Source organism: Mytilus trossulus, chromosome 2 (genome assembly GCF_036588685.1).
Source record: "Mytilus trossulus isolate FHL-02 chromosome 2, PNRI_Mtr1.1.1.hap1, whole genome shotgun sequence".
Classification (NCBI taxonomy): domain Eukaryota; kingdom Metazoa; phylum Mollusca; class Bivalvia; order Mytilida; family Mytilidae; genus Mytilus; species Mytilus trossulus.
In genome coordinates this window covers 68,976,978-69,049,066 of record NC_086374.1, presented here as the reverse complement: position 1 = coordinate 69,049,066, position 72,089 = coordinate 68,976,978, and the positions used below count along the sequence as shown (strand labels likewise).

Here is a 72,089-nt window from a genome sequence, read left to right as displayed (position 1 = left end):
GTTAAAACTTTTTTGGATTCGAGCGTCACTGATGAGTCTTTTGTATCTACGAAAGGCGCGTCTGGCGTAGATATAAAATTTAGTCCTGGTATCTATGATGAGTTTATTTATAGTTATATCAATTATAGAATCCTTGAAATGACAGGAAGATTTTGAGATACGGGCATGCTTAAGAAAAGAAGTTAGTCTACACATAAGTTAAAACTGTTGTATGAATGCATCATGAAACAGAAAGAAAGGGAAACTGTGGCGTTAGCGTTGTCTTCCTGTTATCAAAGTTTGGCGGTAGAAAATGTCTCTTGACGTAGACTCTGACTAAATTTTCAACTTGACTGTTTTCAAGATAAGTAAATTCAACTCGGGGAAAATAATTGTAATATTATTGTAAATTACGCGCACATGCATTAAGTCTCTTATTACTGCTTAAAATTGAAATGGCTACAGGTTATCGCATGACGTTTTTACGTTTCTTATGATACATGTAATAGATGAAATTTGATAAAAAAAAAAAAAAAAATCTCCTTAATAATAATTATTGAATAAATTTGAAAAACTTGGGATGAATGCAAACTATCGAACAGTTACGCCTTACATAAATTCAACCTAGTATATTTTTTATAGACATTAGTGTATTTTCGTACACTGACATTATACCTGCAAAGAAAATGTATATGTCTTTCTCTCAGCGACATAAGGTTTGTACTTAAACTCTTATTGTATATGCAATATACACCTTTCAAGTACGACTGTAACATTTAAATATCCAGATTAGGCGTAATAAAAACCATGATGAATTTGTTTGGACGAACTTTAACTTAAATGTTTATATGTGTTCGAGTGCCTATTATGTATGAAGATACAGGAATTAAACTTTCAAATGATCACTTCTTTTGTTAAGTAAGACTTAAAGATCAAAAGTGATTCAGATTTTCAAATGATTGATACATGTAATTAGCATATTAGTTATTAACGTTTAAGATACGCCATAGGTGTGAACCGGGCTTTGTGTGCTTTATCTTCCATTTGAGATAAAAACTGGATAAAAACAAAGACAATTGAAAAACAACATAAATGCTGCGCATTTTGGAAAATACAATACACTGGATATGAAATGTTTATACTATATGGGAATTATTTTATTCAGTTGCAAGTTCTTGTAACTGCGAATGTAAATACGTAATAAGTAAAGGCATTTCTTTATTTTGTCTGTATTCAAATGAAAAAAGAATACAGACAATTTTTATGAGATATGGAACAAAATGTACTGCTGGATAACGCTTCCACAGAATTGCATAGTATAAAAGGAATGGCACAGAAGAATGTTGCAGAAAAAGTTTTGCATCAAAAACTTCAAAACCAGATTGATAAACAAAAGAAAGCATTCGTAAAGCAGCACTCAAAGGATGAAAACGAACTTAAATTAATTCTACAGAGATTACAACTTGAGCAACAACTAATTGATACTGATGTCAATGATTTATCAGGTATGGACAAACTATAATTTCTGTTCAAGGATTTATCAGGTATGGACAAACTATAAATTCTGTTCAAGGATTTATCAGGTATGGACAAACCCTTTCAGTTCATAAAATGTATTAGGTATGAACACCCTTTCAGTTGAGGTAACTGTTTAATTAGTTTGATGTTCTTAAACGTTTTATAGTTATTGGAAGAATGAACACACGGGTAAACTTTCTTTAGTATTGCCAAATACTTAATTTGGCTGTGTCTGCCCAGTCAAGAGCTTATAAAAATACTTGGCGTCTACATTGTGAAATCGAAGATGTGTTTATAATCCTGTTTAGATTTTCTACTGTTGGCTGGCCTGCATGTTTTTTTAAAACAACATACTTGACCTTTCATTATTACTACATTACTTGGAATACTTGAATACAAAAATGTCGCATGGTCGCATGTGACACGGGAGTCCGAATGAGTGAGATGTAAACTATAATAATAATGAGAAAAACCATACTGTATACTAGAATCGACTATAAAAGACACCGGTATGAAAAATATGAAACATGCAAATTCACACAAAAAAAATACGAAGGACAGTGGTGTATTCTAATATGACGAGCTTCTTTCGCTATGTGAATAATTATGAGTATTGAATGGTTCTTTTTGTAAATTCATAGGCTTCCGCGCTTCATACAAAATGTACTTCGGTCAACGCTTTTACACCCCAATGAAGTTACGAAAATAAGCATTCAATTCTTAAATAAACCCATGCTCTGAATCCAATAAAACTTGTTTGCACATGCGTATATTGACTACTGCAGAATAATGAATTTTACTAAATTGTCATGCATTTAAATAGATTTCTTTTATTAAAAACACTTCCAAAACTCTAAATGATGCACATGTTGTTACTTATTCATTTATTATGGCTGTAATGTGTTGCATTTGGAAATTGACATATTTGACCTAGATACGACGACCGTTCATGCTGGCTGTGCAAAACTGCTTCCTTCTGAAAAATTACATTATCAGTCGTTTGCTTGTTTACGAAGAAAAAGAGAGGTTTATGGAAGAGCCTACAGAAACACTCTACACTTATACACATCGGACATAGAAATTACCTTAATTGTCCTAATCAGAATCGAAATAATTGATGCAAACTATACTTTATTGTAGTTTTTAACATTTAACAAGGGTATTTTTACTTGGCAGAGTATTCATATTCTTCAAGACGTGAATATCAATCAGTACACATCCAACGCATTCAGTGTAAAGGTGTCATGAACGGTCTTAAATACAAGACCTTATACAATGCTTTGATATAATTATGTATATAGTATCGACAGAATGTTGGACTATAAGCTTTAACAACTGGATAACAATACTTAGATGAAGCCTTTTACAGCTAATATTAAGGGTCAGTGTTAAATTTGGTTTACCGGAAGCTTTATACAGCTTATACATTATTGTGTATGGGTCTGCTTGCATTGTTACTACATTTTGTTAACCTGAAGCCTTATATATATCTTACATTGAGGGTCTTTGTGTATTGCTACGACATTTGGTTTACAGTAAGACTTATAAAGCTTCTGAATCTGTACTCTCTATAATTACAAATGGTTTACCAGAAGCCAAAGGATACGCGATGTCCACCCATGACACACAATAAGTATGTGTACAGCAAAAACACAAACAAAAATCAAAGAAACAGCGCATTTATTGTTGTTTTTCACCCAAATCATCACAGTGAGGCCTTTAGCGTGGAGCAAAATAACTCTCACTTAACTGCAAGTGTACTAACATGGTACGTCATTATTGGTCTGTTTTCATTGTATAATGCATATTTTCCACTTGTAAATGTATAGGCATTTTAATGTCTTTGTAATATATTGTTTGACCTTTTAATTAGCATTTATACCATAATCTTTATTTTATGTCATATATACTCAAATGATATTTAAGATTTGAATATTTCTTTTAAAATTATATTGGGATGTGTCGCGCTTTAAAATAAAACTGCGCGCCCTATCAACATTTTTACAAACCTCATAATTCCATTTAATGCCACAAGTTAAAAGACATGTCATGTTCTGATTTCCTATGCATTGTTGTATTGTTAACACGGGAAGCACTAAAACTCTCAGGAATGTTAAATTTTATTAGGAAATAAAATCCAATTTTGGAATGTCCATCGATTGTTGGCAGCCAATCAAAAGTACGAATATTTAAGAAACATATAAGATGAAATGTAATAATTGTAATATAATGTGCAAATATGTCACTTTGAATGTATTCTCGTTGCACAACTACTCTTAACCAAACAAGACATCCTACATTTTGTAGACGTTATAATTTCTTAAATATCATATAAACAAATATTGCTGTGATGATAATCCGACTTTAATGGCTCCCATGTTAATTCATCAATCCTCAAACACAGACGTCAATAAAGCGGGAGATCTCATTTAATCTAAATATTCTTTTATTTCTTATAATCGGTAATGATTGATGAAATTGATTGTGTTGAAACAAACACCATTGTTTTTGTATTATAATAGATGAGTATGTGTTATAACTCCCTAAAATACGTATTAGCTACATGTAGAAATACAAGATACATCTTATGGGCGTTAGCCCGAATAGGTGTGTCTAATTTACACTTTGCAGAATGATAGTTTTTTTTATAATTAATCATATGTAAATGAAAAGCATGATAAATGGTATCCAATATCGTTTGGCCACTTGCCATTAGTTTGTTTGCCATTATAGCTTTGTGTTCTTTGTGTCCAAAAAATATTGTGTATATAAACTAGCCCTTACAGAATGATTTTATTTTCACAATTTCGTGAAATGCAATGCATGAATAATTATGATAATGGATGGATGTGTTAAATGTCCAGTGGCAAACGTATAAATGTATATTCAGGAAGAGAACTTGATAATTATCATAATGTAATACATGTAAAAAAACAACTATGTAAATCTGGAGGACTCGCATTGCTTCGTATGTTAGGTGGGAGTTGCTAATTGTTGAATGCCGTACGTTGACCTTAAAAATAGTTGCTACATGTACGTCATTTTGTCTCTTGTGGAGGGTTGTCTCATTGGAAATCACACTTCATCTTCTATATTTTAGTTTAAACATATTTTATTTGCTGAATTAAAGCAAAATGGATTAGACACAAGTAAATCATACTTATGAAGTCTTCTCCATAATACATTATAAAGTTACAATAACAGTATAATATAATGGACATGCATATAAAACAAACAGTTTATACAATCTTCAATATATATATGAGTACGAGTTAAAACTCTCAAAGGAAGTTTGATTAAAAGCTGCTAATGTAAGATAATAATAGGAATAAGCCGTACGGTGACATATAGTTGTTAATTTCTGTGTTAATTTGGTCGCTTGTGGAGAGTTGTCTCATTGACAATCATACCACATCCTCTTTTTTTTTATTCCTTTGACATATTATATTCATCAGTACGACAAATGATTTCGTGACCTTTTACTTAGATAAATAAATTAAAAACATGCATTTTGGAAATCGAAATCCTCTTCTTAATATGCCTGTTTTGAAGAGAGAAGAACAGTTTCTAGATTGAAAAATTGATATTCACACTACTTGTACCTTTAAAATACTAAAAAGACATTTCTGCACTTAAAAGTCATCATTACCTAAAACTTAATTAATGTACTATACATACAATGTTACATCGATATACTATTTGAATAGAACAAATAAGCAAATAATCTATTAACACCAACTAGGGTCTCGAAAGGGTAAAGATTATAGAGAAAAATAGACCAAATTGAATGCTGCAGAATTCGAAAAATGGACCTAAAAAAATATTAGAGAAATTGGCCCGAAAAAAAAGAAAGAATAATTGGGTGATAAAATATAAACAATAGAGAATAATAAACAAAAAGTATAATTTAAGAATAGAGAATAATGACATATTTTTTCTTAACAAAATTGAGAATGGAAATGGGGAATATGTCAAAGAGACAGCAACCCGACCAAAGAACAGAAAACAGCCGATGGCCACCAATGTGTCTTCAACTCAACGAGAAAATCCCACACGGGACACGTGCTTCAGCTGGAAAAATGAAGGCCTCTCAACTAGATCCCACTAGAACTTCATTAACTGGATAACATAAATGTGTTTAATATCTAATTTCGTTTATAAGGTTATTAATAACATGATAATAGGGTCCACCTAAAAGTTCAATAAAAAGGATATCGATTATATTGTTCCCACATTATTAGCTTGTATTGTGTTCCTAAACTAACAATGTGACCTTGAAAAGCACTTTTCGTCGCTTTATATCAGATAAGATGAAAATGTGTATTTCACACCTGATTGACAAGAAATTACAACGGTAATTTAAAAGTGATAAAATGAATTATAACTTAAAGAAACCGATAGTGTTGTGATATATTTCGTACCTGATCATACCTAGTAAATTTTGATAAAATGTTACATAAACACCTACAAGTTCCGTGGTGTACAATATCATGTATAGTTCATTTCAGTTGTGCGCATTTATCGAACTTGAAGTTTTCTGCTTTTACCCAGTCATCTTCTATTGATTGAACTTTGAATATTATTTTCAACCTTTCTGATCTATAGCTATTAACATCTTTAGGAAATAACTCATTTTATAATATTAAATTAGTAACTATTAACCATATTTTTTTATTTTTTGATATTAGTTGCTTTTCTCAAATGTCACTTTCGGTTAGGTACACGTTATTGGTTGAAATATTACCTTGACGTTGAGTGTTTTGAATTTCAAAATGATTTTAAGTTTAGAAAAATTTCTTCAACCTCGACATTCCCCGGCGTATTAGGTATATATGGTACACTTATACTTTCATCAAAGGGATATTACAGAAAAAAACAGGATAATCTAGACTGACTAAATTATTAAGTACTCGAACAAAAAGAGGGCGGAATATACCATTGGGAAATTCAAAATACATAGGTCAGAGAGGAATTTACAACACAATGGAAAAAAACACACACACGTAACACACTCACTCAGAAAGTCCACTACACATCACAACAAAAACTAAGGCCTGAGCAACACGTACCTCACAAATAACCATACACGATACACTTTTATTATTTATAAAAAAAATATTAGTTTGATAAAAATTTTAGTATTTATACAACTAAGATATAAAAAAAAACATTGGCCATTAGACAAGCTTTTTTTTTAATTTATTAGACGTCGCAGTATCCAATCGTACAACTGTATCTGAAATTGATTTTTTTAAAACATGCTCTCGGTATATGCGAGAATTCTGTGAGAAGCTGTGGTACGATCATACGACTGTTTTAAATTCAGCTAGAACCTCATTAGTTGTTCCCTCTTTTCATTACTGGTATAAGATTGCGATGCCATATACATTTCCAGCTTACCTAGCCTAGGGTGCGACTAGAGGTCGAAGAACATATGAAAAAATACTGCTTCTGAAGCGCTTTTCTTGAATTTCACCAGAGACGCTCAAAGTCAACTATTAAGAATCATATTCAAAACAGTGTGGTCCTGGCCATTGATTGACGACCTAAATTATCCCATTGACTGGGACAGATTAGGTGAACGTTTGTCGGTACCAATCACTGCTCACTATGTACTTGTTAAAGACACTGAATCAGTGGGGTCACCAAAGGTTTTCAACACCTAAAAAAAGCAATTCGAAAAACGAATCCGGAATAATACGATGTGTTGATTTATATCAATAATATAAATCAAAACATAAAGGTTATTCCTGAATAATTTTTCGAATAATTTTATTATTAAAGGCGTTAAGAACCTTTGGTGACCCCACAGTTTAAATTCTATAATAAGTAAGAAGTGAGCAATGGTCGTTACAGACAAACGTTCACCTAATCTGTCCCAGTCAATGGGATAATTTAGGTCGTCAATCAATAGCCAGGACCACACTGTTTTGAATATGAGTCTATTAACCAAAGGCATGATATCTTATTATGCTTAGTTATATATTAGATCTTTTATGGTTTCGACTTATGCACCATTGGCTTTCATATTATTTTCACTAAACTTTTCTGATGAACATAAATTCCGAAGCTCTTCGAACGCATTAAATTAATGATATTTTGTTTCAATTTGTTTACAGACACTTGCTTATTGTTGAAGAGTGTATGACGTGTTGATTGTCTTATTGATTTTTTTCTCGTTTAAACATTCCTTTCTTTTCCTTTAAAAAAATAATATTAACAAAGATACATCAAATTGTAAACGTTTTGAAACTTTATTATTATTAACATGTTAAAAAAATGCCTTAAGTCTAAGGTATTTTTTGTATCTTGTAGATGGAGATGAAAAAGATGAAAAATCGTCAGAGTCGAGCAATGAAGACGACTTCATATCCAACCCTTACCCTGTCATGATAATGCCAAAGTTCAGCCAGCTACCGGCCAAACAAGATAAACACAAAATAACAGGTATATTATCTATTTTAGGACTCAGCTGTCATAATGTATTTTTCTTTGTTAAAATCAATTATTGACACAATCGTCTTTTCTTATTCGAATTTGAATTATCATTTATAGTTACAAAGATTTTACATGTTACAGTGAATGTATTAAGCTGTTCTAAATTTTCGGAAAATAATTCTTTGAAATGTACCATGTACTTTTGGGTTTGGTTTAAATATTAGGTCTTTGAAAGTCTTATGTCAAAAGATTGTTGTTACATTTTAGTTTTTCTTCTTGGTAAGTGGTGCCTTCTTGCTTAAACGAAAAAGCGAACAGTCAAAAGTTGATATAAATTGACTAATGAACTTTAAATAGAATCATATTCAAAACAGTGTGGTCCTGGCCATTGATTGACGACCTAAATTATCCCATTGACTGTGACAGATTAGGTGAACGTTTGCCGGTTACAATCACTGCTCACTATGTACTTGTTAAATACACTGAATCTGTGGGGTTACCAAAGGTTCTCAACACCTAAATAAAGCAATTCGAAAAACGAATCCGGCATAACACGATGTATTGGTTTTTATTGTATAGCAATATAATATTTCCCACAGAAAGTAACAAAAAGTTAGCGTGCAATAAATTCTAATATTGCACTAGTGCAATAAATCTTCAAAATTTATGACGTCATCAACGAAAAATTCTTAGTTTAAACCAATTTTCACTTTCAAATATTATATTGCTATACAATAAAAGGGTTATTGCATGAATATTGGGAAATATTGTCCCTCGTAGAACATATATTGCACTCACAAGCTCGTGCAATATAAAATTCTACTCGGGACAATATTCCCCAATATTCATGCAATAACCATATAATATCAATAATATAAATCAAAACATAAAGGTTATTCCTGAATAGTTTTTCGAATTATTTTATTATTAAAGGCGTTAAGAACCTTTGGTGACCCCACAGTTTAAATTCTATAATAAGTAAGAAGTGAGCAATGGTCGCTACAGACAAACGTTCATCTAGTCTGTCCCAGTCAATGGGATAATTTAGGTCGTCAATCAATGGCCAGGACCACACTGTTTTGAATATGATTCTATATACAGACCAGAACTTCATCGATAGAAAAATACATGTAATTTTGGTTAAACATATTCTAATTAAAAGTAAAGAGACCTTTATCAGTTTCAAATTTAAATGAACCAAATACAACATGACATTTAAAGAAATTACTGCTGTCTACCAATAATCTTATCAAAGTGAAACAAATCTGATTTAATAACGTTAATATGTCCGCGCTTTGTTTAAAAGGAATCTAACAACACTCCGCCTTTAAGTTATAGTTTTTGTTCTGATTAATTTTTATATCAACCCATACTATTTCTGCATCCAAAGTTTGAAGGTTTGTAACATGGTGACAAAACCTAAGGCAAAACAAAAAAGTATGCGTGTTTACTGTACCCCTACCACCCTTATTTTCATCTCTTACCTCAAAGTTTGTTTGACTATTTTTAGCTCACCTGGCCCGAAGGGCCAAGTGAGCTTTTCTCATCACTTGGCGTCCGGCGTCCGGCGTCGTCCGTCGTCGTCCGTCGGCGTCCGTCGGCGTCCGTCGTCGTCCGTCGTCGTCGTCGTCCGTCGTCGTTAACTTTTACAAAAATCTTCTCCTCTGAAACTACTGGGCCAAATCAAACCAAACTTGGCCACAATCATCATTGGGGTATCTAGTTTAAAAAATGTGTGGCGTGACCCGGTCAACCAACCAAGATGGCCGCCACGGCTAAAAATAGAACATAGGGGTAAAATGCAGTTTTTGGCTTATAACTCAAAAACCAAAGCATTTAGAGCAAATCTGACATGGGGTAAAAATGTTTATCAGGTCAAGATCTATCTGCCCTGAAATTTTCAGATGAATCGGTCAATCGGTTGTTGGGTTGCTGCCCCTGAATTGGTAATTTTGAAGAAATTTTGCTGTTTTTGGTTATTATCTTGAATATTATTATAGTTAGAGATAAACTGTAAACAGCAATAATGTTCAGCAAAGTAAGATCTACAAATAAGTCAACATGACCAAAATGGTCAGTTGACCCGTTTAGGAGTTATTGCCCTTTATAGTCAATTTTTAACCATTTTTCGTTAATTAAAGTAATCTTTTACAAAAATCTTCTCCTCTGAAACTACTTGGCCAAATTAATCCAAACTTGGCCACAATCATCTTTGGGGTATCTAGTTTAAAAAATGTGTGGCGTGACCTGGTCAACCAACCAAGATGGCCACCACCGCTAAAAATAGAACAAAGGGGTAAAATGCAGTTTTTGGCTTATAACTCAAAAACCAAAGCATTTTGAGGAATCTGACATGGGATAAAAATGTTTATCAGGTCAAGATCTATCTGCCCTAAAATTTTCAGATGAATCGGTCAATCAGTTGTTGGGTTGCTGCCCCTGAATTGGTAATTTTGAGGAAATTTTGCTGTTTTTGGTTATTATCTTGAATATTATTATAGATAGAGATAAACTGTAAACAGCAATAATGTTCAGCAAAGTAAGATCTACAAATAAGTCAACATAACCAAAATGGTCAGTTGACCTGTTTAGGAGTTATTGCCCTTTATAGTCAATTTTTAACCATTTTTCGTAAATTAAAGTAATCTTTTACAAAAATCTTCTCCTCTGAAACTACTTGGCCAAATTAATCCAAACTTGGCCACAATCATCTTTGGGGTATCTAGTTTAAAAAATGTGTGGCGTGACCTGGTCAACCAACCAAGATGGCCGCCATCGCTAAAAATAGAACATAGGGGTAAAATGCAGTTTTTGGCTTATAACTCAAAAACCAAAGCATTTTGAGGAAATCTGACATGGGATAAAAATGTTTATCAGGTCAAGAACTATCTGCCCTGAAATTTTCAGATGAATCAGTCAATCGGTTGTTGGGTTGCTGCCTCTGAATTGGTAATTTTGAGGAAATTTTGCTGTTTTTGGTTATTATCTTGAATATTATTATAGATAGAGATAAATTGTAAACAGCAATAATGTTCAGCAAAGTAAGATCTACAAATAAGTCAACATGACCAAAATGGTCAGTTGACCCCTTTAGGAGTTATTGCCCTTTATAGTCAATCTTTAACCATTTTTCATAAATCTAAGTAATCTTTTACAAAATCTCCACTGAAACTACTAGGCCACAATCATCTTTGGGGTATCTAGTTTGAAAAATGTGTCAGATGACCTGGCCATTCAACCAAGATGGCCGCCACGGCTAAAAATAGAACATAGGGGTAAAATGCAGTTTTTTGCTTATAACTATGAAACCAAAGCATCTAGAGCAAATCTGACAAAAAAGTTAAATTGTTAATCAAGTCAATATCTATCTGCCCTGAATTTTTCAGATGAATTGGACAACTGGTTGTTGGGTTGCTACCCTCCAATTGGTAATTTTTAAAGAAATTTTGCCGTTTTTGGTTATCTTGAATACTATTATAGATAGCGATAAACTGTAAACAGCAATAATGTTCAGCAAAGTAAGATCTACAAATAAGTCAACATGACCTAAATGGTCAATTGACCCCTTAAGGAGTTATTGCCCTTTATAGTAAATTTTTAACAATTTTCATTAATTTGGTAAATTTATGTAAATTTTTACCAAATATAGTTCTCTGTTACTAATGGGCAAAGTTCATGATAGATGTAATTGTAAGAAGCAAAATCGTTCAGTAAAGTAAGAACTTCAAACACATCACCATCACCAAAATACAATTTTGTCATGAATCCATTTGTGTCCTTTGTTTAATATGCACATAGACCAAGGTGAGCGACACAGGCTCTTTAGAGCCTCTAGTTTTATTAAGCACTGTTAAAGTCACAATGTTGCTCCCATAGACTCAATGTTTTTTTTAAATCCCTACTGACCTGCCTACCCCTTTTATTTTTTATCAGCCGGACAGTAAACACACATGATTGGCCTTAGGATCACGAAATGCCATCAAAATAGAAACTAGAATGAAATCTTTTCGGATTTTTTTCATGCGAAGCGTTGACATAGGATCAGTTTTTTTTTTTTAAATCATATTGGAAATACTATTACTAAGCAGTAAAAGTACCTGTTAATAGGTATCAAATTTTCACCTCCTCTTCTCTAAAATATCATGTTATTGTTTATCACAAGCTTATCATTTATATAAACCCGAGAACACGATTTCAATTATTATAGTATCTCTTTTATAAACACATATTTCCAGATATTTTTTTCTCAACAAATTTATGATTAATTTTATTCCACAAATGCATACATGTTTTATTTAACAATATCATATACAATGTTTGTAGACATTTATTTATCAATTTTACATATAATATTGTTATATGAGTTTTAATACATGTATGCAGTTTTGGAATACAATCATTAGAAAGTACAAACGCAATGGTAAGATCTAACGAGCTCCCAATCAAAGATCTTTCTCAATTACGTTTTGTATAAAGGACATTTATAATTAAAAAAGTAAAATCACAAAAATACTGAACTGCAAGGAAGATTCAATTGGAAACGCTTATCACATGGCAAAATCAAATGACATAACACATCAAACGAATGGACAACTGTCATATTCCTGACTAGGTGCAGGCATTAATGACGCGCTTTAACCAGAACTATTCAGAATAAGTACTAAGCTCAGACGCCAAATTTCACCTTAAACCGAATTTATAAACGTGTAATCTTTGTTTTCATAAATGTTTTGAAATTAATGAAATAATCCTTTTGATTTTATTAGGTTCAAAACAGTGCTTCAAAATGCCGAGGAGGAAATCTTTAGAATACGAAGATGTTGATAAAATCAAGTCATCTACATCCGGCATACGTACAACACTGCTTGCGGCATCATTCATATCTAAACTGCGTTCTTCTCAGCACAAGAGACAAAATGATGTCGGAGACGATAACTATTGTGACCAATGGGAATCAACTTCATCGATCCGTCGACCCCGAAAAACAATCGCAGAACAAAATCAGCATAAGCTATTGCAAAGAGCGAAAAGTGAAATTCTCTGCCGACCTAGTTCTGGTCTTTCTTTATCTGTATCTTCAATGCAGTCACCCAGACGAATCGATTCATCAAGACATGGTCCGATATCGTGTAAAAAGGACGTAACCAATTTCGGCAATCTGCAGTACGAAGGTACAGTTGAAGATGACAACATATCACCGTGTGCTATTGGACAACATAAACATAGAAGAGGTGGGTCATTAAAAGAAAGAAAAATAGTTAAGACGGATCTGGATTCTTTCAAAATGAGACGGAGTAATTCGTCCAAAGAAAAGAGGAAAACTGTTCGTCCAGAGAAAAGTGACGAAAAATGCAACGAAAAGACTAAAGTACATCCAGAGAAACACATATCATCGAGTCCACCGAAGGTTAAAGAACCTCTATCAGAAAAAATACTTTTAGAAGATGAAAGAAAAACAATATTGAAAAATAAACATAACAGACATGGATCTTTGAAAGAAAGGGGAGAACTAAAAGCGTCAAAGTGTGGAGGAACAAGGAACATTTCTAATGTCCGAGTAGTATCCGAAACCTTTCATAGCACGAAGAAGAAATTTAGAAAGCAGAAATCTCTTTCTACAGATTCTTCACCAATACACTCTACAGAGACTAGTCCAACATCAAAAGAAAACGAAAAACAGTTCAGGTTCTGACTATTTGTGTATGATTCTTATAATGGTCTCATATCTTATAATGTCTTTATGTCTTAAAAATATAAGCATGTGCCTTTTGTAAATCATGAATAGTTGACATTTGTAAAACACTTAGCCTGATAACGATGTCATATTTTATGATCGCGGCTGTAAACCATATTGTATTATAATTTAATCAGTCCAAGGTTAATGCAACCTAAGCAACTTATGAGACCTTTATTGCATTCAATTTATGAAGTCACTGTAAGTCCAATAAATATATTATATGTGATAATTGATTTATCTCACTTGTATGAAACACACCTTGCTGTGTTTACCATAGTCCTAAATGTTGATTTCGTTGAAACGGATGAAGAGTGAATTTCAACGATTTTTTTATTTACCCGAGAAAGTGCATCTTAACATATATTTATAATTCTTTTGTAACGAAATATGAAATGAAAAAAATCGTCTCGTGGTAGGGTGCTCGCCACGTGAAACAGCTAGATCAAAGCACGTATTTGAAAAAAAATATATGCTTCTGAACTCGGCATTAATGTTTAGGAATAAGAGTATCGTTGACTCGGAGTCAAAGATTTGCGTCAGGGTATGTTGTCATGTCCTCTTGTCGACTGAATATATTATAATATATAACGTTTTATTCTGAAAATGCATAAAATATTTGCCACTGGGCGTTTAACATCAATACAAAATAAATCGACTTCTCATTCAAGGAGAGTAAAGAAATACACCGTAGAGGACATATTGATGTTCTGTTGAAAATCTGTAGCCGATTTGTTATTTTCTAGCTTGAAAATGGATGGTTTATCTTGAACAAATAGTATATTGTTTTTGCAATTGTAATGTGTATATCGTCTTTCTCTATATATTATGCTAGTATGTTAACTTATAAAGCTATCCTTCAAAAGCATAGGTTTGATTGGATTGGTAATTAAGATCATTGTTGTGTTTCATTGGCATGCTTTATCACAGTGTATATTTATATCTCTATTTTTTGGCTGGTGAGAACTTAACCTATGGAATGTGCGTTTGGTGTTTTAAACATATTGTAGTGCCAGTTAATTGTTTAGTTTTGCCCTTGATTGTCAATGTCATTCGTGAAACACTTACCTGATTTATATCCAAATAAGAGACATTTAAATTTAAGTTAAGGAGAACGAGTATTTAAACTCAATTAATCACATTTGGCAGGTCATCAACATGTATTTTACTGATACAACCGTTGCTATTGGATATATGTTACAAACTTTTAAATTGCTCTGTGCTGTTGTTTGTCTGTTTTTGCATTTGTCTTTTTTTTTATTCGACTAATAGTAGATAATTGGCTAGTTTGTATCCTTTGCCCTTAACAAACTTCCAGTTTATTTGGTAGTTTGGTTAATTGCTGTGAAATTAAAGGACTAAAATTAAAAGGTAAAACAAATTGAATTAACCTCAGATAGTCATCTTTAATTATTTTAATAACTTTTTCAATCAACTTTTATCTTTAAACTCTACAGCGATTGAATCAATCTAGGTAAAACAATATGCTAGAAATTGCAGTTCGGACTTAATTGACTAAACTGACTAAATACTATCTGACTAAATTCAGATAGTACACTTTAATGGTTTTATAACTTTTTCATAGAACTTGGATTTTCATTAAACTATACAGCTATCTTAGTTATATATTGATCTTACTGAATTCCAGGCTGCTATGTTGTTTGGCATATAGCTGTCAAATTTCATGTTTTAATTCATCAAGGTAAAAAACCTAGAAATTTAAGTTCGGACTGCAAATTCTAGCTTTTGGGGCCAAGATTAGTTTAATCCTGAAATTTGACAGCAATACACCAAACTGCATAACGACCTGGGATTCAGTAAGATCAAAGTATTATTGAAATAGCTGTACTGTTTTAAGAAAATCCAAGTTGAATTGAAGTTTACTATCTGAATATGATAAAAATAAAATTTACCTATTACTTAAGTCCTTTAATTTCAAAGCAATGAACCAACCTACCAAATGAACTGGAATCTTGTTACATCCATATTAAATTTAGTAAGTTGGGCTGATTTACGCCAGTGAAGACTAAATTTGAAGGGCCAGACTAGTCGAGCCTTGGTCGAGCTTTGGTCGAGACCATTTCAGACTACAATAAGATCATCAAGTATTGAATCGATACCTAGCTATATAGTCGAGTACAGTTAAGTAATGTCGAGACAATGTCGAGACTAGTCGAGTAAAATGTGTGCTCGGCTTTACTGGTCGAGCATAAAATTTTGTCTTTTCAGACTCTGAGCAGTTTGTAGTGCAATCATTCTTACGTATTATAATGAAACATACATGTAAAGTCATTATTCCGTAATAAATCGTTATAATTCTCTGTTGTGTTTTGCTGAAAATTGTTTTTCAACCAATAATGTATTTAGCTTGATAATACAATGAGACAACGTAGTCTGTTTTATGATTTTTGAAAGCTTTGCATTACACGTTAATGCATTATACATGCTCATTTTTAGGCCATGGTACCATATTTCAAAAGAGTATAATCATGTTTTCCAGATAATTATCTATAAATTTCTTTAAGTTGTCGATTTGGAAATATAAAAGTCGTTGGTAATGGTAATCTATTCCGCTATGAATTGTCAGATTTCCATATTATCACTGTATTGGGATACCCTTAAAAGAGGCTTATATAAAATGAAAATATTTGCATCTATTTATATCTTTGATTTTGAGTTGATTCAATCGAATTAAAATATAGATCTCTGATTTTGTTATTCTATGTACCATTGAGTTGATTTGGTTGTCTTTTAAATTTTTATTTCTAAAAAAGGAACGCAGGGAGTGTATCAATTTGTTAGACTTGCCAAGAATAATTGAATTGTAAAATCATAATTGTGCATTTTATTGTATCAGTTTAATTCACCATACGTTACTGTACTGGTATACATTGTGTAGAAAATGGTTGGTTAAACTAGATTTTATAGCTAGCTATACCTATCATATGTATGAACTATACATATAATGTCAATACAATGATATTTTATTGTGTAAACAAAACGAACCGTCAAACTTCTTATCTTATCTTAATCATATTTGTGCGTATTTGCACATGAGGCCACTACCTACGCCCTTCATCATAGTAGTAATAGATAAAAATGTCAAACATAGAGATTCAGCAGTCCACATAGTGTTCAAATCTTAATCACTATAAAACAATAGACAAAGCACATAAGCAAATTAATAAAACAAATTATTCTAATTATCTCTTTTATTACAATCGTTGTCGTTGATGTTTATAGGTTATTTCAGGCTTTTCTGTGAATCTTCTAACTTTCCGCTTTGGGTTTTAATGTTTTGATAGCATTTTTATTTTTTTTCATTTAATTTTTGAAATTGTTTATGTATTTTTCTAGCTTCACATATCTCTAATTTGCTTTTATGTCCTTTTTATGATTAGTTCTACTCATTTTTTTTTTTTTTTTAAAGTTTTATTACTCTTTGTCAAAGCTCATTTGTTATATGATTAAGTTCATAGTTGAATTTTGTAAAGACATTTATGTTAAACTTTTGTGAGATGCCATTTTCATTGGATATTTGCTTTTCGCTACAAGTAGGTATTCTACAGAAATAAAAATATAAGGTATGAGTATCATAGAGACAACACTACATCCAAGTCACAATGTGTCAAAGTAAACCATTAAAGATCAAAGTATGGCATTCAACACGAAGCCTTAGCTCACACCAAGCAGTAAGCTATAAAGGGCCCTGAAATTACTATTGTTAAACCATCCAAACAGATTATTAGACTTGATTTTTGTTAATGTCCCTACTGTTGTCTTTGGCTTCTTTGTAACTGGTCTTGTCCTGCTGAAAGGAGCCCAACATCACCATTGCATTATTATACTTTTCTCTTGTACTAACTAAGTATAAACTTTCCAGATAACTTCACCATTAATATAATGAAAATAACTCTAATAAAATACCGTTTTGGTACTAGTTATATTGTTCAATCCTTCATACGAAATAAACTTATACTTCATTGATCCAAGGAAAGGAGTAAATAACTAGAGTACACTTATGTCCAGCTTCGTATTCCATGACGTTATTTCTTTTAAACATATTTGTTGTATAATACTGAAATATAAGCCAACGATACTAATGTAATCACTGATGGATTTTATTGTAACAATACACTTTGTCTTCTTCTCTCAAAATAAGCACAGTAATTTGTATATATTGTTATTAATTTCAACAGGCTAATTGAATGATGCTATAAAACCAGAAAACAATTCTATTAGTGTGTATGTTATTATTTTGCTACAATGTAAAATGATTTTCAGTACAGCAACCAATTTTCGCAACGCAATTTAAGGCACTCTTTACATTTTATTATGTCCATAATTATGTATATTTATAAATAAGAAGATGTGGTACGATTGAAAATGAGACACCTCTCCACCAAAGACCAAATGGCACAGAAGTTAACAAAAATAGGTCACCGTACGGTCTTCAACAATGAGCAAAACCCATACTGCATAGTTGCATGCATGTAGCAATAAAATGCTCCGAAATGACAAATGTTAAACAAACGGCCGGATGATGTAAAAACTTGTTATAAAAAGATTTTCGTTGTAGATATATTTTCAATAAATTATAATAAAAACTTATTTTCATTCTGGTATTTATCTCAGGCAAATGAAATTCGTCATGTTTTACGAATTGAAAAAATATTTGTTTGCATGAATAAAAAAATTAGGAAAACAAATTCTGTAACATTCTTTCTGAAGTAGAAAATTGTGTTCAATAGTTTTTAAAATGATTTCACCTATGTGTTATTGAAGACTGTTTATTGACATGTAGGTGTCTTTCTGATATTTGTGTCGTTCAGGTTGCTGTATTATTGAAGGTTATCTATTATCTCTTTATATCAGCCATGGTTTTTTTCCTTTTCAGAACGTTCATATTTGTCAGGTGTGCTTGAGAATAAGAAAGTGATAAGATTTTCTATATTTTGAGATCTATTCAGTTTGATTATGTTTTTTTTTGTCTACAAGCGGTTTTTATCTGATACAGTTCTGAAACTAAGCATCTTGGCCTAGATGATAATGTTTTTTGACAAACACTTGACACTAAGGGTCGTACAAAAATAACATGACATATGGCCAGATCAGTTAGATTGAAAACAACACAGATATTTTAAATTATCTATAAATTGTATTTTCTAAAGGAATATGATCAGTGTAAGCAGTAGAAAAAGAACCTCTGGTGTAATTTAAGATTGTCAAACTTAAAACAATAAAATATGCTAATCTATTCAGGATTTACGGAAGTAAGAATCTTTTTACATGCTTATATCAGTAATATTAGTAACCTCCCATTAGTATCCACCCCGCAGTGAAATCACTAACCCCTCAGTGACACCACTAACCCCTTAGTAATATCACTAACCAACCCTTATTAAGATCATTAACTGCCCCTATTTATTAAAAAGCAAGTGTTAAATATATCCAATCCCCATGTATGAACAAAAAAGGCACATTGTTCAAACTAATGATCCCAGTTCATTTCTCTTTGCATCAAGTAACTTAATCCAGTTGATATTCTTCTTGAAAATTCACCTGCAGATATAAATCCATCTTCTGAAAGAAAAGAAAAACATCTCATTACATATCTTTTTTAAAACAAAAACATCAGCTATTTTGAATATTGTTTTGAATGTGTTCGTTTTTCATTTCCACATATTTGTAAAACAATTTAATGAATTAAGTAAAATAGCAAAAATACCGAAGCCAATAAAATATTAAAAACGATAAGACACTTATGAAATAGCAAAATTCACTCTCAAACAAATCAATCGAATGGAAAACAACTGTTATAGTCCTGATTTGGTTAAGGTATCTCATTTTGTAGAAAATGGGGGAATAAACCAATAATACTTTGAAAATATGATTAAGTTAATGTTTAATTCGATAAATCGGTAGTCCCACTTTCCCTTATTTGCTTCACTCGCTATGTAAATCTGAATAGTGTTAAAACTCAACATCACTCCAAAATTGAATAGTCGATACAATTGTCTAGAACAAGACATTCTATTGTGATTTGTGCTTTCAAGTATCTGTTTATTGTTGAAGTTTATCTATGTAAGATGTCTATTTTCTGATTATAATTAAGTCGTATGTTTGCTGTCTAATTGAGTGTTGCCGTAAATTACCCTTTGTATATGATTTATAAAGAAAAAATAAATATATAAGTATGATAATTCAATGGATTCAAGTCGGAGGTTTTAAATAAGTAGCAACAATGACTTAATTAACAAAATAAATTGTAACAATTATATATTTTTATATCTTTATGACTGGATCCACTTACAACTGTAACATTTCTTTTTTAAATTTGTGCCAAAAACTGAAGTATGTAATTTCACATGTTTTTTCGTCATAAACAAGTAACAATGATTAATTTATGTTAAAAATTGGTAAATCAATTTGGAAATTAAAAAATAAGAAAAAAAATATACATTTTTGCTATATAAGTTCAATAATGTGCCAGTTATCACTATCCATGCATGTTTTACGCGCCTGTGAAACTAGACGAAATAATCGACACTGTGTAGATAAAAGTCTATATTGATGAATTTTGATTTATGGCTATACATGGGATCGTTAAAACCTCACGCAAGCCATTTTATTTTCTTGTAATGTGCTTATAACTTGTATTGTATACTTTAGTTACTTAATTAATTATTTATAAATATTTTCAAGGCTGTCTTTAGAATTTTTACTTCAATTTTGTTAAATTTACTTACTATCCAAGTCAAAATATTGAAACAATAACACAGATGGTATAACAGCTTCACTTAATGTTAAAGGGTCCATTGTCTTTTTGGGTTCTCTGTATTTTTGCTGGTAATTGTTATTGTATACAAGTTCATCAAAATGTCGTCTCTTTCCAATTCGTGGGTAATCGTTTTCTTTGCTGTCTGTGTAGAAAAGGCACATCCCAAAATCCAATATGCATATGATGGTTAATAGACAAACAGCTGTTATCTTGACCATTCTGTAATAAAAAGCACTTATATTTTCAATATAATGGAATTTGATGCGACTGTCAAACAAGTGTGAGGTTAAGCTAACCCACGTTCAATCCACCATTTTTTACATAAGAAAACGCCTGTACCAAGTCAGGAATATGACAGTGATTCATTCGTTTGATGTGTTTGAGCTTTTGATTTTGATATGTGATTAGGAACTTTCCGTTTTGAATTTTCCTTGGAGTTCAGTATTTTTGTGATTTTACTTTTTCATGTTTATATTCCTCCCCCCTTAAATTTGAAATTGGAAGAAATTGACATGAAAATGTCAGTCATAAGAAAGAAATATCACATGACGTCCGGTTTAGTGTCTTGTTGAAATTAACAATTATTTATATGCCATATAAAAAGTTTGGATACACATTGAATGGGACACATCAACCAAAATGATATCTAATGATAAAGGGTTGTATGGAACGGTATGTTAATGGGGACATATATGGTTTCACTTTTCCTTATTTAGTTTGATTTGCAGTTTTTTTGTGGCGTTAGTGTCTTATGGTAATGGTGTTAGTTAGATAATTTATAAGCTAATTTAAGAATCATCTGGAACATGCTAATAACACGGAAGTACAATTAAGAAACTGGTAAGCTTTATAAACAAACTTACCGAACATGGATGTGAAAAGCCACATTTCATTTAATTGTTTGGAATACAAATAAAATTGAGAAAAAATAGTATGATGTAGGAGTATCTCTGTGGGTATGGTTTTTAATTTTGAAAATATATAACGTTCACTGAAAACTTAACATTTCCTGAAAAAAAACGAAAAATGTCGATGTACACTCCAAAGGGTGACATACACCGTAACACGGAACATTACAACTAAGGAAAGATATTTTAAAAAGTGATCCTAAACTCTTAACACTATTCTGAACGTTTCAAATGAAGTTCAATTTTCGCGTCAAATGTTCGCGGGGCCTCGATGGTAATACTGTAATCACTAGTTAGTCAACACTGAGGTTGTGCGTTCGAACTCCGTCCGGCGGGTGCACTCGGCTCAATTCTTAATTGACTAGGATTGTCAGTTTTCCTATCGAGGGTCGGTGGTTTTCTCTGGACAATTCGGCCTCCTCAGCAAAAAAAAAACCTGTCCGCCACGAAGTAGCCTAAATGCGGTGCTTAAAAGTGTCGTTAAAACACCAAAATTAACAAAATAATAAAATGTTCTACTTGTCTGCAGCTGTTATATTTGTGATAACAAAAAATGAGTTTTCTTATTGTGTTGGTGCATAAAAAATATGCGTAAAAAATATATTCATAGGAAAGGTGAAGGAGTACCAGGATAACCAAAGGACTTCCTACTCCTACATGTATATTAACACATTTGTTTTATAATCATTTATCTCTGTAATAAGGTTGTTGTAAAATAAAGTAATTCAAATTCAGTTATAAACAAACTTGTAAATGAAGTATTCATTATTTTGTTTCTTTTTCAAGTAATAGTTATTGAGGAAAAAAAAAGACTTTATATAATCATTTGTCTACTTTCCAATATAATTGTTTCTGTGATATTTAATATTTTTGTTCTTATTGCATCCAGACTTCATTGCGTTCAAGATTATTGTCCGAGAAGCCTGTCTGCAAACAGATAAAGCTATAATCCGTATTTTGTCTGACAACTAATTTGATATATTTTTTGTAGTTATTATCAACTAAGAAGATTTCCATCGATAAAAAACGCTATTCAAATAAGTAATGGGTCTACGTGGGTGAAATGAGGTCATTTGACCATATGTGAATGCATAATAAAAATATCCCCTGAAACTGATAAAAAGGGACAAAAGATACCGAAGGGATATTCTAACTCTTAAGTAGAAAACAAAATGACAATGCAATGGCTAAAAAAGGGATTTCGGATGCCTTATCAAGATCCATTTAGAAAATGGGTAAACTCAAATGTTATCACCAGCAACAGTCTGTCAGAAAAATATTTCGTAAATTTCTAATTTGGTTGATAAATGTAGAATAGAGTCGACGTAGCATGATTAATGATATCAATTTTTTATGCACATAGCTTGCATTTGTTTTGCTTATTTCATAGTTGGAATATTAAGCAGAAGTCTTTCAACCAATTGGGACAGTTATACTTATAGTGACCTTAATGTTTAGAACCTACATCCCTGGTTCATTGAATAGACCAAACTATACACCAAAACATCAAAACTACAATTGTAAACTTTTGCTGACAAATATCCTCTTCATTGTTCATATTTACACTTCACAATATTGATGGGTTGTAATTCAATCGACATTCATGACATGCATGGATTGCGTCTTTTGCAGATATAAAAAAGTTGGCAAATACATTATATCAAATACGAGCATGGTGTGATTTGTCATGAGAAGTATCGTGAGATATTTGTCCAGTACTACATATTAACATTCTTAAATTGGACCTTATTGATGAACCCGCATCAATTGAGTCATTAAAGGTATCATAATTAGTACAATTGCACGAAAACGATAATTAACAAATATACATATGCTTCCCAGTTTGTCTTTACACATGGCAATGGCTTGCTATTCCACAGAGTTTATGAAACGGGTTTAATTCAAATATAGTATTGGTATTTAAAGTTTTGTCAATACATAGTTTTTGTATACAAGAACTGTATTGTGATTTATAACAAATGCGTCATCAAAGAATTGAAGACGACATGACACTCACACTGGGACTATGACAATATGTAACTGTTTAATTTTAACATTCCTTCTTACATAAACCAGAATAAAAACAATATTATTGGGTAGGATGAAGCCCACCTCCGTGTGAGGGATATTTTCGCTAAGTTGACGATTCATTGGCAGCCTTGTGCGGGTGTTGCTCTTTGGTCGGACTGTTGTTTCTTTTGATACATTTCCCGTTTTCGCTCTCAGTTAAGAAATTAGAAAAATAAATATTTACTAGATTGCAGTACTCAGAGATTACTTTACATTTATTTGGTACACAACAGATATAACAGTTGAATTGCCGGTTAAAAAGTAAAATAACAACAACATAAAAAACTCCGAGGAAAATTCAGAACGGAAAGTCTTTAATTAAATGGAAAAATCAAAGGCTCAGTAACATCAATCAAATACATAACAACTGTCATATTCCCGATTTTGTACTGGCTTTTACTTAAGAAAATGGTGGATTAAACCTGTTTTATTGCTAGTTAATCCTCTCACTTTTATGGCAGTTGTATAAAATAGAATTCAAGTTTTGTAAATGATAAAAGTTTTTTTTTATATAACTTTATGGGTTATATAATTATATCATATTTTTTTCATAATAATGACATTAGTACACAGTACACTAGCTGAGTTTGTCGGTTAAAAGATGTTCCATTGTGAACATAAACAATGGTGTGATATACATATAAATGTCATATATATATATATATTTATTTATTTAATATTACATCCGTAGCAAACCAACTTGATCACAAGATCTCTACTATTATATAAGTATAATAGCAGTGTTAGGATTATCAATGAGTATGGTATGTGGTAATGAAAAAGTCATATCGTATTCATATTAATATATACATCAAGTACATGTGTTGATTACAATATGTTTTATGTAAACAAATACCGGAAAACAATCAAAGAGCGTATCGTATATTACAATGGTACCCAGTACAGAACACGATAACGATTCTAAAATAGAATGGAAACGGGGAGAGTGTGAAACAGACAACAAATCGCGGGAAAAATGTCTTCCACGCAATAAGAAAATTCTACACATGGAGAAAGGATTCATGCTGGTCTCTGAACAATAGTGTATACTAGTTCAGCGAAGTGGACGCAGCACTAAGCCAAAACAAAAAACCCAATCCGAAATGAACCAAGTTTTAAAAAAACTCACAAGTCTAAGAAAATACAAAAATCGTTTAAATGTTATCTGTCAAACCATTCTCTTATTTGAAGGTAACGCTAATAAGCCATTTTACTCATATTAACCTGTTTTGCCACCTAACAAGGAATCTGAAGATTGATGTTTTTCCGTTTTTGTCCTCTATCCTAATTGATTCCCCCACCCGTTGTTGCTTTTATTTTCTAAAATCAGGTTATTATTTGTCCCTTTTGAATGATTTTAGTTTTGCTATCACGGACGTTTTATAGCTTATCGTACGATTATAGAATATAAGTAATTATAAAATTAGAATGATGTTGACTATTATATATTAATATATATACTATTTTTTTCTATTTAACACAAAGTATCAGGGACATTTCAATTTGCTTATTTTATTAAAATAAATTACACAGCATAATAAAAACTTGTCTTCTTATGGTTTGACAAAAGTCGTCAATGAATTATTTAGAAATGAATCTTATTAATAAGAACGTCTGTATATTATATTCGATAGAAATAAATAAACGTTAGACTATTTTTGAGATTTAAAACACATTTCCTTGTCTAAGGTTATTAGAATCGTGAACATGCATGATAAAACATAACTTATTGTTATCATTTCGTTAGTCACTAAAGATAAAATAATAAGACTATTTATAAAACATTGAAACCTTGCAATCTTAAGTTGGGTTACTTTATGATAGAACTTCATATTGTTTATGTCCTTTAAATATCAAAACAATATTAGCAAATATTAAATTTCTATTGTAAATATAGCATACAATGTAAAATACTATCAATTGTTAATCATACTCGAAGCACACAATACAAACGCACATTATATACATTTTATTAAAATCCTTTGTATGAATATTATAATTTTTATACTTTTATCATTATTTCTTTCTATTATTAAGATTATAATTCTATACTTTTACGTTAAACACTTTACCTGTTGATCTTCTTCCTGTCTCACTAGATACTGTTGCAATCAAAACATTTAGCATTTGTATTTATAACGGTCATGTTTTCGCCTACAATGTGTTTATTATAAATCACACCTTTTATGATACTTAATCAGTCTTCTAGTATATCAGCAGGATTCATTAATCCCAAATGATATCGGATCTTTGGATTTACAGAAACTTCAGAACTGTTTGTGTTAATCTGGAATAGCGTATTGGATATAAAATATGAGATAATTAGCTATTAAATGCTTATAATGCGCGTCATTTATGAGTTTTATTGCCAAACTTTGTCTTTATTTTCATTTATAATTTATTAACCAGGATTTTGAAATGCTGAATACTTTGCGGTCGTCCACTCATCAGGGGAATAGCTGTTTTCATAATTTTCATAAAAGAGGGACGAAAGATACCAAAGGGACAGTCAAACTCATAAATCTAAAACAAACTGACAACGCCATGGCTAAAAATGAAAAAGACAACAGAAAAACAATAGTACACATGACACAACATAGAAAACTATAGAATAAACAACACGAACCCCACCAAAAACTAGGGGTGATCTCAGGTGCTCCGGAAGGGTAAGCAGATCCTGCTCCACATGTGGCACCCGGCGCGTTGCTTATGTGATTACAAATCCGGTAAATAGTCTAATTCGGTAGGTCACATTCATGAAAGGGAATGGGATTGTAGTTACGACGTGAGGCACATATCCGATATCATTTGTGAAAAGGTTATTCCATAACGGTCAACCAACTCGTAATGGCGTCCGTAAAATTTACGAAGGGATGATTTCAACTGCACCATTTGGAACTCTTGGTTTAATAGCTTCCTTGTAAGCAGCAACCCTCTATCCAGAAAATCATGATAGGAAATGCAAGCACGGGAATATCGTATCAATTGGGAGATATATACCCCGTATGCAGGTGCTGCTAGAATGTTGCTACTTAGAAATGGAAAGTTCAAAATTGGAAAGCTGAAATCATCTCTTTTGTCGTAAAGTTTTGTTTTCAACCGACCCTCATTGTCAATTTCTAGTTGTAAGTCAAGATATGAAGCCGACTTAACTGTATCTGTAGAATAAGGCTTCCTCGAATTGACAATACACAAGTTTTTCCTAACAATATGACATTGATTCGCTGTAATAATTTAACTCGGTTCCCGGCCTCATATCTTGATTTACATCTAGAAATTGACAATGAGGGTCGGTTGAAAACAAAACTTAACGACAAAAGAGATGATTTCAGCTTCCCAATTGTGAACTTTTCATTTCTGAGTAGCAGCATTCCAGCAGCGCCTGCATACGAAGTATATCTCCCAATTGATCCGATATTCCTGAGATTGTTTTTCATATCATGACTTCCCTGATAGAGGGTTGCTGCTCACAAGGAAGCTATTAAACCAAGAAATCCAAATGGTGAAGTCCAAATCATCCCTTTTGTCAATTAAACGGACGCCATCACGAGTTGGTTGTCCGTTATGGAATACCGTTTCACAGATGATATCTGATATGCTCCTTACGTCGTAAATACATTTCCCTTCCCTTTAAATAAATGTAACCTACCGAATTAGACTATTTACCGGGTTTGTAAAAACATAAGCAACACGATGGGTGCAACATTTGGAGCAGGATCTGCTAACACCTCTGAAGCGCATGAGAGCACTCTTAGTTTTTAGTGGTGTTCATTTAGTCTTTAGTTTTCTATGTTGTTTCTTGTGTAATATTATTTTTCTGTTTGTCTTTTTTTCCTTTTTAGCCACGGCGTTGTCAGTTTATTTTCGATTTATGAGTTTATGAGTATCATTTGCTCTTCTTTAGTTTGTTTGCATACAAACGTGCTACTGTCCCAAGTCAGGAGCCTCTGGCCTTTGTTAGTCTTGTATTATTCAAATTTTAGTTTCTTGTGTACAATTTGGAAATTAGTATGGCGTTCATTATCACTGAACTAGTATATATTTGTTTAGGGGCCAGCTGAAGGACGCCTCCGGGTGCGGGAATTTCTCGCTACATTGAAGACCTGTTGGTGACCTTCTGCTGTTGTTTTTTTATTTGGTCGGGTTGTTGTCTCTTTGACACATTCCCCATTTCCATTCTCAATTTTATTCAACTTTCAGCGGACTCACTTGAAAGAAGTTTGATTATTAAGCTACATATTATTAAATAATTAGTAAACGTAATTTCAAATCATAAATTAACATAGTATCATGAGTATTTCATTGTGTTGATTGCAAGACAACTTAAACTAAGTGTTCGTAAAGTGTTTACTATAATTGTTTGATTAAACTAATCATATTTATCTGGCTTGAAATTGTGTACACCAGACGACAAGTATTTTGTCTACAAAAGGCCAACCAGAGACGTTCGAACCAAAAAAGGTTTTTGTTGAGGTTAATCACCCAATATTCCGAAAGGTTTTGCTTAATACAGCTAAGGTTATCTTTTTCGTTGATTGAAAATCCTTAGAATTTAAAACGGTCTAGAAGAGATTCGAAATTAATGTTTTGTCAAATACAGCTAAGGAAATATATTCCTGAGACACAAACGTCTTAGTTTTTCAAAAATTTTAATTTGTAAATAGTTCATTCAGTTTTTACTATAACACACCCGTAATATCGCGGGTACGTGATTGAATTAAAGAATATAACTATGTGTATGCCTTATTTTCGCCACCATTTTTAGTATGTGACAGTCATGCTGATTATTAGATGCACAGTTTTCTCTGCTTTCAAAATCTTTCTGTTTTATTCCGTCGACTGGAAATATAAAGTTGAATTCTTTGATTTGTCGTTTTTACCCCATGACGGTTACATTGTTACAAATTGGACCTCGTTATTTTAGAATTATAGATGAGCATATCAATGATAAATAATGTCAACACAGCAGTGCTGACTACTGGGCTGTTAATACCCTCGGGGAATAAAAACTCCACCAGCAGTGCTATCGACACAGTGTTTGTAGATAAACTCTCCATAGAAACCAGGATTGACATTTTGTATTTAAGCTAGACGTACGTTTCGTCTACAAAAGACTGAACGGTGACGCTCGATTAAAAAAAGTTGAGGAGGTCAAATATAGTACGAAGGTGAAGAGCATTGAGAACCAAAATTCCTCAAAGTATTACAAAAAAACAGCTAAGGTAATCAATTCCTGAGGTTTGTTTTTGCGTTCTTATATCTTTAGACACCAGTAGTCTGATCTGAAATTTTACCGAGTTTTTCCTTTTCCTGATTTTAACATTTTGACTTGGTGTTAATTTATATGTCCGGAGTTGTTAGAAGGAGCCGATTATATATTTTCACTGTCGAGATCAAGCGATTCCTTAGTGTTGTGTTGCCTTGATTTGTATCTTCTAATTCAATTAAGGAGACGTGATCATCGGTGAACTAATGTCACTGTTATTTACGCAAACTGTTGAGGGGACTAGGACGGTTCGTCACGGTCTCGGACATTTTTTATGTTCGCTCCCTTGATTTATAAGTTCTTAAACGATTTGTGAGATTTTAACATCGGTTGGCGAAAATACATGACCAGGAACTTTGGACTATACCCTTTCATTAACCAGTCCTGACGAGATTTATTCAGTATCGAACACTAGCTTATATTGAACAGTGTAAAAACAATTCTTCTTAGAGCCTTTATTTATATTTACAACCTATCAGTATACTATGCTTAATTTGAGGTATCATCTCGATTTAATGAAGCATGAACCTCAAAGCAAAACTTAATTAAATGCAACCAAGCGTTAACTGTGGGTCTTATTGACATAAATTCTTCAACACTTTTCAATACCAGTTGTTATCCATTCGTTTGATGTGTTTGAGCTTTTATTTTGCCATTTGATAAGGGACTTTCCGTTTTGAATTGTTATGATTTGAAGTTTTTCTACATAGACCCACTGCTACACAATGTTCATTGACACTTTTTTTAACTGTCAATTGACCTAATTATAAAATGTTAACCAACATATGTATGAACCTTCCAAATTCGTAATTGATCATAGTTTGAAGTGTTGTTAAACACTGTGAGGGTAGATAACTGTCATTTGAAATATGCACGATTATATACTCAGTTAAATTCTTTTACACATTCCGAATATACATCTGGATTGTCTGATCTACTTTATAAACTACCACTGCTCGTATAGACGGTTTCAATAAACGTTTTTTTGGCTTACAGTCAATCAATTCATTGATCAAGTTCTTAAAAGATCTGTCTCATTTGAAAACTACACGTTTTAGTGCCTTGATTTAAAACGTGACATGGTTTTAGTATTCATATTTATTAAATATATTCGTTGAGATATTTCGAAATTGAATGTTTGTTTTCGTAACCTAAAGTAACTTAGATTTTTTTCAATTGTATTCTATAAAAATAAATTTAAATAAAAAAACAAAAAAAAAACACTTTCATAATCATTTATATGGTCATCACTTTGAAAACTGTTTAAAAAACGCTAAATATTTCGAAATTTAAGTACTTCAATATCTTGCCCAAGAAAAATATTATCTTAATTGTATCTGGCAATTTTTTTTTTTCGAAACGTCGGGTCCTCAATTATCTCCCTCTTTTATGTCCGAGCGACTAATGGTCCGAAATTGAAAAAAAAAAACAAATACTCTTTAATACCTCGAGTGTAGCACGAAAAATAAAATCATATTTTGAAGAAAAATAAAATATGTTTAAGGAGATGTAGTCCGATTGTAATTGCAAGTAAACAAACATAACCCGAATGCGATGCATCAACTTAAAAAAAGGTAAAACGCGTTTGTTTTAAGCCAGACATTATCCAATGCTAGTCTCCTGACTTTTAATATTGATACATATTACTTGTTGTGGAAATTAAAATACCTATTTTTAAGAACTGCATAAATTCCAAAAACAAAAGCGACGTTCGCGAGGATTATTTAATTAATATGCCAGTCTCTTTTGGTGGATTGGCATTTCAAGAGACACTGGTTATTTCAATGGGTTCCAATTATGTGCCCCTACCGTTCCCTTGCTTTTGTACTCAAATAATTTCATACAAACCCTTAAAAACACACAAAATGAAAGTTAAATGTCAAAATTCTTTAATTTCCATTTCGTATAAATTAATGAATATTGACGAGATCCTGATCTTATAATTTTTCAGGATTTTGACATGAATGATCGGTTTCAAACTAGTAAAGTATGTGAAATTTAAAAAAAAAGCAGATTGTTTAATAAGGACAGAGAGAAGTAAAGAAAATCTGTTGTGGCTTTAAGTTCCACTGAAGATGCATAGCACCAGAAGTTAGAAATAACTGTCAAATCATTAATTTGAACATTTGATATCAGGTTAAACAAAATTAAAGTTATCGCGCTAAAAAAAATGAAACATACATTGGTCTAGGTATATTTTTGCAGTATTATTTGCGACTATTTCTCTTAAGTTTTTATTGTTCAAACACACAAAAAATACAATAGCCCATAGTGGCATTTTGTCTTCTTGGAAACACCAGTTTTTCATTCTGAAACTATGTTTTTAGTGGATAATTTATGAAGAATCCAACTTATAAAATAGCGTGTATGTAAACTACTGAACTTCATGTAACACCTTAATCTTAAGGTGACGTATTTACGAACTAATCTGAATATGTAAACAAAATATCGTGATTTTTTTTGTAAAAAAAAGAATTATACCATACAATTGATGATCGTATCTCATATTTGATATGCTCATGTAAATGTTGCAAAAGCTTATGTATAAAAGATTATGAAATATCTATGTGATAAGATCTATAAAATATCGTCTTGTAAATTAGTATTTTCAACATTGATTTTACTTTAAATTTAAGGTTATCCATATTATAACTGAATTTCGGTACTTTTTGATTTCCGTGTTTTTTTTTGTTTTTTGTATGTTGTTTTTTTGTTTGTTATTAATACTAATCAGATCATTCAAGCCCTTTTAACAGGTTCTAGTATTTGATCTTTTTGTGTTTTGTAAAATCATTGTCGATGGTAGGTTGGGCGTCTACAGACATGCGGGTGTTATTGTTTGACACTTTAAGACTGTTTATTATACGCCGTTCGTTGACTTTTTTTTATATAAATATTTCAAATTTTGTCATCTTGTAGCTTTTTATACCTTTTACTATACGATAAGGGCAATGCCTTTTATTACAGTTTTATACTGCGACCTGCATTTGTTTTTTGTGTATTATGGTTGTTATATCTTTGTCAATCATAGTCGTATTTCAACAAAATAATTAAACACAACAATATCATCGCCCTTTACATGTAGATGTTACATATGCAAAATGCGACATATTGTATGGTATAATCCCTTTTCCTAAAACACGATTTTTTTCACACATTTAAAAAGATTATCATATATATAGAAAGTATGAGATATGGATTATCACAGGATTTGAAGTTTGTATTGTCTATATTGTATATGACACAATCAAATGTAAGTCCTTTTTGTTGCATCTGGGGTTTTTTTGTATTGATACCTCATGTTACTTCTTGTTGATTAGATAAAACTATGGGTATATATTGACGATGTCATCGTTAATTATGTGTAAATTCCCACGCAACATGATTACCGCCATGAAGTTTTACTGTTTGCGATCAGTATTTTTATTTGTACTTTTTTAGGTTTAAAATTTACTTACTGCACATATAGAGCAAATTATGATTTCAAATGTTTAAATATCTATATTCACCAGTATGTTAGATAAGGAAAGGCAATAGTAGTATACCGCTGTTCAAAACTCGCAAATCTATGGACAAAAAACAAAATTGGGGTAACAAATGTTTTCCTAGAATATATTGTATAAGTATAGAATAGAGAACACACAGTACAAATTAAAAAAAAAAGAGAACGGACGGGCGACGTTACCCACGCTGTTACCATATGTTAGCATCATTCGATCAATGGCTTACAATTTGAGCTTATTACCGACTACGCATAAAGAAAGTATTCGACAATTAATAAAGTAACAAATATAAACAACTACTATATTATTCTTAATTTCTTACTTAATCGCGAAAGTGTTTAACTGTTTAGAATTAACAATCGGGGTTGAGAAGGTCAGAGTGAACTTTGTGCTGGACTGGTTCCGAAGTTTACTTTGTGAATACACTCATATACATCATAAAGATTGGTTTCGAGGTTAACTCTTTGAAGCACTGGTCACGAAGTTAACATTGAGCAAGACTTGTTTCGATGTTAAATTTGTACAGGACTGTTCCGAAATTACCTTTGTGCAGGACTTGTTTCGAAGTAAACTTTGAGCTGAACCGGTTTCACAGTTTACTTTAAACATGACTTGTTAGAAGTTAATATTATGACGAACTGGTTTCAAAGTAAATGTTGCGACAGACTGCTACAAAGTTTCTGATTTCAAAGTCTACTGTGTGGTGAACTAGTCTCGATGTTAACTTAAGTAGCGGACCTATCTATACTTCACTTTTTTTACCATCATAAAAACATTATCACGACCAAATCTGTTTTTTTGCATGTTAACTAGATTTTGATTCTAGGACCAGTCGGTGTAGTCCTAAAAAAATATTGTTTTTAATTTTCAAAAGGTAGGGAAATAAAACAAATTTCGAATTTCGCTTTTACTTTAAGATATGACACATATTTTCCTGTGCAAGCAATCAATTGAGTTCGGACTGTTAACTCGCTTCCAATCAATAAAAAATAATTTCATATAATTTCGATATATTTTATAAATCGAAACATTTGTATTTCTGCTCATTTTTATTCTGTAATTTTTTTTATTAAAAAGTACTTACATTTCAAATAAAATCAAACAAATCATGAACTACAATTACTTTCTAGTTTATAAAAGAGGGACGAAAGATACCAGAGGGACAGTCAAACTCATAAATCGAAAATAAACTGAAAAAAACATGGCTGAAATTGAAAAGGACAAACAGAAAAACAATAGAACGCATGACACAACATAGAAAAACTAGAGAATAAACAACACGAACCCCATATAGACATTGCTGGGGAATTACCCAATTGACGTTTATCCTGAAATATTTTTTTTCATATCTATTTTTAGCCGTGAAAGACAAATACATGCGTTTGTCAATACATCTTTTTGTGAACTACTTTCGTTGCCTTTGCTGCGTAACCAAATGAAATGAAATAATTACAGCAAAATTCAATATTCTACTAAATATTTCTTTTTTCTTTTTTTTTCTTCTACTAAATATTAAGCGATTTGAAAATTCTAAATATCTTTGATAAATGATAATCCTTGTAAAATTGGTAAAATCTTTCAGTGAAAGATTTGAATTGTCAATTTAAGCCGCTTTTATCGTCTTATTTTCTCAACAGGGTAGACACAAACTGCACCATTTACGATTAACATTTTGTTTAAACATCAAACCAGTACAGACATTTAAAATCATCCAGCCAGTCTCAACATGCTCAACGCCAACTTAAATGACAAAAATCGCTCTATGGAACATTTATATGATTACAATATACAACATACGAAATTTGTAGCACTTGTGTGGAATAAGGTAAATGTCCTATACAGAAATGACAAACGATGCTATTTTGAATACATTGATGTTGGATTTTTGATAAAGCAAAAGAGATGGGAATTCTACCTGAAAAACTCCTTTTGCTAAATAGATAAATAAGTTGATAAAGGTCAACGTTATAATTATAGCATGGTGTACAACCACTAATAATATTTTGAAATTTTCAACCTAACTCGATGATGTACAACTCTTCGAAATTCAATAATGATTTATTTGTATTTTTTTAAATGGTTATCACATACGATTGTGATCATGAACATGGCTTTTTGTATGATTATGTTTATGATAATGCTGTTTGAAATATTTAATGAAGTACTTTGTACAAGAGTATAAGAGTGTAAACGGCATGATTTTATACCACCAATATAAAAAATTACATTAAATATCTGCACGCAATGTGTTATATCTTAATACTGTTGATTCATTTGTTTTAGTGGGTTCCGATCGTCGTGGATTAAGGACGAATTACATGTTCGTGGATATTTAATTTCGTAGTTTTCTTTCGTAGTTTGCATACAAGCCTTCAGAAAATTAAATGGTACTTCATTGAAAGTTTAATTTCGTGGTTAAACAGTAGGAATAAATTTCACGAAAATTGGTATCGAACGATTAATAACGAATTCACGGTATACTTATAATCATTTTTTTCGTATTTGTAATTTTTCAATCTTTTTTAGACAGTTTTTTTTTTTTTTTAAAGCTATGTCAGAATCAAACGTATATCTGTACTATTTTTCGATCTATTGTGAACTTTTTGGTCAGACTAGCCACTCAACCATGTGCTTATTCCAGATTGTCAGTAATAGTTAATCTCATATCAAAAGATTTCGTAATTTTCAGGACTAAGTTTTGATCGCGGTCGTTATTGGTATTTGTTACTTTCATAAAATCGGGACGATATAACACTTGCCATATTGTAAGGACGCTTTTCTTTTATAGATGAGGTCTATGATACCCACTTTAATTGAGCTTTTGATTTTGCCATTCGATTAGATACTTTCTGTCTTTAATTTTGCATCGGAAGTTTGATATTTTCTTTTTTCTTTTACTTTTTCCTTCAAAGGAAAATTTGGACATAAATAATAGTGTAGGACTTTTATTTTACGTTTAAAACTTGTCCCAAGAAAATCCAATCTAAAAAATGAAAAGTGAGGATGACAAACTACACTACGTTTGCTATAAATTGTACGGACGCCATCACGAGTTGGTTGACCGTTATGGAATAACCGTTTCACAAATGATATAGGATATGTTCCTTACGTCGTAACTACAATCCCCTTCCCTTTCATGAATGTGACCTACCAAATTATACTATTTACCGGATTTGTTATCACATAAGCAACACGCCGAGTGCCCCATGTGCAGCAGGATCTGCTTACCCCCCCCGGAGCACCTGAGATCACCCCTAGTTTGTGGTGGGGTTCTTGTTGTTTATTCTTTAGTTTTCTATGTTGTGTCATGTGTACTATTGTTTTTCTGTTTGTCTTTTTCATTTTTAGCCATTGCGTTGTCAGTTTGTTTTAGATTTTTTAGTTTGACTAACCCTTTGGTATCTTTCGTCCCTCTTTTACTAGCTGTCATGACAGAGTCATACGGATTAATGCTTCTTTTAACTAAATGTTTAATATTTATCGAACGGAATATGTGAAGCAACTAGAAAACTAAATTAAGAGAACATATACAGTCAGAAATATTTGTTTCGTTATGTAAGAGGATGGCTGATAGAACAGTTCTTTGAAGCATTTATAATATAATCATCAGAACTGATATACTTACTTTCATTTATTGTTTGGTACAAAAACGATTTAGTTTAAGTTGTATAGTTCCCACAGTAAATTATTTCTTCAAATAAGTGGACACAATTTAATACGTACATGTACTATTAATATCAATTTACCAAAGACAGTATAGTATAGTTTATTTCGTTAGTTTCCAGTCAGCTGTTGGTGTGCATGTGAGGTCACAATAGTATAAAAGGCGCTTCTCATGCAACGTTTGATATTTTATGTTAAGATGCATTTGCTTTAAATTGTCTAAAACCATAAAAGAAATCAGTTTTATAACTGAGTACACCAGACGTGCCTTTGATAGACGAATTGTGCATCTTTATGAATACAAATTTAAAACTGTGCATCTATGATGAATTTATTCATCTACGTTTAAAACATTATTGGGACCTTATCATAGAAGTTGAAAAGCCAAATAATCAACGAAGTTTACTCGCATTAAAGGCATTAAACGTACACATACTAATTGGTGAACAATATTGGCCAGACGTTCATGACAAATACACATATACATGTGAATCTAAATTATATAATCCTTATTGAGTGCTCTCAATTGGACCATTACATTCTTATTATGATATTTTTTATCTATTTAGACTTCAAATGTATATCTCATTTCATGAATTCGTTGTTTATTTAGAAATATATAAACCATTCATGGTGATACACTTTAGAGTGAAGGTTGTATGTATTTAACCATGTCGTGAGTACATTATATGTACATTTTCTATACGTATTTATTATACTTTACAACAACAAAAAATGTTTCTCTTCCTAATCTTCTATTTACGTAATCATGCTTATACGACGAGTGGCTTATTCAACTATTGTTTTATTTTGTAATACAATTGAGGTTTTCTCTTATTCTTTTATTATTATATTTGTGAAAAATCATAATTAGCCATTGAATTCGGCAAATGTTTTCAATTTGACTATATTTTATCTTTTTATGACTTTTCTCCCTCCTCTTTTCTAATCTTTTGTCATTTTTACTATACAAAAAGTGAAATAGAAAAAAAGTACCGAAATCTGAGAAAATTCTGAACGAAATAACCCTATGCAAATGGAAAAATCTAACGCTAAAAAAACATTAACGTATAGACTTATAAAACAAAATGATTGATCTTTTTGGTGTTCAAACTTTAGTGCATACATACATTGTTCTAGGACATTTTTTTTTTTTTTATCTTTTATTTGTTTTTCAATAGTCAGGATTTTAGACACCCCATTACACTACCACCTGACAATGGTTTCTAGGGATAAATACAGAATATATAAGAAGAAGAAGAAAATAGCAATATACAAAAAGGATCTCTGTCTAATTAATTTTTAACAATAAAAATATTTCAGGTTACATATAAATTGTATTTGATTTATTTTTCCTGTCTCTCTCTCTCTCACATACAACACTAATACTTTCACTCATCTGTTTTGCTACAATATGTATCATGACTTACTTTTTGATACAATTTTTAAAAGAAATAAATTTGTTCATAATTTATAAATTATTTCTTTTCTCTAAACTTAACATAGATAAAATAAAAACAACACTTAGTTAAATATTTTATGTAAAGGAGACAAAAAATGTTCACAAACTTGGATTTCATCATTTTTCTCATGATTTTCAAGAAATTGGTATTTCTTTATTTTATTCTTTAACTCAATCATATTAGGTTTTGTTTCATTTAATTAACATCTGTATATATAATTCTTTGTTATTATAATTAGCAAATTCAATAATAAACTTTGCAACCAAGAAACACATTATCTTTGTTGAGATCTAAATTTACAAAAAATGTTTCACAATATTGGAAAAAGACTGCCACAATTGAAAAGTTATTGGGCATTCAAAAAAACAGGTGTTCAATGGTTTCTTCTCCAAGTTAACAAAAACTACATAACTTGGTGTCTTTTAATTTGATTTTGTACAAAAAGGTATTAGTTGCTATAATTTTATGCAAAAATGTATATTGAAAGGTTCTTAAATAAGCATCTCTACAAGACTTATTTGTTATCATGAAATACTCTGACCATTCTGTAGTATGAAAAACTAACAGCTCCGCCCATTTCAAAAATTTAATTGTTGGTAGTTAAATAATTTCATCTACTAAGTTTTTATATACAAATTTGGCTTTCACATTACACCTGATTTTTTTTGGAAAGTATCACCAGTGTCAGACTGATCTAAATCTTGATTTAGACAAAATTCTTTGAGGCATTTTTTCATAGCGTTAGCGATTTTTGATATCAAACCATAATATTTAATAAAATTGTTGGTTTGTATTTTTTCTTGAAATTGCTCAAATTTATAAAAAAAATCATTTTTTCACGATTAATAAGGCCACTTACTGACTACACACCCCTCTTTTCTCATTACATGTAATATGGGAAATCATCCAAAGAAGAAAAGTTCAAAATATCTAAGGATAAAATGTTACTGACAGAAATGTCAGTAGTAGGCTTTGCTGCGGAAAAGGATAGTAAAACATCCTTCCAGAAAGAATTTTTACATCTTTTCTCAATCTCAATCAGCTTTTCTTTCTGAAGATTTAAAAGCCTTTCATCCCCATACTGCATAAGGTCTTCCAGTAACAACTGCTGCCAGCCACCGCAAGGGTTTGCCAGCAGTCTTTTAATCCAACTAATTTTCAAATAGATATTAAATGAATGAAGATAACCATATTAAGTCCACCTTGTGGAATATCACAAACAAGTGTGTTTCGCTTTATCCTGTCTGGTTTTCCATTCCATATGAAATCATAAAATAATGAAGTGAGCTCTGTTAACCTAGAGTGTGATAGGTTTGGTAATGCAGTCAATAAATGGACCAACTTTGAAAGAGCAAGTGATTTAATTACTGTAATTTTTTCTAATAATGTAAGTTTTCGATGTTGCCAGCTCTTCAGAATTGCAGAGACCTCTATAATTTTCTTAGCAAAATTAATTTCTGTGAAACATCTTAAATCTTAAGAAAATTCAATCCCCAAAAGTTTAAAATTTAAATGTGACCAATGAAGTTTTAAGTCGGGATATAAAATAAGATCAAAATATTTTTTCCTTCTAACCCATAGTGCATTTGTCTTTGAAGCATTTTTTTTCAAACCTGAAATTTTATAAAAAGATTCAAAACATGAAAGTGTTTCCCTCAACGGTATTTCACTTCCATCTAACATAAGGAGTGTGTCATCTGCGTACATGCTTAAAAGTTATCATTATCATTGATAGTAATTCCCCTTATGTCAGGATTACCTTTTAATCTCAAAGATAATTATTCAACCCCAATTATAAATAAATAGGGAGAAAGAGGATCTCCTTGTCTGCAACCTCTTTCTAAATGAAAAAAACTTAGACATGTGTCCATTATTTATCACACAACTTGATGCCCCTGAGTATAAAGTTTCAAACCATCTACATGAAGAATTCCAGAACATAAGTGAATGACATTTATGACATTCATAAAACATTGTTATAATTTTTATAAAGAGAAAAAGATATAAAATATAAAAAAAAAGATGTGGTATGTTTGCCAATGAGACATCTCTAGACAAGATACCAAAATGCGTCAGAAATTAACAACTATAGATCACCGTGCGGAATGATATGAGCAACGTCCATACCGCATAGTCAGCTATGCAAGGCCCCGCAATGACTTGTAAAACTTTTTAAACGTGAAAACTAACGGCATAATTTATGTACAAAAAATTTACGAAAAACAAATATGTAACACATAACCAAACGACAACCAATGAATTATAGGCTCCTGACTTAGGAAAAGCATATAGATACAGCATGTGGCGGGGATAAACATGTTAGCGGGATCCCAACCCTCCCCTAACCCGGAACAGTGGTATAACAGTAAATATAAGAACTAGCTATAACAATCAGTTGAAAAAAGCTTAACTTATAAGATGGATAAAATACAAGTGGACGTGGACTTGTATATCCCAACAACAAAAAGACACTAGAAAACGATCTGAGAGTATCCGTAGTTAACTGACAGCTATAGTTCAAAATCTCTAACAACTAATACAAAAACATGCATCTTAGACTAAATTATCAACACGTACACCATCAACAACCAATGGATTTCGTGTAAAGACGTCATAAACAGTTAGAGAAAACCAACCTTGGCATGACCTTGTGCAATGCCAAGATACAGGTATCTACAGCTTGTAGATCCTGAATGCGTATATGTATAACACATACAAGTAATATTTAATTTTAATTTAATGATAACAAAATCAATATTTATACAAAAAAAAACAATAGTCAATGATCTAATATTACAGTGTTGAATTAGTAACCTTTTTGAATAAATTTATTTAAAGGATTGACAAGTTTACCAGGATTGTTTCTAAATTTTCTGGCGCGGTTAACAATATTTATGGAAAAATGAGGATGTGCTATCCAGTTAGAAATAAGTTTTCTACAGGTACAACTTAACTTCAAAACCAAATCTTTATATCAATGGAAAAGTTTAGGGAAAGGTTTTAATTAATTTTTCATTACGAAATTCATGGCTTAATAATTTACCAGTAATACATAGATTGCGTTCGTTAAAATAAAAAAAAATCATCACAACAGACACGGGCATGACGAACGAGCTCTGAAATATAAACACCGTAAAATGGTTCCAAAGGAACATCACCATCTAAAAATGAAAAATTTAACAATAGGGAACGAAAACACGTTCTTTTTGTAGTAAATGTTTGGAGTTTCCCGTTTTAGACCAAAATATCTTAATCTGGGAAAGGACAGTTATTACCGTTTCAATTTGATTTATTTAAAGTTACTTTGGGTAAATTTCAGCAGTACATTGAGAAAATTCTTGTCTTCGATGTGAATACACAGTTTATATGACAAAAAGAGAATATCGTATGGCTTTTTTCAATATCACATCCGTATCAACCCGAGACATTTATATAATTCCAAGAAATCAGCTGCTCGGGGGATTATATTGATTGAGGGTGGGTGGATTGGTATGATTCGGTATGGGGAGTGATATTACAAAAGCCATATGAATAAAGACAATAATTTTTGTTGGTGTATTTAAAGGAATTTATTTTGAATATGAATATAACTCATGAACTCCAAAGTATCCTTAAGATTTATTATATACTTAGAAGTAATTACAGATAAATTGCATGTGTAATACGGTCAACGGCAATCGTGCTGCATCATCTACCGATATCGATATCATCATGAAAAGGCTTTAGCACACCATTAATTTGTATGAAGTCATGTCATTTAGTTCCGTCACTGTTGCAAATAAATGATTTACCTGCATGCCGTCCTGAGATAACGTCATGTCAAACTTTTTTTTATGTATGACGTCATGACAAATTAAAAACATCTACGTGAGATATAATATTCAAATTAATTAAATAAATACCCCCAACCCCATCCCCATCTGTCGACAAATGACTCGTGTTTGTTCGGAAAGACACGTCAAGTATTTTAAATTTCAAGACGTCTTTCCAAAACTATAAAGAACGCTTTCACAGATATAAACAGTCTGTCTTATTGTGTGATCTTAAATTAATGTAAAACTTTGCCTGTAGAATTCAGTAACTTAACACCAAGTTGTCAAAATTCGAATCACCAAAAATGACACTATCTTTATAAAATTATACTTTTACTTAAAAAAAGAAAATACCAACAATTAGAAACTGTTATCCAAAATGTTTTTTTTTTCTTCTGCACATTCAATTTAGGCTCTATAGGTTGAGTCTCATTACAATGGCCACATTTAATAAATTCTGAGAGTTTTTTTTATCTTTCTAGAAGATAATTATGAGAGATAACTCTGTGAAAAATTTTATATTGGAAAACTTATAAATTAAATGTAGTTTCCATAGTAAAGTTAAAAGGCTGTTAAAAAATATTTTTCCGTTTTTCATTACCAATTTTTGTATTTTAAACTTTCTTCTTACATTTGTCGTGAAATATATGAAACGGTTCCTTGATCGATAAAAGGTGAATAATCTTCTTTAGAAAATAGTTTAGTGCTGTATGGTAACATGCGTTGCTGTGATAACAAATCTCTCCAGTCATGTGATATATCAAATTTATATTAACGGATAGAATGTCTACAAAAGAAACATTCAAGATTTATTTTTGTTAATAGCGTCATGAGACAACAGTTTGCCATTGTCGTCCACAATTTTATTTATGAACCATATTCCTGCTTTAGTTCAGGCATTTACTGATGTAGAAAATTATAAATTGAACCTAGTTTATAGCTTGATAAACCTGTCACTTCTATGACAGTTGCATACAATTCCATTATATAGACAACATTTTCAGCCATCATCTTAATCATTATACAACAAACATAAACATCAGGAAAGAAAAACAACAAGGCATAGAAAGAGCACATTTTGCAAATACGAAATGTGCCTGTCCCGAGTCAGGAGCCTGTAATTCAGTGGTTGTCGTTTGTTTATGTGTTACATATTTGTTTTTCGTTCATTTTTTTTACATAAATAAGGCCGTTAGTTTTCTCGTTTGAATTGTTTTACATTGTCTTATCGGGGCCTTTTATAGCTGATATGCGGTATGGGCTTTACTCATTGTTGAAGGTCGTACGGTTACTTATAGTTTTTAATGTTTGTGTGATTTTGGTCTTTTGTGGATAGTTGTCTCATTGGCAATAATACCACATCTTCTTATTTATATATACAACAATTTACTACAGCACAATAACACAATGACGGGCGTATACGAACTGAGATACGTCATATTACCATAAATAGGCTAAATAATAAAAACAATAATTTACCAAGACAAATAAAATAATACTATAACACCTATTAAGATGACAAACTAATCATACTTCTGTTTATAGAATTAAAAACTATAGCTCGAAATATGGTGCTTAGCAAACGTTCTCCATTTACATATGCATAGAGCTTAGAGTATAATAAGTGTTTGTACTTCTATCAATTACAAACCACACCCACATGACCTTTGATATATTGAAACAACAGCTCGATAGACATATGACTCCATCTTTATCATCAGCCACACCAGCTGAATCAAACATCCAACAACAGCAAAAAACAATATAGACACAGAGTGCAAGCTAATATACATATTAGTGAAGGTGTTACATCTCAACATAAATCCATTGGTATATATATAATACACGTAAGCCTGGTTAAATTTCTTCAGGGACTTCACTCTACATAAAAGTTATCAAAAATACCAGGCTTATAATTTAATACTCCAGTCGCGTTTCGTCTACATTAGAATCAAATAAAGGTAACAGTAGAATACCGCTGTTCTAAACTCATTAATCGATTGAGAAAAAAAAATCCGGGTAACAAACTAAAACTGAGGGAAACGCTTCAAATATAAGAGGCGAACACCAACACAACAGAAACACAACATCAAAATGAAACACACAGAGAAAAAAAAAACAAGAGCAATTTTCCTGATTTGGTACAGGACATTGTGGGTTTGAACCTGGTTTTGTGGCATGCCAAACCTCCCGCTTTTATGACAATGTTAAATATAACAATAAAATGGCAACATTACATGACAGGACTACAACAAAAATAAATAAGAGAACATATAGGACAGAGAAACACACGAATAAAAGCTAACAAAAGGTACCAGGTTTAAAATTTAATACGTCAGCCGTGCGTTTCGTCCTCTCAAGACTAACAAGTGTCGCTTAGATGATAAAAGTTCGAAAACTAAAACAAGTACAAAGTTGAAGAGCACTGAGGACCGATAGTTCTAAAAAGTTGTGTCTAATAGGGCTAGGGTTTTCTGTCTGGGATAAGAACATCCTTATTATTTAGAATTATTTATACTTTTGCAAACAGTAAATTTATAAAATGACTATATAATAGATATGATAAAACCGAAGTGGTGACTGACACCAGACAAAAACGGATACATCACATAAAAAAAAACTATCTAGCACATAGAAATACACAGCCGAATTTTAACAGTGACGCTCTTATAAACATAAGTATAAAATAAAATTGAAAATAGAAATGAGACATGTGTCAATGAGACAACAACCCGACCATAGAACAGACAACAGCAGGAGGTCACCAATAGGTCTTTAATGCAGCGAGAAACTCCCGCACCCGGATTCGTTCTTGAGCTGGCCCCTAAACGAATATATATACTATCAGGAATACTGGATGGCATACTAAAAACGCATAACAATAAGTTCATTAATACGTATATGGGCGTTTTTCAATTAAAGTGCAATTTTCAGGCCTCAAAAATAGAAAACTAACTTGTCTGACATTTTATTTCAAGAGTTATTTTAAATACCTCTATTATAGACCTCTTTGTAAATGAAAAATGTAATCTTAAATACTCTTCAAAATGATTTTTCTCCATAATTTTATAATATTCTGTTTCGTAGTGAATATTTGCTTCTAAACACAAATCTATTGGCATTGTAATGTTCTCTATTGACATTCTAATTCTTTTCATTTTATCAACTGATAAGATCACATTTTTTTCTGAATTGGGCAACCATTTTTTATTGCTAAAATTTACATAGTAAGGTTCAACTCATGTTGCGTAGTAAAACTTTTTGATGAGTTTCGTACTTGACAAAAACCGTTTCGTAGTGGACAAAAAGTTTCGTAGTGAACATCAACCCTGTCCTATATATGTTAATAAAAAATACATTGAAAATTACATTAACCCTTATTATTTGTTTTGCACGAATTTAATTGATAAAAGAGCAAAAAAACACTGCATGGTAGTGTCCACATAGAAACGTTTTCTTCAAAACTTGTTTCGAAGTTAACCGTTGCTCAGCGGAAATATTCACATGTTTTATTGGTTTTTCCACAATCTCTATATTGCAACGGTAACACAAACGATTCTTTTCATCAAAGCACAGGCTGTTTACTGATATTTTTTTCATAATTTTAAAACCAGATTCTGAGGGAGATTTAACCCGTTTCTTCGAGAACATAAGAAAACAAAACGGTATCACACTGGTTCATTTGATGTGCTCAATTTTTGTTTGCCTACAATTAAACTGCCGTTATACAAGCATCACTTCCATTGTAAGACCCTAATGTTTATATCCAGTCAATTTCTTTCAAACATCGATTATTTATATCTGGTTATTCTTAACCAAAATTCGACATCTTACCGACATTATTTATTTAAACGCACAAACTGATGTAATTAATTCGCTTTGGTTAATAAATTGATAGATAAGACACAAAAGCCCTGCCCGGTAATATACTCTTGAGGCAAAACTTAAATGACCTAACAGCTGTAGAAATTCTCTCTTAGAACAAGAGGATTTGACACTAATGCTTGAAATAAACGCACAAATTCGATCAACCTTCTCCTGCGGTAGACGGGCTTCCATATTTTTCTGAATCGAGAATGATGCCAAGATATTCAATACAAGTTACAGGGCCAACAGTTTTATGCATTGTTATTGGAATATTTAATCGTTTAAAAATCATCATCATTAATGCCATTGATCGTTCTCCTTCAGCGTGTGGCGGATCTATAGTTAAGAAATCATCCAACAGGTTTAAATGTTATTGACCTTGTTGTTTTTAGCAATATAACATATTGCTTGTGATAAAGTATCGAATATGATGGGACTAGATCGGCAGCCGAAAGTTAATCGCACATAGAAATAATATATATCTTCCCATTTAATGCAAACAAAGACCATCGTGAAGGTAATACAGGATAATTTTTGAATGCATTGGAAATATCGTAATTACATAACTACATGTAGGAATGTCTCCCGTATTTTATGATTATATCTATAGCGTTGTCGATATTGACGTACGACATAGAGAAGGTGTCTTTGTCAATAATTTCATTGATGCTAAAATGAATATCACTTTGATGAGGTGCCGATAAAGCTACATGTAATATAAGTCGTTTTTTCTTTGAATATTTTCATTCCGCAACTCCCAACGGACTGACACGGTAACTTGAAAATGGGAGTGTATCAAAAGTCCCATACATAAAACCATTTTCACACTCCTTCCTTAACAACTCATTTACTACGTTCGGTTGTGATCGTGCAGACAAATTATTTTGATATTCAAGGTTTGGTAAACTAGTTACAAACACTTTAGTGTCAAAACCATATTTTAAACAATTGCATAAATAATAAACAAAAGATTTGTCACTGTGATTTCTAAGCTCGTTTTTTGATACTTCTACATTAATAGGAGTAGTATTATGTGGGGGGAAGTTAATATTTGACAGTGATTCTTTCTATTTTTCTCGCTATCGTTATGCGTAGATTGACGAGGACAGGTGGTTACGCTATGATCATAGTTAGGAAAATTGGAGCACATGTGTAAGAAAAGGCATCGACCGTCTTTATTACAGCCAGACAAGCTATTGCAAATTTCTTTCCCGTTGTGAATATCAGAATCTCCGCTATTTTTCGTTAAATGTGGGGTAGATACGCTTTTTTCTGATAATTGCAAAGGACAGAACTTTGTACCATTGTCAACCATGTGACAAAGCTTGCAAATATTTATTTCAACGCCCGCACCTATCAAGATCATCAGGTTACTATCCATTTTGCTCCAATCGACTTTAATTTGTTTCTCTTGAAGAAGGATCGGGGCCTTGGCCGAAAACAAGTTATGGTAATCGTAAAACTTATCACCATAAAAGTTGCTGATTTCTATGATATCCTCTTCATAAGCGTCTAATTCAAATCTCTTACCTGAAAAAGCAGATGTCATTACACGCTTGCATTTTCCGAAAGGTTTTATGAATTCCTGAATTGTTAGCTGTCGATTTAAGCGTGAGTCTGGTTAATTTCCAAACCTTCTGACAAAATGGTATGTGACTGGGGACTCTCGAAACTAGGAATAAGGAGAGAAGCTAAGTTAATATCCTTACACTGTATTATTTGTTTCTGTATTCCTGTAGAGACTATGTCTACATCGGAAAAATCATCAAAACGAACTATGTTCTATTTAATCCATGATGTAACGCAGCCGGTGTGTTTTGTAACGGCGGTGCCGTATTGCTGGAATTGTACCATTGATGTAGATTAAATGGTTTGCTATTATCAAACAACTTCTCTGTTATCGGGGTATCGACGGATTTATAAAGGCCGTTCACACATTGTGACATAGTGTTAAAAGAAACCACCAATATATTAGTGTTGATATTTTCCGTAGCAAAAGTATGTTCAATGCTTTCACGGGTTTGAGTCTCTGTTGAAGCAGTTGGATTATCAGATAAAAAAAAACCTGTTTATTGCACTTAAAGTATTTTCGATGGTTTCTACGCGATGATCACTTTTGTTTACAATGTTTTCTGTATACAGAGATTTAACCACGTTTAAAGTTAGATTCGGAGGCCCTTTGAAACCAATTTTAGACAGTTCGTCCACCATTTCGGTTTTTGTTTTCTCAGAACTAGTTTTTGTAACATCAGTTTCGGTACTATATGGTTGAAAACGGGATTCCCGTTTCGTCGGATTCCGTTTTTTACTTAGAGGCATAATTATATTAACAGTGTTTTGAGAATAAATTTTAAAAGCTGTTGCCACAAGGAGCAATTACTAAGACTGTGATTCAACTTGTGTTTAATGTGACACATATATTGTAAAACTGCAAGCACGTAACTTTATCTAACCTATATTTATTATGACCTCTTAACCGATTTTTAATGTCGAGTAACGGGTTATTCAGAAACAGGTTAAGACAAGTCATCAGCACCATTAAACAGCTGGTAATAACCAACTCGTCTATAAACCATGATTATACAATTCTATAATCTACCACAAATAAAATAAGACATTTGAATTTTAACTCTTTATATAACAATTCGAAAACAAAATCTTATGCATTGAACAAATCCATCAAAAGATAAGATTATTGTAAATGTGCGTAAAAAAACGTTCCTTTACTGGCTACCCGGGCACTGCCTAGGAGGTGGTGTGTATTTTGTTCGAGGTTCCGGTACACGATATATATTCTGTTGATGCTGAAAAAGAAAATGTTTCCCGATAATGCACATAATACATATTATAAAAAATAATAACTGCCTAGACAATAATAGTGCATTGACTTGACATATCAACGATATAAGGATTCGGCCCGAAACGGGGAAATAGCTCGGCACAGCCTCGCATTTCCCCGTTTCGAAGCCTCATCCTTATATTGTTGATATGTCAAGTCAATGTACTATTATTGTCTTTATACTGCAATCTAAAACAACATTTTCAATGGTTGTTTATTAATGCTTTAAGGTTATTTATTCGATTTAAGTATTGGGGAAAATCCCCTTTAAAAAAGCCTCATATCATGCTCGCGGAGAAATATACAATACAATGAAATGAACATATTTACCTGTTGAAACTCACACTCGATGGTCAACGAAATCGTTTGAATATGGACTTCAATATCAACCATAAGCATGAAACATAATGATTTAGGGGACGACCATTTGATATTCTGGGGGGGGGGGGGGGTTGCAGGAAGATTTTTTTTTGATCGATTATTTATTTTTGTAAACTGAGAGAACAGATTATTCACTTTCTGCACTATTGAAGCAAGATTTTTCATTTTAATTAAAGCAAAGGACTGATTATTCATTTTCGCAACTCTATTTATGATATTCGAAAACATACAAATTTTAAAATATTTGTTAATTAAGAATAAAACATACATGTATAGTCAAGTTATTGTGTACCATTTAATCAAAATTAATCATTACCCCCTGCAGAAAATTTAAGATTTAAGATTTTATTCATAACCTCAGACACATACTTGTGTACAAGTAGATAATATATACAAACATATTAAGATAATACATAGCGAGACAGGACAAACGAAACACAAATACATATATTTGTTTAGGGGCCAGCTGAAGGACGCCTCCGGGTGCGGGAATTTCACGCTACATTGAAGACCTGTTGGTGACCTTCTGCTGTTGTTTTTTATTTGGTCGGGTTGTTGTCTCTTTGACACATTCCCCATTTCCATTCTCAATTTTATAGTATATTATAAAAGACAATTGGTATAATTAGATTAAATATTTTTATACTTTTCTTCACGAAATGAATCATCTATATTCCCAAATTAATATACATGTATTGCATACATACATAGTATTGAAGTTTGGTTCATCCTAGCCTCTTTCAAAAGTATTGTCAAACATATTTTGCCGAGCGGAGCGAGTCAAAAAAAATTTGAAGGGTTTTGGAACCCCTGAAAGCCCAAGAAGCCATAGACCTGCTGAATCAGGTAATTTATTTTCAAACTACCAAAGAACAAAACATTTATTTTTGTGAATATCAAGGCTGAGTTATTTATTTTCAAAATCCTCCTGCCACCCCCCCCCCTCCCCCAGAATATCAAATGGTCGTCCCCATATAGGTTGCAAACAAAAAATCTTAACAAATGTAATATGTTTTTCCAACAATTGCAAAAAGAAACAAGATTAAGTCAATACACGCATCGTTGTGTGCATTGGAAACAAGAACAGGTTGAAGAGGTCGTATACATAATTGAATATTATTTCGGCATTTTCTATTTAAATATTCATGAGGAAAAGTGATATCGGGTCAGTGACTGTATATGACATAGAAATATACAGTCAAAGCATTTTGACTGCTCAAATAGAACGAGTGCAGTATAAATATGTGTTGGTGTTCTTTGTCGTTCGTACAAAAATTACTTAACAAAACCAACCGTATCAATGACAACATGTATTTACTGAAAGCAATATTTAACACTAGATTTGAAGTACCATATCAACCCATTCATACCATTCTCCCAGACAGTGAAGATCTTAAGTCCTTTTTGAGAGTACTAAATATGTTCTGCTATTTGTAAGACCCTAATTTTAACTATATTATCAAAATCATATTAACATACAAAAACAATCTATACATACATTTGTACTATCAGGATGTGTGGGACTATTACAAATATGGTAAACATTTGTCTTATTCATTATATCTTGAAATTTGGCCTTCACATCCTGGTTCTGCCAGTTCCAACTATACATCATATCAACATTATGACCAGGGTTTGAACCGAGTTGATCATACACTGGCAAACTTTGACAGTTGCTTATTTCAGCTTTTGGATAGTAATAGATGAAGGCTAAACACATTTCTTCTGCAGTTGACAATCCTCCCTAAAATAATTGTTAAATATTTTTTGAATACACCTTCACAACAAATTAATGTAATTAAAAGATTTGAAAACCTTATATTCATATAGATTTCTCACATTACGCACTGTTAGATTTGCTCTTTCTGCTAGCTCTCTATTGTAAATAAAAATTATTATTTCACTGCATGTCGATTTTGATGGTGAAATGAATATTTGATTGGTTAAACTATCACACGTGACGTCGAACAAAACTTCATATTCCCCTCTGAGTATCATATTCCCCTCTGAACGTCATATTCCCCTCTGTAGATCGGGACCTCGTAATATGACGTTACGCTCGGTTAATGTGCATACCGTTTTATAATCCTGGTACCTTTGATAACTTTGAAAGTCGTTTAATTAAAATAGCGTTAGATAAGTCATTACTGTGATTATTCAAGCGTTAAAATATAAAGACTAATAATTTACTCTTCATCCGTGTTAAGCTATTCAAACAAGCAGATACGAAAACAAACGTATACAAATTAATATAGTACATTCAGTAAGTAAACGAATCATAGGCAGTGGAATAAAATATTCATTTCCCTAAGCTTCAAGAGATATGAAGATTTGTTCACCCTCGAAAACTCACATTTCCCTCGGGCACAGCCCTCGTTAAATATGAATAATATTCTTGGGTGAACAAATCTTCATATCTCCCTCAGGAACGGGAAATAAATGTATGATGTCCTTCATAAGAGATCTCTAATTACAGGGTCAACTACAGGAATTGGCAAATAGCCTATAACATGTAAAAGTAATTGTCTGAATATAAATTTTTATTATAAACACTGATGAATACAAAACGTCTCATATTTTTGAGTCAATTTAATAATAAAAAGCTGATCAGATCGATTTCCCGTTAGATAAACTATTCCCATGTCAAATAGACCTCGGTAGCATCAGTCTCGGACTTGTCAGTTTCAGTTTCACTTTGTGTTCATTGTATTCATTTGCATCACAATTTTCGTGTTGTGACACGAGAGTTTTGTTTTGCGTCATTTCCGACGTTGGTAAAAGTAAGAATTTTATCAAACAAAATTTCAGTGGTGCAGGAAAATTACTAATACTATAGCATCAAATTGGACACATCTAGTGATGGGTTACGTGTATCCCCAGTTGCAGTAGTGAAATAAAATATATTACCAATGTCGGTTGAGTTCTTCCTGTTGAATCATAAACACAGTCAATTGTTAAACTATCGCCCTGAAAAAAAAAAAAAAAGATGTATCAGTTAACAACTATTTGAGTAACCATTGTTTAACACATAAAAACGATGCAATTTAATTTTAAAACAGATGTTGTCTCCTGATTTGATACTGTTTATGATGCTTAGTCTTCAGTTTTCTATGTTGTGTCTTGCGTACTATTATTTGTCTGTTTGTCTTTCTCTTGTTTCTAGTCATGGTGTTGTCAGTTTATTTTCGATTTATCAGTTTATATGAATATGACAGTTGTTATCCATTTGTTTGATGTGTTTGGACTTTTGATTTTGCCTTTGGTTTTTGGACTTTCCTTTTTGAATTTTCCTCGGAGTTTAGTATTTCTGTGTTTTTACTTTTTTTGACTGTCCCTCAGGTATCTTTCGCACCTTTTTTAGTCTTCTGATAAACACAAAGAGGTCTCTTTTCAAAAATATGTTCTTGTTCACAATAATAAGATAGAAATATTTTAATCTTTCAAAGCCTTATTTAATATGCAATAATAGAAATTATACAGCATCAACTTTAGTTTCAAGCTTATTCTTATGAAGCATTAATTTTGAGAATGGATAAATACATCGGTTTATCATTTATGAAAATCAACGGTACAAAATAGACATTTTTATTTGTCCGGTTAAGAAACAAGAAAATCAAATCATAGTTATAGTGATATGTCATATTCATAATAGGCTTAACTTTTATACTAACATCACTTTTTCCACATTATATTTCATTTTTGTTGTCAGCAATGTTCATTAAAATTCAATCCTTTAATCCCTTAATCAATCAATCTGTATTATACATTATACACAACTGTATCTCAATATCTATATATTTTGTTATTTTGTCTATTTAACACAGCTTGCACCAACCAAAAAAGTGTACACAACAACACCAAATATATATATTATTTTACTTACATATTTAATTTCTCTCTCTTTTGATAAAACTCTCGCATCTTGGTAATCAAAGTCATAAGAAAGGTCCTGTGCCAAAGGTTCTAATTCTACGTCACCCCGAATATGATGAGCTATCAATTTCGAGCCAAGTAAATGGGAATGAAGAAGTGTTGCAAAAACTTTCATACTATTTTGTTGGGTCACCAAAGCCTGAAAAGAAGGTATGTATATTTTCTCTTCTAAAATTATTCAAAATATTACAACAGACCTGAATTAGGTAACTTGCACATTCGTTAAAACTTTACATATTTAACCGCTAAAGATTACTAACAATTATATGGATATCTGGATCTATACAATATACAATAATATAAGGGAGTGCCAGTTCGAGATGAAAAAATATTCTGTTCTATACACTTGAAAAATCATAAATGTTGATTTATTGTTAATTTCGTTCTCGTTTTAAATATAAAATACTTTTCATTTCGCATCAAACAAACATACCAAAAAGAAAATTCATATCGTACACGTATGACATGACATTGATACACCTTGGATTTCTTCGGAAGATGCAATAAACATATTATTAAAATGTTTTGATATGCAAGTGACGCATCACATTATACTTAACATTTTCCATTTAGGAACTTCCACTAGTTCTGGTTAGTTTTGAAAACATTACCACAGTCATAGTATATGTACTTAAATTCCATTCCACGCATGTTCCTTTTGATAAATTGAAGAATTTTAAATGCTATACATATATAGTAATTAAAAGCGAAGAAGAAAATTTAGCAAAAACGTTGATGATACGGAAATAAAGTTTATGGCAAAAATACACTACAAAGAAAATAAATCTTCGTTCCGTAATTTTTGAATTACTATTTTAAAAGTTTTACCTTTTCTATACACTGTTTACTGCATGAATGTCTTGATAAAAAGTTTTTCTCATGTGGAGGAATAAACTGAAGTTTATTAACAATAGCACCTGTTTGCAAAACTCCGGAGTCATATTGACGTAGTTTGTGTGTAGCTGTTATCCTTATACCAGAACTATCAATTATACCTGGATTTGTAAAAATAAATACATAACGATACGAATTCATAGAAAACCTTTCAACTTAGTAAGAATAATTATGTCTAAATGCATGTAATGCTTAAGTTTGTATGATATCTCTTGACCCTTTAATAAATATGTTTTTAATATTAATAGCTCCAGGTTTGTTCTAACTTTCTTGTTCTAACACGACGGGTACCACATGTGGAGCAGGATCTGCTTACCCTTCCGGAGCACCTGAGATCACCCTTAGTTTCTGGTGGGGTTCGTGTTGTTTAATCTATGTTGTGTCTTGTGTACTATTGTTTGTCTGTTTGTCTTTTTCATTTTTAGCCATGGCGTTGTCAGTTTATTTTAGATTTATGAGTTTGACTGTCACTTTGGTATCTTTCGTCCCTATTTTCTGGAGTTATTTCAATTTTTGTTTTTCTTGTTATGCAATATAATTCACACTGAAGACCTTTCAAATCCGAAACGGCGAACTCTATCTTATTATATCACTAAAAATGTAGGTAGTATTTGGCTGGCAGTATAAAATCTAAGTAGCGGCATCTTTGAAGTAGATTTTCTATTACACCATATGCCTTAATAATATGAATAGTTAACTGAATCTTACCCGACTTCATTGTTGGATTATTAAAGTGAGTCTCCATTAAAAGGTACTGTGGATCACCTGGTGTATTGAAAGAGAATCCAGCGTTCGATGGGAAATCAAATGCCTACGTTAATATATCGAAATTTATATTTAAACACATCAAAACTAAACATTTTTTTTATTTTACTTATCTGATTGAAAACTGTTAAATCTGAGATCTTAGAAAACGAAGCATTGTGTATGTCATCTGACAAATATCATTAATAATGAGCATCTGTCTAAGTATGCCTTCATTAAAGGTAACAGGAACTGTTGTATACGGTGTTCAAAGGTCATAAATCGATTTAGAGAAAAAAAACTAACCCTGGTTACAAACGATTACCGAAGGAACGCATCAACTCTAAGAGGAAAACAAAGGAACAACGGAAAAACTGAAGTGCAGCCAAACCCAAACGCAAACATACATAGAAACGAACTTTTTGATAAAAACTGCTTGGTACAGTGCATTTAAAAAGTAAAATCCTTAACCAACGATCATAGAAGTCTTATGCATAGTCACCAAACATAAGTAACAAACAAAACATTTTCTAATTTAAGTTGACTGCATAGTTCTCAACACTAAAATTTTTAAATTGAAATACAACTTACACAACTGGGTCGATTCCACTGCTGGTGAACGTTTCTTCCCCGAGTGTATTATCAGCCCCATAGTCAGCAATTCGGTGTTGACATGAATGTCATTTATGGTCATTTTTATAAATTTATTGTTCAAAACTTTGAATTTCTCGAGAAAAAAAAATAGGATTTTTTTATCCCAGGAATAGATTACTTTAGCCGTATTTGACACAACGTTTTGGAATTTTCGGTCCTCAATGCTCTTCAACTTTGTACTTTTTTGGGTTTATAACTATTTTAATCTGGTCGTCACTAATGAGTCTATGTAGACGAAATGCGCGTCTGACGTGCTAAATTGTAATCATGGTATCTTTGATAATTATTATAAAGATATGTTGATGAGAATATTACTAAATTCTTTGCATGTATTTTATTCATTATTTCAATCGGTAATAGGAAAAAACGAAGGTTATGTCTTACTTACTGAAAATAAAATTGAAACAAAATTCGTTAGAAAGTTTACTTACGACACCTCCAACAGCCCATGCAATCACAATATCATTACACTCTAGATGTTTAGGTCTATGTCCATAGCATTCAAATACCTCGTCTTTATCGGCATCTGTAGCATGTGGGCAATTAGAAACCACAATATGATGAACATAATCTTCATTACCTGGTGATATTATTGGTTCATACTGAAATTGTCAAGTGAAACTACAATTGTTTAATTAAATACAGCAAAGTTGCCTAAGGCATTATATGGTAGAGTATACCAACTTAAAGCATGGCACAAAATTTCAGGAAGCAATGACTTTTAGTTCCATTATAAAAATGCGATGAAAATGTCATATTAATTTCATTCATATCCTTATATGTAAGAATGTTTTTAGTATTCGGTTGATCGAAAGTTTAAACAAAGATGTTTACCAAATTTTTGGAAACTGTGTAATGAAGTTCCAAAGAATAAAGAACAGTACTAACATGATTAATCAACCAACCTTTCTAAAACTGTAAATTTGAAATTATAAAGAAACTACGGTTCAAACTCCCTTTGGCAAAATTAAACTTTAAGTTAGATGGATTTTGGCAATGTTAAATGTACTTTTTGGTATATACAGCTCTTCAACTGTTTTGGTTCTTATACTATCTTACAAATATTCGACTTTATGCCATCCTGTTAAAGCCACTGGTTAAATACCTCTAGCTCTTTTAGTGGACTATAAGTCCCCGAGATTATCATCGGCTTAGTAGTCAGTGCTTTGGTACTGGAGATTATTAACAAACCTTTCTAAAACATTTCGCGTTGATAAATAACAAAATCATAAAGTTCAACTCCCTGGAATAAAATTTTACCGCATGAAACTTAGAACGTGTTGTATTATTGTCTAAAAGATAAAAAACCAGACACCAAAGGTTCACGAAAACTGCACAAATAACCATTAAGTTATTGTCCGATAACTGGAAATCACAATTTTTAATAACTAAACCCTAATTACTCGGATATAAACAAAAAACGAAAGAGAGCTCCAATCAATAAATGTAAACAATTCCCTTAAGTTTCATGCAAATATGGGGCAAACTTTTTGGGGTTATTGTCCGACATGGTAACGACGGAAGGACGGACAAACCGACGGACAACGTTAAACCACAATATATTCCGTTAAAGGGCATATACAAATGCCACAAAATGTTAACGACATGATAAAGCAGTACATTGTCCTCCTTTGGGACGGTGTATATTTACATCCTTGTCTGTCTTTATTATAAATTAAGGAAAGTATCTCCCTCATGCAAGCTCTGATTCCTTTCACGGAATTGGCTATACTTTTTGGACCTTTTGGATTATAGATCTTTATCTTTTATATAAGCTTTCGATTTGAAATATTTTGGCCACGAGCATCACTGAAGAGACATGTATTGTCGAAATGCGCATCTTGTGCAAGAAAAGTGGGACCGTTAATTTTATTACCTTAATTTTAATAAAAAAATCTCAAGATGATATTAAATGAAATAACAGCAGTATTATCGAGAGAAACAAGTAAGAGTACCTACCCTGATCATATGATACTTCTGGTTTTTTTGCGGAACTTTAAAAATTTTACATTGATAAGTCGTTTTCTTTGCTGGTACATGGAACTACAATATACAAAAAGAAAACTATATAACCTGAACAAATTAATACGGAGTGCATATCTCCCAACTGATACGATATTCCTAGGCTCGTATTTCCTATCATGATTTCCTTGATAGAGGGTTACTACTCACAAGAAAGCTATAATCAAGAGTTCAAAATGGTGAAGTTGAAAGCATCCCTTTGTAAATTTAACGAACGCAATCACGAGTTTGTTGACCGTAACGAAATATCCGTTTCACAGCTGATATCGGATATGATCCTAAGGTCATAACTACAATTCCGTTCCATTTTTACGATTGTGACCTACCAAATTAGACTATTTACAAAATTTGTAATAATATAAGCAACACGACCGGTGCCACTTGTGTAGCAGGATCTGCTTACATTTCCGGAGCACCTGAGATCTTTCCCAGTTCTTGGTGGGGTACTTGTTGCTTAGTTTTCTATGTTGTGTCTTGTGTACTATTATTTGTGTGTCTTTTTCTTGTTTAGCTAAGACATTGTCAGTTAGTTTCCGATTTATAAATTTGAATGTCCCTCTGGTATTGTTTGTGCCTCTTATATCGAGGATCTAAATTTCTCCCGCTAATTTGATTTTTAAACTGGAATGATTTAAATGATGCTGTTCTTTAGCAATATTTCTTATCAATCTTGTAAGGTTGTTTCAACTAAATGGTCACAAAGGCATGCAATGTGTTTTTACAGACCATTTTGTCATAATTTATTGTTTATGATACTGTGAATAGTACATCATTTAGGTATCGAGATTGTTGCTAAAGGATGGAAAGTATGAGTATTAAGTGTAAATAGGAAAGAGATGTCCAATGTAATATTTTTTTTATTTTTCTTTTCATTTTCAAGTTTTCTATCATGTTTTTTTTTTTTAAATTATCAAGTATTTTAGAAACAAGTTATTTTACCAGTATAAATAATCTAATATTCCATCGATGAGATTTTTTATTGTCAGGTACGGAAGGTCTTAGATTATCAATGTCTTCAAAGAGTAACTTGTAATATTTTAATTTCCAATCGTAGCTGCATAAAAAATATTATTTTTCTTTAGTATAATCACTGAATTGCCATATTCAAATGCATTGACGATTTAATACAAAAGGAAAATAAATTGAAGTTCTGTACCCGACGTACACGTAATCAAACATCATGAAATCAACGTTATCATTAGTCATGCTAAATTATTTCAACAATATACAGTGAACAGAAACCGTTACCAGTTTACTTCCTTCACAAATTGGAGAAATAATAATAATAAAAGAAAAAAATGTCTTTGCGACAAGCGCGCTGCATGATCGTATCTAACCGGTCTTACACAAAATGATACAAGTTAATAGTACGACGTGTGGAAACGTTAGAGTAATATTTATTAAAAAAAATGAACCTTGTTTATATTTGTATCTTTTAGAAAAAAAAAGAACAGTTATGTGCCTTACATTATGGTAAAGCATATCAAACTGTTCTGCATCAGAGGGTGGAATGTATTCATTTGCTTTTACAGACGTCAGCAACATCAAACTTTTGGCCCCTCGTCTTTCTGCACCATGCCAAGGTAGGGAACTAAACGAAGCAGGATCATCAGGATGGTATGAGTAGATTACTTTGACAGTACTTTCCTAAAAAATAAGACATGAAATCATTGAAATTTGTTTATGGGTCTCGATTAGCATTAATTTTGCTTCTTTTGAAAGATTTATGATCTTAAAAAATTTGTCAAGTGGATTTTCCTTTCGTTCCTTTTGGGGTAGACTACATATGTAAATAAATCTTTCTATGATAAGGCAGACGGATAAACACTTAAAAGTTGACTTACAATGTACAAGATATTGTATTATATAACCAAAATTTGTCCAAAATTTCCTAAATTTTGAGCTATACAATCAAATGAATTACAAAATAAAGCGCAGTAAATGATTCGATAGATAAGTGATTACATAAAATTGAGAATGAAAATATTATATTCAATGAACTGAGGAAGACAAGTTTCTTAATAATCAACTTATAGGCCAAGACCATTCTATGGGAGACAATTCCTGGTTGATTATTTTAATTTTTCAATTTTCAAACTACATTGACAATTTTTGGAAGTTTCATTTGCCTTATGTGCTATGTGTTTATCTGGACTTCAATGCTCAAAATACAGTAGCGGAAATGCTGTTCGGTATGTTGTATATTTACACGCCTATTTCTAATGGGAATGTGTAAAGTTTATAGATGTTTGCTTCTCTTGTTTTAGATTTTTTTTATAGATATTTGGAATTCTCGGGTTTAATCCATGTTGTGTTGTAAAAAATGTTTACCCCTTCTTAAATTTCCAGAATTTCATAACATTTAGTAAGGAATAATATTTAGAAAATCTTATAGAATTCTTGTTCTTTTCTCAACGTCTTTTAGAGAAAGAAGGTGCCCTTGTAAAGTTTATGAAAAAATCTAGAGATAGTTTTTAAACGCCAAATTTTAAATGACTTCTCGGAAACTAGCACACAAACCCTTCATTTTTTCATTAATCAAAGTGAGTATTAAAATAAGAAGTCCAATATTGTCAAGATCAGAATAGAAACAGTGCTGATGAATTAATCACTTGCAAGTGAATAATTAGAACTCAATAAATCTAATTTCATTAAACCCATAAGCTAGAGGTTTGAAGCGCGTATTTAAGTAGTGTTTAGTCATTAAACATATTGAAAGTGAAACCAAAGGTGAACTATTGCGATGCCTGATTCGATTCACAATGGAATAATTCTTATATTGGTCGCTATCATTTATATTGATGTTTACGTTTATGAAGAGTTATGTGACCGTCAGCAGTTTTCGGAGGTCATCTCGATAGTTAATTAGTGAGCGACTTGATTCGAATCCCGGCCAGGGAAGAACAGATAAACACATTAACACATTATTATAAAATATAACACTAGTACTTGATGTGTTGTCGATCTATAATGAGCGTCTTCCGATTGTCATTTATTATTGCCAAGACTCCATAAAATAAGCAAAATGATTATTTCAAAATCCAATCCGTACATATGCAAGATAAATATTAAATAAAGTAAACTATTTATTGTATATGTTACCGTTATAAGATAGTCTTTATCATCACAGGTATCTAACTTTCTAGTAAACTTAAGAACTGTTCCAAAATTATCCTCTTTGCCGAGTAACAAAAACCAGTCCTGACTAGCATCAATAATCGGTGCATAGTGTCCTTCTGTATGACAATCCTACAAATTAATAGAATTTCATTGAAATGATTAGGATTAGACATATTGAACTACTTAATATGTACATGTATTTCATTTTTTTCAGCGTCAAACGCTCGTATTTGGAACTTTGAAAGCTTAGCACACTACTACTTCGTTGTCAATGCAACAGTTTTCTCTTTTGAGGTGGTCTTGTCAAACTTAAATATTCCAGAAACTGTATTTCCAAATAAGACTAAGTGATGGCTTTTTTTTTTTTTTTTTTTTCGAGTGTCACTGATGAGTCTTTTGTATACAAAACGTCTTGAGTACAACACGTACATCCGTGCATAGAATCAAATTCATAACAGTGTGGTCGACGGTAAAACGTTTATTAGAATTCTACTGAAAAATTTACCTATTATAACTTGTTTGTCGTTGGCGATGATGTTATGCTCACTCAGTCTATCGGAGGCCTTCAAATTGGGATTTAAATAATCACTTGTTTCACATTTTGATACATAAAATGAAACTTTCTTTTCACAAATCATTTAAGGAATTTGTTTTAAATAATTGTTATACCCCATCACTAACAACAGCTTCACTTTTAAGAATATTAATGTCCAGAGCTGATATCAATAAATAATAATAATAAAAAAAAGTTTATTCATGGTAAAAAAAAAAAAACTTTTAAGTTAATGGGGACCCGCATTATTTCAAAAAATATCTTATTGATTATTAAAGAGAACAAAAATTTCTACATTGTGATCATTTAAGAGTGGCCTACTATTTATTTAATGCTAACCATGTGGGCTTTGTTTTGTTTTTTATACCATAACGCGGTTCGTTCATTCAGATATTTGTCAGTTTGCCTCAAGTTCAAGTCCAACACACAACTTCTCATGAAATTGGTATTTTTCTTACAAAAATTACATCCATGTGCTGTATTCTTTTCATGGAGAATGAATGGTTCACCTTATTTTATTTATTGTCGGGTTTTTTTGTGAATCATTGACGTATAAGACAACCTGATTCTTCTTTATTCAAATTTAAAAACATACGAGATGGCAATTATGACACAAAATAATTAAATTAAACTTACAGCCGAAGAAAGATAATGAACATCGCTTTTATAGTCTACTAAATATCGATGTCACAAAGTGGTCTTTTTAAAAATGATGTAAATTTATAAAGGAAACAACAAACAAAATAGTTCGAATACTTATATTGGAAAAAGAAACGGTGTGTAAATCATAACAATTATTGTATTTCAATGAAAATCAAACTGTTGAATTTTTCCGCTGCGAGCGAATTTTTAATTTTGGTCACATTTTTTTAAATAAATAAATCTTGTATTCTTGTTGGAAGTTGCACTGTGTAGTTTATACTCTTTTTTAATGCCACACAAATCCAACACAGACAAAAAAAATGGTAGGTTCAAGAAATAATTGATGCAAACTATACTTTATTGTAGTTTAAACATGGGTAGGCATTATAATCGTGATTATTTTTGCGCGAGCTATATCGAAAAACTATTATAAAAAGTGTACTAGTTCAGTGAAAATATACGTCGTCATACTTAAATCCTAAGACGTCGCGTACGGTGTTGGTGTTAGTTTTGGTAACGTTAGTTTGACGTTATTTTTCATGCATTGTTTAAATAACGTCGTACTTTTTTTTATTTCGTGCAGCTCAATCATACAGCATAATTTATATGAGCGGTTTGCTTGACTTGCTACGTATAGAACCGAAATGCAAAAGCGGCACATATTTTTTTTAAGTACAGTTAAATTAAAACGGAAAAATAATATTCATTTAAATTAGTATCCCCTTGGAGCAAAGATATTTTCTCTTCTTTTTTTTTTTTTAGTGAAAAAGGATATTTTAAAAAAGTTTAAACCACTGTCTTTTCTGATTCTTTTTCTTTTAGTGTAAACATATTTATTCATAGTGGGTTGCGAAACAAGTTATTACAACTTATATTAATACGTTTCCACTTTGAGGGTGCGAGTGCTTCCTTGTAGCCTTAGCCTGCTCTTTTCGAAATCTAAAAGGGTTACTTATATGTGCAAGAGATATTGCTCTCTCTTAACACGGGTCAGTCATTTATCGCCCCCTTCCGACGGACTATCATTGTTTCACAAGACCATCATACTCGCAAATGGTGTCAAGGGCTTATTCTTTTATCCGCTTTTGATAATTTCCGAATAAAGATTTTATAAGTTGAATCGTTTGTTTCGTCGCCTGTATTAAATGTTAAAAGAATCAACAGTTGAAAGCAAATTCAAAATTAACCACAATAAAATTAATTTAATCAAATGTGCCCATTTCATAAACAAAAAGAAATTTAATCTCAACTATGAACAAGAAAACAAGTGGGCGCAGATAGTATTAGCAAAAAACTACATGGGGACATTTTAGCGCAGACATTAGAGCCCATTTTAGCGTAGGATTAATGCGTTCAGCTGTATTTTCGATAGCCCATTTTAGCGAAAACTTTCCTAGTTGAATAAAACCACGAGCATTAATTTATGCTGGTTCAATATTAAAGTTGTATGTATATTCATATGTTCACTTTGAATCATCATGGAAATAAAAGTAATCCTATAGTTGTCACTCAGCTATTTACGTTTTTCTTGATACTATCATCAAATTGCAAACAACATATATAAAAATACAATGTATAGGCGAATGTGCACCACAATCTAGACAAGATAAAGAGAAAAATCATTTCTTCTGCAACTTTATCAACAGTATTGTACTGATTCTGCATGGGTTTTCTCTTCCAGATCTCGCGCATGGGTCTTTGTTTTTAATAAAAAGTGTGCAAACAAAATAAATATTGAAACAAATATATAAAGAAAAATGCAAGGGTGAACTTAAGGTTGTTTCATTAATCCTTGTATGTGCCCATCGAAATTGATAAAGAAGCATGCCAGCATTTTTTATCCTTGCATGTTCCTATGTCCCTAGAAACACACTATCCATTCTTTCTGATTTGAAAATGTGCAATATCAATTGATCCTTTTTCTATTATAATCGTTCGTTCTAAGACACCAGGTCTCATGTACTGAATAGAGAACGTTCAAACTAGTCCCCCAAACTGCCTCAAATAATAGATAAAAGGGGAGGGAGAGGGCTTCAGAAACATTAAACCTGTTAAGTAAGTTTTGAATAAGCATTCAATGGCATATTTGTCGCTGGACGTCAGATAAACAATGAATCAATACACAAAAAATGCGCCAATTTGGGATACGCAATGTTTCAATCAATCTCATTATTATAATTAAATCATACTGATTGATTGATTGATTGTTGGTTGCTTAACGTCCAGTGGCAAATATTTCATGCATATTCAGGACGAGAACAAGTTAACAATAAATACAATAGGTAGGTTGTTGTAATAGAGGCCATCTAGGATGATGGTCGGGGAAATTTGGACTGCCACTGGAAAATGAGGGTATATTGGATAGGGACATAAATTTTGCCTTGCAACAGGCCACCTACGGACTCCTCAAATAGTTGTTGCAATGGTTCTTAACGTGCAAAGAGCGTGGCACTCTCTTTACACGAGGCATCGGATTTAACGTCCCCCTTCTGACCGGACGTGACTGCGAACTTGATACATCCCGCACAGCCAAACGGACGCCCCAATTCGGCAAGCGTTTTACTGCCGGTCGGGAGAAGACCAACTGACCATATTTCTATACCCCAGTCACCTTTGGGGTTTTAAATCATACTATTGGTAGAGAAATTCATAATTTGTTATATCAAATTGATAATTTGTTATACCAAATTGATAATTTGTTATATCAAATTGATAATTTTTTATACCAAATTGATAATCTGTTATATCAAATTGTTAATTTGTTATATCAAATTCATAATTTGTTATATCAAATTCATAATGTGTTATATCAAATTCATAATTCGTTATATCAAATTGGAAAAAGTTAATTTGCATGGCACGTAAAGGCTTCCGCAATTTTCCACGTTAGGCACTATATGTCAAGTTTTACAGAACGTAACGTCAAAACAAGTAAAAAAGCATGGTGTGACATTATGACTAGACAAAAGTAGTCGCTGACTGTGTCGTTATTACTTCCGACATGTGATCGAAAATGGGTTCAAAAAAATCCCTGAACAGTAGATTTTAATGTTATATAGTATCTTTTGTGCTATTATAATTTCAAATCCCCCCTCTCCAAAACTGTATGATATGACTTATCATACTTGTAGCAAAAATGTAAAAAACGGTGTTTTGTGACATTTTGACTAGACAAAAACAAAAAGATCGCGTTTATTTTTTTTTTCAATATTTTCTTTTAAAACTTCCACACAATTTTTTTTCATGCACTTAAAAAATAAGTTTTCATGTTTGAATAATATTTCATATCGTAGAAAAGACTGCAACTGCCTTTTACCTTTCATAAGACACTTAACAAATACGCCAAAACGTCAGAAAACGGCGAGTGTGACATTTCAACGGATTTAATAAAATAAACAATTTAGGACATAATTTAAACAAAACTTACTAATTGAAGACATAGAATGTTGTATATTTAATGTATAATTTTGACACAGAAAGGGTGGATATGTAAATTGTGGTTTGGATCTGCAGCATTCGTTCAAATTTTGAAGAGCTCAAAAAAATATGCGAGATTTGGATTTTGTGACAGAAATACAAATTTCAAAAACTCATTAATTCTGCCACGATCTTTTGAAATGTTGTAACAAAACTTTTTATTTTTTTTCCTTATTATATACGAAATAAAAAGATATATCATTTTCGGAATACTCTATTTGAATTACCTTTAAAAATCACTCTTAACTTCACCCCTATCCATATTTTTTCTCTATTTTCGGCTTGTCCACAAAACAAAGTCAACTTTTCGTGCTGGTCAGACGCGTCCAGTTAACGATGACGTCATAAATAAAACATACATCATTAACACCAAAGACTACTCTTGCTAGGAGTACAATTTTTTTTTAATAAGTTTAAAAAATGACAAGAATAACTTCAAATCAACGCTGATCATATGTCGCGGTGTTACTTGTCTACACGCTCAAAATCAGTGTTATTAGGGATCATTCGAGTAAAAAATGAATAAAAGTATTGATTTTAAGGCATATTCCATTTCTACTTTTAATTACGCACATTTTGATATATACATTTATATAGTTATCAATTTCGAAACTTCTAACAAATGCAATAAAGGCGAACTGGAAAGCAAAACCCGTATTATCACAAACACCGTACGCGAAATGTAAACAAATAAATAAACAAAAAATAATAAAAATACAAGACTACCAAAGGCCAGAGACTCCTTACTTGTATGATTTTTTTTTTAAAAATGCATTTTTTTAAAATAGTCGAAAACGAAATTGTCTGTCCAATGGAAAAGTCGAAGCCCAAAAAAGATGAACGGTGCATTATAGAAACATAGAAGCTTGCTTGTTGCAAAAGTTGACGACAAGATCTATTTCATAACTTGAGTATGGCCTAATACTATTAACATGAAATAAATATATTTATAGCAAGTCCCTTGATACGAAAGATCTACATGTTGCCTTGGGCTTTTTTTTTTTTTTGCTCTTTGGTTGGGTTGTTGTCTCAATGACAATTCAATTCTCATTCTTATCATAGACATAAGTGCATATTAAAATAAGAATATGTAGATATGTAGTGTGATAGACAATCAGAGAAATTCTTTCCAGGGACCAACATGCGTTAGCAAGCTATTGGGCCCCGTATGGCATTCGACCATTAGCAAAATACACACTTTATAGAATGAAAGCTCCAAGAGGTTTTGGCATGAAAAAAACAATCGCAAAAGTTGAGCGAGAGAAAATAAAATAAGGATACCGCATGAAAATTGGAAAATGGTCCGCAGCATTACATGACGGTTATGGTCATGCGCGTATGGTCCAAATACTCATAAGGTCCGTGCGATCACAAAATGCACGAAGACGTCCATTTCTATGTAAATTGGGTCGATTTTGATATAAATCTATAAGATGAATGCGTTTCTGTTGCCAAGTGTTTTTCACAAGTATAGTAGCAGTATATCAGAACAGTTTAAGTTTTCTATATACACCAAATGATACATGTTGCCAATACAATAACGTAAATGCATGCAAATTTCACAAGGTTAAATCCAAATAGCTTTCCTACTATCGAATAACTTTCAAGTACGAAAAAGACAGGGCAGAAGTATATTTTGTCTATATGTTTTGTATTTGCACAACTTTTGAAAGTAGATTATTCATTCGTTCTAAAATAAAATTAGACCAGATAAAAGTTAAAAGATGACATAATTCGAATTGTTAAATCGCTTTGACATCCGAAAAAGATAATCAATCAATACATGCATTGCAACTTTTTAAGCCAGTCATTCTTTTTTCTGAAAGAACATGGCTTTGCGATATCATATGAAAATTGATTGTCGAAACATAACAAAAACACAAGTAAAGGACTTTTAATTAATCAATATAAATCAAAACACAAATTCCTGATTAGTATTTCGAATTATTTTATATAGGCGTTGAGAACCTTTGGTGACCCCACGGTTTAAATGTCTATATTAAGGACGTCGTGAGCAATAGACGTTATAGACGAACGTTCACCTAATCTGTCACAGTCAATGGGTTATTAAAGTACGCCAATCAATGTCCACAGCCACACTGTTATGAATTCGATTCTATATGAATATTTCTTTTATATCAAGCTTAATATTTTTATTTAAAAAAAAATGCTGTTGTCAAATTGGTATTTTTTTAAGTACAAATGTGAATTATATTTTAAAAACTGTATAATGTAAAATTGCTTCAGTTATACCCCTTTCTCTACCTCTCTTTACAAATGATCAATGTTATAATACTATCAAACGCAAACCTTGAAGTGTGTTGTTCCATTGCTGTCAACCCATCCGATAACAACATCTGAAGGAAACATTTTACCATTAGACGAAAGCCCAAAACCAACATATCCTTTAGTCTTCACGTGTGTCTCAAAGATTACATGTGTTGCGTTAGTTTTCCAAAACAACCAGTAGTTTCCTTGTACATCTAACTTCCACACGTTACCAAACCGCTCGGTAGGAGTTGGCTCTGTTGTTGTTGCCGGAACATTATCCTCTGGACTAAGTTTTCCGAAACATTTTGCAACTAACAGAAACAATAGATAGGACACCTTGCATGCCATCTCTTTGCAGAAAAAGTCAACTTCACAAGATTTCTAATGTATATAAGGGGTTATGGTGACTAAATAACACACATATTTATCACATGTTCATTATTCTGATTGTTTAAGGTTATGTTCTAGTATTATCGAAAAAGGAATTTATAGACTACTAGGTTACACATGGAATGTTTAAGTATTAAGGTATTCTTTAGAGATAAGCGTTAACTTAACAGTTCAAAATATAGATACATATAAACCGAAGAATTTGAACATGAAGAAAATTGTTACAGTACATCTGCATCATTTTGTTTTCGATTGAAATCGTTCCAATTCTATGTAAATAAAAGTCATATGTTAAATGAAGAGAAATTGTTTAAGTAATAATTATTGTAGTCTTCTGTATGACATTCAGATGGCCACCTCTTATTTTTATTTTGCATTCAAGTTAATTTAAGGGATTTCACATACCAAATCAAAAGATTGGGTTTTGCTATTTATAATTTTACGGTATTCAACACAATCCCATGTCTCTTTTGGAAAACTGCAACATTAAAAAAAAAAATTCCACATACGAACTTCTAGTTTTCCTAGTTTCTTTCTCACATGCACTCTACATTGGTACCAACATATTCATTTAAACTCTAATATTCTAGAGTGTCATGCATCTATGTTTGAAACACTCTTCATCCATACCAAAACACTCTCGTGTTATGATTGCAAAAAATAAAAAGAATCAGTTATACGTTTTATGCGTCCGACACGCTTTTCTGGATTTGCCCTCATCAAAATCGCCCAAAACCGAATATGTGAGAGCCAAGAATGTTTAAAAACCAAAACACACGACCACAAAGGAACCAAAATTAATAGCCAAATCCATACGTTTGCATGCAAGATTAAAACCTCAGTTTTCATAATTAAAAAAATCATAAACAAACAAGTTTAGAAAAGTTTGTTATAAATCATGGCAATACAAAAGTGCAACCTATCCACCGGAAATCCAATGAACCTGGATGTAAGCTACTATAATATGTCACAGTGCGACTTACAACGATGAGCAAAACATGTACCCATCAAGTAATAAGTAATACAGGCATTATGGAGCTTCTAGTTTATCTTACTCCTATTGCTTTATGTTTTACAGAATCATTCGGTAATCCATGATACAATAAACTCATCATAGATACCAGGACTAAATTTAGTATACCCCAGACTCGCGTTTCGTCTACAAAAGACTCAACAGTGACGCTCGAATTCAAAAAAGTTAAAAAGGCCAAATAAAGTCCTTCCTTAAAGTTTTGCCAAATACAGCTAAGGTAATCTATGCCTGAGATAGAAAAGCCTTAGTATTTAAAATAAACAAATAGTGTCGCCTCCATGACAGCTTTGACCATTAAAACCATGATATGTTGAATACATGACACTACTTATATTTTAAAGCAGTTAGTACGTCTAGTCTGATATGTAGGATGGCTGTCACTGTGAAAACACAGTTTAACATAGAACATTATGAAGGGACCAAAAAAACAGTAGAACACTTTTCGTCAGATAACACTGTCAAATATCTATACTGATCTGTGTCAACACTTGTATGGCTCATCAATTTATCTTCTTACCGTAGTTTGTTTTAAATGTGAAGTGTATAGCTAATAAATATAGTATTCATTTTATCATTTCGATTAAAATCTTTCTAACACATCGCTTCTTCATTTACCCGTTGAGGGATTCAATTGGTTAAGTACTTTAATGTGACTTACTTAACAAATATTGTAAGCAAAATAAAGTAAACAATGAATATCATCCATGAAAAAAACTGCGACCTAGTTTCTGCCCCTTATCCCATCTCTATTAATATTTGATTATGAGAGGTACAAATTTAACGAAAAACTGCAGGCAGCTACTTAGTTTATTTTTTTCGGAGACTAGTGTCAGTGCAACAAACGATTAACGATTAACAGAAACTAAATATGAAAATCAGAAACAAACGACAACAACTGATTGAGTCCAAGGCTACTAACTTGTGACATGCCCCGTGTAGTCACATACGTGTGTGTAGGCACCCAACATCCCCTACTAGACAGGGTTGGGTTCAATATCGTAGCAACTACAAATGGCTACGTAGATCTTTGACTATGGAACGTGTAGCTTGCCTAGCTTCTAAAAAGATCTGTCTATCTGCACGTTCAGTAGTCAAAATAAAATTGAGAAAGGAAAGGGGGAATGTGTCAAAGCGACAACAACCCGACCAGAAAGTCTACATAACGCTGAGAAAAAAGAAACATGCATGTGGATATCTTTATGAGCAAATATGTTGGCAAATTCGGGACGAGAAAAACTTAAAATAAATAGGTCAAACAAAATTTCAACTTTCATCGGAAAATGGCAGTATGTGGGATGCGAAATAGGAAATTTGTTATGGAATAGATAATTATGTATGACTGTCAAGGGTCAACTTTCCACTATAGAAACCAAATGACGTATGTAGATAAATATGAACTATAGGTTTGTAAAGTTATCTGTTTGTTTAATAGTTCGCCCTATTTATTCACATTTATTCCTGAACCAGAGAATTAAATTTACTTCAATAGTAATTTTTCAATTTATATATTTCCGACCTTTTTGTATGGAAAAACAGCAAATTAGTGGGACTACATGTAACTGTATTCCTGTCTATGCAAAGCAAATAAAACGAGTACATTGTGTGATGGTCAGGACGGGGTTAACAAAAACATTTCGCAATATATGTATATGCTATATGTCAGTGTATATGTCAGTCAGAAGATTGTATTTCAGTGGTTGTCGTTTGTTGCTGTGTAACCTGTGTTACACTTTTGTTTTTCGTTCATTTTTATTCCATTTTTTTCTCGTTTATTGTTTTACTTTTGTCATTTTGGATCGTTTTATAGCTGACTATGCGGTATGGGCTTTGTTCATTATTGAAGGCAGTACGGTGACCGGTAGTTGTTAATTTTTTGTGTCCTGTGGTCTCTTGTGAAGATTTTTCTCATTGGCAATGGTACCACATCTTTTTGTATTTAATTATTACTATACTTTAATTTGATTCTAAAATCCGATTGCAAAAAAGGTGGTCATGCAATGAAAATCTATAAACTATCTGAGATATCTTAGAAACTATCATAAGATATCTTATAAGCTATATAAGATATCTTATAAACTATATAATATACGATGTTTTTTTTCTCTTTTCCAAACAATCTGAAATCGGAAACAAAGCCTTTAATTGCAGAAAGGCATAAACACAATATTTAATTTATTATCAGATTCTTTTCAGTGTTCGAAGTTTCATCATCCAAATTAAGTAAACGGCTTCCATTGCAAAAGATCTGCATGAGAGGTTCTCATAACTTTTATCTCTTCGTTACTGCATCTTAATCTCTAAACGCATTTCAATGAAAATTTCAAAGAATCTTCCTTTTATTTTTGTGCATGTTTATTTTTCCCATTGTAACATTTTCTGATGCATCTGTTGATTCGTATATCCATTGTAGAAAATGAGGTCGGAAATTTACAAAAGAAATATGTGTGCAGAATATCAAATGAGAGAGCTGACAGAGTGTCCTCCTTTTTTCAAACAATAAATTGGTACATGTAATATCTGATTAAAGGAAAAAATAACCACTAGCAAAGGTCATTAAACTCAATTATTAAATTCCAATTTTTTTTTTTTTTAAATACTTTAATCTTAAGAGCATGGTTTTTACAAATTACGTAATGTCTCTTGAAGTAAATCACTGATAATTATGTCCCAATTTCAGGATAACGAAAAATATTTTATTGTTGAACAAGTTAATTGACTACTAGTTTTTAGTAATATATTTAAGTTTTTGCAATTTATTAGTCCCAGATTTTCATTATGTTTTATATAGTTAAATATCAAAATAATGAGATGTAGTATGATTGCCAATGATGCAGTTATCCACCAAAGTTCAAATGAGGTTAACGTAGGTCATTATTTCTGGTCCATCAAGCTTAAATGACGATATCTTAATAGTGAACGATAGCAGAGATGACACAGATGTGTCAATATATATAGGAAGATGTGGTAGGAGTGTCAACGAGACACCTCTCCATCCAAGTAATAATTTATACAAGTAAAATGTCAAGATAAGGCCTTCAACACGGAACCTTAGACCACACCGAACAGCAAGCTAAAGATAACTTGTGTAAAACCATTCAAACGGAAAAACCAACGGTCTAATCTATATAAAAACGAAAAGCATGGCTAAGTCGTTACAGAAATAGAGGTCCTAATTACAAACAGACAAACAAAACCTGGAGAGATTTAAAATTTTAATGAAAACGATGGTCGTGGTATGAACGTAGTGAGTTCGTAAGAAGAACGACGAGGACGGTAATGGCGTGCTAGAATAATACTGTGATCTTGAATAGCATGGTGTAAACGTGGTATAATCGTAGTGCAAGCGTACTTGTGTCGCGGTGAGAACGTGATGATCGTAGTAAGGTCGTAATAACGTCGCTGTAAGGTCGTACCGCAGTTTCTTCGAAAAGAATCCCGATTTCGCTACGCTCTCGTTACGATGGTACAGCGACCTTTGCGATCTTACCACAACCTTAGTGTGCTCTCACTACGCTTCTTCTACGACCTAATTTCACTTCGTCTGCATCACGATTGTTTTGAACATGTTAAAAGTTGGCCACGCTTATCACGATCTTGAAGACCTCACCACGACCGTGATACGACCTTACTGCGAGCTACACATTTTTTTTTTCTAAGAGAAAAATAAATGCATTTTTAATTTTATGAATATTTTTTTCTTATACACACACTGCAACATATTTCATGAACGGGCTATAAACATCAATAAAAGTTAGAGACGTCAGTACGTTATATCCAGGAAATACCAAATAAACCCTTTTGTTATCAGAACAAAGTCAAATTATTTGTTTTACAATTATAGTGTTCAAAACTATTAAGTTTTTTTTTTCACTGATTTGAATTCAATGGAAGATGCGCATACCTGCACATCGCAAAGGTGCAAAGTCTATGATCATTAACACAGGTGTATACTTTTGATCAATTGATTTTCAAACATGATATGTTATTTATGTTATGATGTGTTCTTGAAATGTTTTACATACATATAACATTAAGTAAAATAACAAAATAAAACATAACTATCGAGTTGTCCCAACGATACGCTTGTCGGCGTGCCTGCTCGTATACTTTCATAGACAAATTAACCCACCTTTA

The 72,089-nt window shown here is 31.9% G+C and overlaps 2 protein-coding genes and 1 long non-coding RNA gene across 3 annotated transcripts; 1 reads left to right on the top strand and 2 right to left on the bottom strand.

Annotated features, from left to right (window-relative positions):
• Positions 1-837: 837 nt before the first annotated feature.
• LOC134707882 (uncharacterized) lies at positions 838-14,058 on the top strand. The gene is made up of 3 exons (XM_063567993.1): positions 838-1,484; positions 7,813-7,944; positions 12,702-14,058. The coding sequence occupies exons 1-3, from the start codon at positions 1,250-1,252 to the stop codon at positions 13,625-13,627; spliced, it is 1,293 nt and encodes a 430-aa protein (XP_063424063.1). The 5' UTR covers positions 838-1,249; the 3' UTR covers positions 13,628-14,058.
• A 4,362-nt stretch (positions 14,059-18,420) lies between these two features.
• On the bottom strand, positions 18,421-25,607 carry LOC134705350 (uncharacterized). The gene is made up of 3 exons (XR_010105538.1): positions 25,501-25,607; positions 20,419-20,669; positions 18,421-19,252 (listed from the first exon to the last, which is right to left on the bottom strand). It is a non-coding gene; the product is annotated as an uncharacterized LOC134705350 (long non-coding RNA).
• Positions 25,608-47,645: 22,038 nt separating this feature from the next.
• On the bottom strand, positions 47,646-66,971 carry LOC134705349 (DBH-like monooxygenase protein 1 homolog). The gene is made up of 11 exons (XM_063564094.1): positions 66,572-66,971; positions 59,572-59,718; positions 57,937-58,116; positions 56,407-56,490; positions 54,879-55,049; positions 53,758-53,860; positions 52,984-53,150; positions 52,106-52,294; positions 51,130-51,189; positions 49,721-49,966; positions 47,646-47,806 (listed from the first exon to the last, which is right to left on the bottom strand). The coding sequence occupies exons 1-11, from the start codon at positions 66,878-66,880 to the stop codon at positions 47,726-47,728; spliced, it is 1,737 nt and encodes a 578-aa protein (XP_063420164.1). The 5' UTR covers positions 66,881-66,971; the 3' UTR covers positions 47,646-47,725.
• Positions 66,972-72,089: the final 5,118 nt, after the last annotated feature.

Excerpts from the sequence above, each read along its gene's own strand:
- LOC134707882 (XM_063567993.1), top strand. The coding sequence starts at position 1,250 with ATGGAACAAAATGTACTGCTGGATAACGCTTCCACAGAATTGCATAGT. Across the intron at positions 1,485-7,812 it reads TGATGTCAATGATTTATCAG|ATGGAGATGAAAAAGATGAA; the intron begins GTATGGACAAAC and ends TGTATCTTGTAG. Across the intron at positions 7,945-12,701 it reads AGATAAACACAAAATAACAG|GTTCAAAACAGTGCTTCAAA; the intron begins GTATATTATCTA and ends TGATTTTATTAG.
- LOC134705349 (XM_063564094.1), bottom strand. The coding sequence starts at position 66,880 with ATGGCATGCAAGGTGTCCTATCTATTGTTTCTGTTAGTTGCAAAATGT. Across the intron at positions 59,719-66,571 it reads ATGGAACAACACACTTCAAG|GATTGTCATACAGAAGGACA; the intron begins GTTTGCGTTTGA and ends ATTAATTTGTAG. Across the intron at positions 51,190-52,105 it reads AAGAGAGAGAAATTAAATAT|GGCGATAGTTTAACAATTGA; the intron begins GTAAGTAAAATA and ends TTTTTTTTTCAG.